At 45.0% G+C, this 72,089-nt stretch overlaps 3 protein-coding genes across 3 annotated transcripts in view; 1 reads left to right on the top strand and 2 right to left on the bottom strand.

Moving 5' to 3' along the window:
* The window catches only part of LOC109736690 (transcription factor AIG1), a 1,388-nt gene extending 494 nt beyond the window's left edge, over nt 1–894 (bottom strand). The window contains exons 1-2 of the mRNA XM_020295895.4: nt 443–894; nt 1–213 (exon numbers count right to left, since the gene is read on the bottom strand). The exon at nt 1–213 is cut by the window's left edge and continues 494 nt beyond it. Coding sequence (XP_020151484.1) covers nt 1–213; nt 443–613 — 384 coding nt within the window. The 5' untranslated portion in view covers nt 614–894. The remainder of the gene's footprint in view (nt 214–442) is intronic.
* Nucleotides 895–14,677: 13,783 nt separating this feature from the next.
* Nucleotides 14,678–16,353, bottom strand: LOC109736686 (uncharacterized). Its single transcript, XM_040397553.2, has 2 exons — nt 15,253–16,353; nt 14,678–14,857 (listed from the first exon to the last, which is right to left on the bottom strand). The coding sequence occupies exons 1-2, from the start codon at nt 16,351–16,353 to the stop codon at nt 14,678–14,680; spliced, it is 1,281 nt and encodes a 426-aa protein (XP_040253487.2).
* Nucleotides 16,354–28,530: 12,177 nt separating this feature from the next.
* Nucleotides 28,531–30,103, top strand: LOC109736687 (uncharacterized). Its single transcript, XM_073505158.1, has 2 exons — nt 28,531–28,877; nt 29,677–30,103. The coding sequence occupies exons 1-2, from the start codon at nt 28,531–28,533 to the stop codon at nt 30,101–30,103; spliced, it is 774 nt and encodes a 257-aa protein (XP_073361259.1).
* The last annotated feature ends 41,986 nt before the right edge of the window (nt 30,104–72,089 follow it).

The following is a 72,089-nucleotide window of genomic DNA, read 5'->3' as shown; positions in this document are numbered from 1 at the left end:
ACCAACGAAGAGTCCCGGCCGGTCGTCACAGCTGACGGTGGCACGAATATACGTGGTCTGGTTGTCGCCGGCGGCGGTGTAGCAATGGACGGTGATCTCGTTGGCCTCCGAAGGGATGGGCGCTGTTGCTTGCAATCGTGTGGTTTCAGTTGCTTTCCTCTTGAGTTCCTTCACTTGGTTCACCACACATGCTAACAAGGTGGCCTTGTCCATCTGCTCATACAAGAAGATAAATATCAGTATTATTTAGCAATGCTGTTACTGAATTTTCTAGTTTTTCAGGAAAATGGTGTTTCTTTTAAGAATGAAGTTGTTTCAGCAGCAAATTCAGTTACCCTGTCAACTTGGTTTCAGGGATTGGTTTCGTCCTCTGCCTAACTGTTTTTTCGAAACGGATCTCTGGCTAACTTTTCAGTATGAACAAAACAAGAAGTGGCCTGACCTGGTTAGCATCAGGGATCATTCTCCTCAGCGTGGCCAGGTGGGTATTGATCCTCTCCCGGCGCCGCCTCTCCGACTCGCTATGGACCTTCAGCGACCTCACCTCCGTCGCGCTCCTCCCCGACGACGACGACAGCTCCGGCGCGCTAGTGGGAGCCTGGCATGTTGCCATTGGTCTAGACCACCATTTTCTCCTCACCAATGCGAGAAGCAACAAGTCTCTACTCACTCAGTCGCAGTGGAACATACAAATGATGGATGGAACGAACAACGGACTGCTGCCTGAAACTGAGAAGAGCAACGAGTGTGGTGAACAAAGCGAGGGGATGGCTAAAGCCTAAAGGTAGTATACTAACTAGTGCAGCTGTGCAAGAAGAAGGAAAGGAGCTCGTCCCATTTCTAGCTAGGATGGATGGATATGGCTGCGATAGTGAGGGGATCACCTCATGATATAATGTGCGTGTGTTTCTTATATTATTGAACAAGGACAATCACCACCCCCACCCAAGGACTATGTTTTTCAACACTGGTTCCCCACCAGGGGTTGCTTCTTTGGACCAGCATGCATGTTATGTCAGTCATCTTGTATCTTGGGACCTGTCATGAGTGCAGCGATCGGCTTGTCATCACTGAATTTTTACTGTCCGATTCACACGTGCAACTTCTTCCTACAAACTGGTTTCGACATTTTTTTTTCTTCCTTTTTTGCGAGAAAACTTCCGATAACAACCATCTATCTGATTTGATGAATACAACCAATATTTTATCCAAACGATGCCTAAGAGCATGGTTAATAGTGCAGGCAACAACAGATTATATCATGTCAGGTATAGCCAATGTAATAGCAGGTATAGCCAATATAATAGCTCACTCATATAATAGTTAGATTATATGTTAATATTGCCATTAATATGTGGCTTACCATTTTCTCCCACAAAGTTTGTTTAACCTTGTGATACAGCCAACCTTGTGGTAATAGCTCACTCATACAATAGTTAGATTATATGTTAATATTGCCATTAATATATGGCTTACCATTTTCTCCCACAAAGTTTGTTTAACCTTGTGATACAGCCAACTGTAAATCCACAATCAGCATTTTTTTCTCTTACCCCTGTTCCCTGTTTCAACTAGGCAAATATTTGATGTGACACCTTTTTTTTAGAATCAGGGGGGGGGGGGGGGGGAGCTCCCCCACCTGAATATATTACTCAAAGGACTGCCGTGGCAGTGAGTACAGAATTACATAGGCACGGTGCAACGTGCAGAGAGGTAGGAACGCCACGAGAAGACGTCCTCCTTGTCTTGTGAACTCACAAGACGGTGTGACCAGAGGTCCCAAGCAGAAATAAGGTTCCTCAAGGTTATTACAGAGCTTTGGTCTATCGAGAGGGGAGGAGATGACGGAGGGGTTGCCGCAAGTGTGTTGAATGGCTCGGCAGATGAGAGGGGTGGGGTTGGGGTCAGGGTTCTGGAGGTGTACGAAGGCAAAGTGGCGAGGGCAGTGGACTAGGCAAGGTGGGGCAGCGACTAAGGGCATGTCCCCGAAGGGCGGCGGCATACCAGCCTCATGGAATGGCCGTGGCGGCTCGTCCTCGGTGTCGGTGTCAGAAACGTGAGAAGGGGACCTAGTGTATTGGGAGGCGAGGAAGACGTCGGAGAGACGCGCTCGCAATTCATGGGTGTTGAACGGAGACGTGTGCGAGTGTAGGTTGCCTGGTGAGGGTGAGGTGGGTGTGGGTGGAGGTGCAGAGGTGCGAGGCGCCGAGGGAGGAAGGGGAGCCCCGTTGGCATTGATCGGAGTGCCGTTGAGGATGAAGGGCGAGGGGACGCGAGCGCGGTGAAAGGCTCCGAGAGGATGACGGGGTTGTCGCCGATCATGAGCGTGCGCGAGGCGCGGGCTGCCGACGAGGAAGAGCCAGCGGAGTCCATGCTGCGTGTGCAAAACGCAGGGTTAGGATGAGATGAGAATGAGTCGGGAAGAGGCGGTGAAAGGGCATGTAGCCCCTAAGTGTGGTTTTGGTAATTGAATGACAATCTCTATGGACTAATGTTTTCAGTGAGATATATTTGAAGGTTTTGTCCATAGATGGTGCCTCAAGGATATTGGATGGAATCAAGGATGAAGTCCATATATATGAAGATAATGCCTCAAGGATATTGGATGGAATCAAGGATGAAGTCCATATAGATGAAGTTATATTTGCGCTAAGCTTTGGTATTAAATGACAATTCCTATGGAGCATCAAGTGCATTGGATCTTATATGAAGATATGTTCCATAGTGATGCTTGAAGTTCTTTGGGTTGTTATGTAAAGATTGCCATCAAAGCATCCGAAGAAGTCCTCATGGTATCCCTCTCTGGATACCCCATGCACACGGGCTTATACCGTGCGCACGGGGTCGAGTGTCAACTCTCTGGATACCCCGTGCTCACGGGGCCTAGGTGTTGGCTCTCGAGATTCCATATCCAGCGAGGTTTCAAGTTGGTCTTCTGAGGATCAAGGCTTGAGAGAATAATCAAAGAGAAGAATTCGAGTTATGGTTTCAAGACAAGATCATGGTGAGCTCATGTGTTGGGTTTCGGTTGATCAAGCCTTGAAGCAAGCAACTAGAGTGAAGAATTCATTATGCCTCTCAAGAGTTTGGGATGGAGTTTTTAGAAGGGCAAGTGGTGACCAAGATGATATTCATAGTGGAACTTGATATGGTCATGAAAGAGTCTTTGGTGATATTGTCTTGAAGCAATGAAGTGAAATGAAGAGTTCATTGTGGCTTTCAAGAAACCAAGATGGAGCTTGAAGTAAATATGTTGGTTGACCAAGATGAAGCTCGAAGAGTATATCTAAGTGGTCAACTCACAAAGCACAAACAATGTACCACGTGAGATCAAGTGATCTAGTGGTATGGTAAGTAATTGTGAATTGTGCTTTGTTACCTAACCCATGCTATATGTTTGTTATGTCTATGTGGGTTAGGTGTTTCTCATAGGCTTGCATCAAAAGAAAAGATCTCGTGTAGCCTATGTGTGGATGACATCAAGTGGTGATGGTCATCGGATTCGAGGAGTCCAAGTGCAAGATGAGATGACATCAAGTGGTGATGGTCATCGAGTTCGGGGAGTCCAGGTGCAAGATGAGAAGCCGGAGGTTATATGCTTTGAAGCTTGCGGTCCACATCATGATCATGTGCATGTGAAGATGGGCTTGAGATAAGGCTTCCCTCATTGCATCATGAGGAAGCAATTCGAGTATCTTCACCAAGTGGTCGTGGACAAGAAAGGGATTCCAACTTGAGGCAAGCATTAAAGTCATCATCAAGCTCAAGTTGAATGTGCAAGGCAAAGGTATTCCTTAGCTAGGTTTTCCTAGTTTTGCCGGTCTCATAGTGCTTGGTGGGAGACCGGATTATAGGTTTGATAGCCGTACTATCAAGAGGGACTCTCGGGCAAGTAGCTTGATCACGTCACATGTAGAGATCTCAAACCTTTGCATTACTTGCATCATTCTTTCTTTTTGATCTTGGGTGGTTCTCTATGTGAGGACCTTGGGCTTTTCCATAGCTTCAAAACGAGCCCAAGATCATCGAATTCGGAGTCCGTATGCCAAAGTTATCAACGTTTTAGTGGGCTGCTGCTGGCTGTCCTGGGGACTCCGTGTGCACGGGGTATTTGACCCCCGCGGGCACGGGGCCCCATGTGCACGGGGCTTGTACCGTGCGCACGGGACCCCGTGGGCACGGGGTCTAAACCCCCGTGCACACGGGGTGCCCAGGAAATGCCCGTTGGAGCCCCAACGGCTAGTTTCTGAGTTTGGCTATTTAAGGGCCCTTTCCTCCCACCGGTTGGGGGTTGGTTCTTACACTTTCAAAACACCATTTTGAGCCTCTCTACACCTCTCCCAAAGCCCTTTCTCCCCTCTATGTGAAGGGGGATTTGTGGATGGATTTGTGAGCCATTTGTTGATCATATCCATTGCATCCCCTCTCCTCAATCTCCTACTTTCAAAAGTGCATCTTGTGAGATTGAGAGAGTGTGTTGAGCATTTGTTGCTTGGCATTGCATTGCATTTGTTGCATTGGTTTGAGCTCCCCACATCGATTAGTTCGAGTGAGAGTCCGTGAGTTTATTACTCTTGGAGGTTTCGGCCTCCTAGACGGTTTGGTGATATTCATTGTGAAGATTGTGAAGAGGCCTATGTGGCCAAGGTTCCCCCGGAAGCTTCCTCTTGTGGTGTGCTCCGGGGAAGGGTGTTGAAGTGGCCTAGGTGGTCAAGTTCCTCCTGAAGCTTCCTTGCTTGTGGTGTGCTCCGGAGAAGTTTGTAAAGGTGTGGTGGTCGCCTTCAAGACCAACCCCGAGTGAATCGAGGCTCATCCGTTGGGGGTGACTCGAAAAGGAGAATACGGTGAGTCACTTGGTGACGCCCCAGAGCTTTGGCTTCGGCACTGCTCTAACCGAGATTAGCACTCTCACGAGTGTGAACTTTGGGATAAATCCGCGTCTCTGACTCACTTGTGGTTATCTCTTACCCACACCCTTTACTTACCGCAATTCATACTTGCTCATATTGATATATCTTGTGCTAGTTGAATTGTTTAGTTGTTCCTACATTTCCATGTCTTGTGATATAGTTTGTGCTTGCTAGTTTCCTTAAGTGCCTATCTTGTTTAGCATAGGTTGTTGGTGCACTTAGTTGAGCCTAGCATATTTAGGATTTGTGCTTGAAAGGTATCCGTTTAGTTTAATTCCGCATTAGGATAAAGCCAAATCCGTAACAGTTTTAAAACGCCTATTCACCCCCCCTCTAGTCGTCATCTAGATCCTTTCAATTGGTATCAGAGCTTTGGTCTCTCCTTGCTAGGCTTCACCGCCTAGAGAGTAAAGATGTCGACTAGTGGTATAGTGCACGATGACACTTTCTGTTTTAGTGGCACAAACTATCACTTGTGGAAAATTCGCATGCTTTGTCATTTCTGGGCCATGGGTCCAAATTTTGTGCGCATTGTTCTTGTAGGGGCTTCTCCATGGAAGGATGAACTTTTTCCATCTATTAAGGTAAATGATGATATGCTTTGTGGGTATGGTGCAAAGAATGCCTTAATCCGGTCTATATCCCTCGAAGTGTTTGAGTCAATTATGATGTGCGCGTCGGCTCATGAGATGTGGACAAAACTTGAAGAAATATATGGTAGGTCCAATCTTGATGAGGTCAACCATATTTCGGAGGTGTCTCTTGAGGAGTTCTCCACATCTTCATATCATGAAGAACTCCATATTGCTTCTTCCTCCGTGTGCTTGGACATTTCAACTTCTTCCACCTCACCATCATATGACATGTCCCAAGGTAATGACATGGTGAGTGGGAATATAATTTGTGATGATGATGTTGTGCTCAACATTGATGATCTTTCATGCATAAATGCTAATTTTGTAGCTTCTTTGGACTTGAACACATCTAGCAAAAATGACATACATTCTTGTGTTGATAGTCCTTACATATCATATAGAGATTCCTTGAATACTTGTTGTGATGATATGCTTGATTCTCCTTGTTGCCATGATATCTATGCTTCTATTTCCTCTAGTTGTTGTTTGACTAACCATGTAGAGGAAATAAGAGAAAATGGTGCACACATCACTAATGGAGAATTTGCTAGAAGAGCCAAGAAGGAAATCACTATGTTGGAGAGGAAATGCTATGAGTGTCAAGAGGATGGACATGGATATCCTACTCTTGATGATGAAGAATCTCCCTCTCCAAAAGAATCATCATCAACCTCCGATGTTCACATGTGCCTCATGGCAAGAGGTACTACCGAGGTATCATCTACTCTTAGTAATGATAATGATGAGAGTGATGATGAATGTGATAGGGATATGAGTCAAGAAATATATGAAATTGGTAATTCTCTTCATGGAGTAAATAAGAACACTTATGAGATATTTAAAGATCTTATTACTCATTTTGGAAAGTGTAATGATTTACTTCACGAAGAGCAAGAACAAAATGATAAACTTGATTGTAACCTTCTTGATGCTCTAGAAACTCTTAGAGACTTAGAATCTTCCAAAGAAGAGATTGAAGTTGCTCATGATAAACTTAAAGAGGATTTTGAGCACCTTGACCTTGGCTACAAGAATGTCAAAGGAGAGCTCGCCAAACTCTCTAAGTCTTATGAGGAACGTCAAGCTACTCATGTGAAGTCTCTAGTTTCTTCTAGCTCCTCTCATATTGTCAATGATGCTTGTGCTACTAACTCTACTTCTTGTGAAGCATCTATCTTGAAGGAGAATGTTGAGCTACGGGCTCAACTTGTTTTGCTAACTAGCAATTATGGGAAATTAGAAGAAAGTCATGAAAAGCTCTCGGGCTCTCATGATGACCTTCTAATCTCCCATGAAAGGCTAAAGTTAGCTCATGAGGCTATTGTGACTAAGGTAATATCTTGTGAGCCTCATGTGGACATTAGCACTATTTCTACTCAAAATGCTTTATTGGCATGTGCTAGTCCTAGTGATTCATCTAGACATATTATTCCCAATTCTTGTGATGAATTGCTCTCCTTGCCTTGTTGCTATAACAATTAAGTTTCTACTTCCTCTAGTACTTTTGTTGATACTAACCTTGTAGAGGAAAACAAAGAGCTCAAGGCCCAAGTCACTAATTTGAAGAAAGACTTGGAAATGTGTCATGAAGGAAATTCCACTCTCAACACTATCTTGAGTGTTCAAAAATCCCCTCATGACAAGGGTGGACTTGGTTTCAACTCCAACAACAAGAAGTCCAAGAAAAAGAAGAAGGGACAAGACCAAGTCAAGAATGATGCCAACATTACATGCTTCAAGTGCAAGAATGTTGGACACCATGTGAGATATTGTCCATTGAAGAAGAATGCTTCAAATGTGAAGCAACAAGGGAAGCGGCCTCAAGTTCAATCTCAAGGTCAACCTCAACTTGAAGAAAGGCCACTACCAATGATGAACCAAGATAATGCTCCCCAAGTTGAGAAAATAAAGAAGAAGAGAAGGGGGAGCACATGTTGCTATAATTGTCGTGAGAAGGGACACATATCCTCATCTTGTCCCAACGGTAACATCCCTAAGCCTCCTCTAGTCAATGATCATTATTCGCTTAGGAAGGATGTTGTTGGCAATTTGTTTGCCAAGTTTGTTGGCGCCCAAAGTGGCTTGGAAATGGAAAAGGCCATTTGGGTTGCCAAGCCTATTGTGACTAACTTCTTAGGACCCAACTTGGTTGGGTACCATCAAGCTCAAACTTGATCAATAGGTGTGTGGAGGACATTGGAGATTTGGCTAGTTCATAAAGAAAAGGATATCCACCATTTATTTGTTCGAGCCAAGTCATGTGGATTATCTTCATATTATCTATCCAATGTTCCTCTTTGCAGTAACTTGTATTTATATTGCTTACATTGAAAGTTGCTCGCCCCTTGCATGCTTAGGTTTTGTATCTAGCATGTGCATCTATATGTTGTGTTATCTAGCATGTGTAGGTTGCATTGCACATTATATAGTGGTGTTTGCTGTTTTGAGCCTGTATTGTATCATGATTGGCTCTTGCAAGATATTAGTGGATCATCACATTATGGGGGAGTGTTTTGTTGTGTGCACATCACAAACCCAAAATGTGAATATGAGAAATGCCACATAGTATTGATATTCAATCTTATCTAGTCACTATGTGGTATGTCAAGCTCATTTGAAATTCAAATTCTCAGAGTATCCACTAATTATCTCTTGTTGGTTGTTATTTACCTTTGTTGCGTGCTTCGTCGCGGTGTCCTGTGAGGTTCTTTAGTAAGTTTCTGGACACCCCGTGTGCACGGGGTCTCTGACCCCCGTGCGCACGGGGTACCACGAAACTTCTTGGACACCCCGTGCGCACGGGGTCCTGGACCCCCGTGCGCACGGGGTGGGTGAAAATCACTGGACACCCCGTGCACACGGGGTCCTAGACCCCCGTGCGCACGGGGTGGTGTTTTTTCTCTGGACACACCGTGCACACGGGGCTGACCTAGCCCGTGCGCACGGGGTCCTATGGGCAGAAATGTCCACCCGGCCAAGTACGCTTTATTTATCTTTCTTTGCTTTGGAGTTGTTGATGATCCTGTGCATCTTCATAATCTACCCCCGAGTGTTAATTCCAAATACCATTTGTATTCTCTTACAATTGGTATTTCCTCATGTGGTAGAACCTTATGATCATCTTCTTCTCGGCTTGTGCTTCAACTTGCCTTATCTCACTGCTTGTGCTATCTATTATCTACTTGAGTAAGATAAGCCTTTGAGCATGTGTGTATTGTATATCCTATATGCTCTTTGGTTTTTTGCTTAGTTCATATGTTGTACTTTGTGTGCGGTCCTGTGTGGATTCGTCACTTTGATATAATTTGGACAACTTGAATACTTTGTGATATTATCGGAGTATTCTTCGGTTAAGTGTTCTTTTGTCCAAATTGTATCTCTCTGGATCTTGGTAGGCATGAGCATGCATATTTATTTATATTCTTCTTCATGCCTTGCTTGCTACTTGATCCTCTATGTAGGGTAAACTCCATAAAATCATTAATGGTTAAAAGTGTGCATGAACTTCAAGTTCATATCCTTTTGCACATATTTAATGTGGAGTTTGCCCTATATATTGTGGTTGTCCTAACTACTTCGGACCCAATATGTTTGGGGACCAAATTGTACCTTAATGTGTTTTAGGTACTGTGGAGAAGCATTGGATGCTTGGCTTATTCAGAAGGAAGGTGGAGACACCATGGAAAATTATTAGAGCCAAGCTTGGTTGATTCCTTGATTTGAGGGAGAAGATAAGTGAAAACCCGATTTGGTTGTAAGTGTTTCATTCTCATCAATTCAACCCGATTAACATAATTTGGGTCTTTTTGTTGGATACGCATCAAACTCCCACACTTACTGTATTCTCAATAAATCCACGGGATGTATTGAGGAAATGGTGAATGTGGAGTGTGATGAGAATAACAGCTTCCATGCGGAGCAATTTGTTTCAAGTGTTGCAGGTGATGAGGCTCCTTCCCAAGCTACAATTACAATGGGGATTGGTCATATTCTTCCACAAGAAACACCCCTTGTCCATGTAGAAGAAGAAGGAGTAAGAGCCCCTCTTGTGTATCCACCACAAGGGAAGTCATCACCCCCAACACAAGAGCAAGATGCTATGGGAGATCATTTACCTATCCAAGAACAAGATCAAGTCCCTCATGTTCATGGGCTAGATCAAGGGCCCCTTGAACCAATGCTCTCTCGGTAACAAGTACTTACTTCATGCGTTTGTTTAAATTAGAGTCAACATTGTGTATGTTGCATCATGGCATGTTTAGTACTTGTTGAGTTTGTGTTTCTTGCAACAGCTTAGACCTCCTTATTGCATCTATGAGACTTTTGAGAAGAAGCATATCATGGGGATCTATAAAACCATGCTCATGGTTCACTTATCCCAAATATGCCAATTAAGCAATTTATTGCATACCAATTCCTCAAAGTGCTCTTATGTGCAATATTGATAAAATTGCAAGAAACAATCTTTTTGGTTGTGGTATTTGCTCTCATGCTTAGTAATTCATTTTTATGCAAATGAGATCAGTTTGCGCCATGTTCCTTGTGCCATGTGCCATGTGACAAAGCCCTACGCTAAGATCAAGTTTGTATAAATAATGGATTCATTCTTGGATATCATGTTCTTATCTTTTGTATCTTTTTGTGTGTGCAAGTTTCTTTGTGGATGCTCATCTTGATGATTATTGGCCACGTAAGAAACTTATACACATGAGAAAGTGCATATCCCTCTTTGATATCCTTTCGTTTCCTTGCCGGTCCTTGGAATTGTCTCTTTTTATTCTTTGGTGGATCCGGTAAGAGGTTGAGTAGTGAGTGCTTGTATGTATTGCATATATCATTGCACTATGAGTTGTTGGATATATTTTGGACCCTTGCTTAGTCAAGTGATGATCCTATTTTGTGCACGTTGTATCCAAGTACAAAACTAAATAATGCACAAATCATGGGGAGCTTCTCTATGTTCTTTAGAACACTCCTATGCTCATATCATAATATCTTTTTGGTGCATTTTATGGATCCTCAATATAGTGTGAATTTCTTCATTTGTTCGTAACTGGATATGTGCATTTGATTCCACTCACAATATGAGAAATGCACAAATTAAGGAGGAACTCATACTATATTGGTCTTCTAGATTTTTTCTCCATTTTGGCACTTGTTGCCAATGGGGGAGAAGTTTAGAGGGTTTAGGTGAAGTAGGTTGGTTCATGCATATCTACATTTGTTGTGGTTGTTGCATGGATTTGTATATAGAGGAAACTCCAGCAAGTTCTTCCATGCATATATTGTGGGGGAGTTTGCTCTATATAGTGTGGTTCTACTAGGATCAAATTCTTGTGTAGTATTTCGATGCTAGTACAACCGGTTTTGATAACATCAACTATCTTTGTGATATTTGAGGCTATCAAAACCACCTCAAGTATTCAATTTATTCTCGGATAGATTGCATACTTGTTTTAAATTCATTATATAAACCCTCTTGTTGAGATTGTCATCAATTACCAAAATGGGGGAGATTGAAAGGGCATGTAGCCCCTAAGTGTGGTTTTGGTAATTGAATGACAATCTCTATGGACTAATGTTTTCAGTGAGATATATTTGAAGGTTTTGTCCATAGATGGTGCCTCAAGGATATTGGATGGAATCAAGGATGAAGTCCATATATATGAAGATAATGCCTCAAGGATATTGGATGGAATCAAGGATGAAGTCCATATAGATGAAGTTATATTTGCGCTAAGCTTTGGTATTAAATGACAATTCCTATGGAGCATCAAGTGCATTGGATCTTATATGAAGATATGTTCCATAGTGATGCTTGAAGTTCTTTGGGTTGTTATGTGAAGATTGCCATCAAAGCATCCGAAGAAGTCCTCATGGTATCCCTCTCTGGATACCCCATGCACACGGGCTTATACCGTGCGCACGGGGTCGAGTGTCAACTCTCTGGATACCCCGTGCTCACGGGGCCTAGGTGTTGGCTCTCGAGATTCCATATCCAGCGAGGTTTCAAGTTGGTCTTCTGAGGATCAAGGCTTGAGAGAATAATCAAAGAGAAGAATTCGAGTTATGGTTTCAAGACAAGATCATGGTGAGCTCATGTGTTGGGTTTCGGTTGATCAAGCCTTGAAGCAAGCAACTAGAGTGAAGAATTCATTATGCCTCTCAAGAGTTTGGGATGGAGTTTTTAGAAGGGCAAGTGGTGACCAAGATGATATTCATAGTGGAACTTGATATGGTCATGAAAGAGTCTTTGGTGATATTGTCTTGAAGCAATGAAGTGAAATGAAGAGTTCATTGTGGCTTTCAAGAAACCAAGATGGAGCTTGAAGTAAATATGTTGGTTGACCAAGATGAAGCTCGAAGAGTATATCTAAGTGGTCAACTCACAAAGCACAAACAATGTACCACGTGAGATCAAGTGATCTAGTGGTATGGTAAGTAATTGTGAATTGTGCTTTGTTACCTAACCCATGCTATATGTTTGTTATGTCTATGTGGGTTAGGTGTTTCTCATAGGCTTGCATCAAAAGAAAAGATCTCGTGTAGCCTATGTGTGGATGACATCAAGTGGTGATGGTCATCGGATTCGAGGAGTCCAAGTGCAATATGAGATGACATCAAGTGGTGATGGTCATCGAGTTCGGAGAGTCCAGGTGCAAGATGAGAAGCCGGAGGTTATATGCTTTGAAGCTTGCGGTCCACATCATGATCATGTGCATGTGAAGATGGGCTTGAGATAAGGCTTCCCTCATTGCATCATGAGGAAGCAATTCGAGTATCTTCACCAAGTGGTCGTGGACAAGAAAGGGATTCCAACTTGAGGCAAGCATTAAAGTCATCATCAAGCTCAAGTTGAATGTGCAAGGCAAAGGTATTCCTTAGCTAGGTTTTCCTAGTTTTGCCGGTCTCATAGTCCTTGGTGGGAGACCGGATTATAGGTTTGATAGCCGTACTATCAAGAGGGACTCTCGGGCAAGTAGCTTGATCACGTCGCATGTAGAGATCTCAAACCTTTGCATTACTTGCATCATTCTTTCTTTTTGATCTTGGGTGGTTCTCTATGTGAGGACCTTGGGCTTTTCCATAGCTTCAAAACGAGCCCAAGATCATCGAATTCGGAGTCCGTATGCCAAAGTTATCAACGTTTTAGTGGGCTGCTGCTGGCTGTCCTGGGGACTCCGTGTGCACGGGGTATTTGACCCCCGCGGGCACGGGGCCCCATGTGCACGGGGCTTGTACCGTGCGCACGGGACCCCGTGGGCACGGGGTCTAAACCCCCGTGCACACGGGGTGCCCAGGAAATGCCCGTTGGAGCCCCAACGGCTAGTTTCTGAGTTTGGCTATTTAAGGGCCCTTTCCTCCCACCGGTTGGGGGTTGGTTCTTACACTTTCAAAACACCATTTTGAGCCTCTCTACACCTCTCCCAAAGCCCTTTCTCCCCTCTATGTGAAGGGGGATTTGTGGATGGATTTGTGAGCCATTTGTTGATCATATCCATTGCATCCCCTCTCCTCAATCTCCTACTTTCAAAAGTGCATCTTGTGAGATTGAGAGAGTGTGTTGAGCATTTGTTGCTTGGCATTGCATTGCATTTGTTGCATTGGTTTGAGCTCCCCACATCGATTAGTTCGAGTGAGAGTCCGTGAGTTTATTACTCTTGGAGGTTTCGGCCTCCTAGACGGTTTGGTGATATTCATTGTGAAGATTGTGAAGAGGCCTATGTGGCCAAGGTTCCCCCGGAAGCTTCCTCTTGTGGTGTGCTCCGGGGAAGGGTGTTGAAGTGGCCTAGGTGGTCAAGTTCCTCCGGAAGCTTCCTTGCTTGTGGTGTGCTCCGGAGAAGTTTGTAAAGGTGTGGTGGTCGCCTTCAAGACCAACCCCGAGTGAATCGAGGCTCATCCGTTGGGGGTGACTCGAAAAGGAGCATACGGTGAGTCACTTGGTGACGCCCCAGAGCTTTGGCTTCGGCACCGCTCTAACGGAGATTAACACTCTCACGAGTGTGAACTTCGGGATAAATCCGCGTCTCCGACTCACTTGTGGTTATCTCTTACCCACACCCTTTACTTACCGCAATTCATACTTGCTCATATTGATATATCTTGTGCTAGTTGAATTGTTTAGTTGTTCCTACATTTCCATGTCTTGTGATATAGTTTGTGCTTGCTAGTTTCCTTAAGTGCCTATCTTGTTTAGCATAGGTTGTTGGTGCACTTAGTTGAGCCTAGCATATTTAGGATTTGTGCTTGAAAGGTATCCGTTTAGTTTAATTCCGCATTAGGATAAAGCCAAATCCGTAACAGTTTTAAAACGCCTATTCACCCCCTCTCTAGTCGTCATCTAGATCCTTTCAGGCGGGAAGAAGGGCCAGATCCGTCTATACCTGCAGTCACGGCTGCGGTGGCCACACCGCCAGCAGCGAGCACAGCGGACGGGGTCCCGGCAAGTCTCTACGCAATGGTCAAGGGCGAGGCACCGGAAGCAGCGACGCTTTTTGTGTTTGGGAGAAGGAGTGCGAGAGTGTGGATGAGTGGGGAGGAGGCGCCGAGGGTTATATAGGTGGGGCGAGGATGAGGATGGCTGCGGTCGAGAGGGGAGGAGAGGGAGAGCATCTTTGTAGGAGGGCGTCGTGTTGCTGTTGGAGCGCGTGGGTGACAAGGCCGCCGTCAGGGCGGCTGGGCCCATTGCGTGTGTCAGAGGGCGAGGGGGCGACGAGCTGGGGCGTGGTGACCGAGCGGTCGGCGTAGGCTGTAGAGAGGGATTAGGTGTGATGATGAGGCCTAGATGCTGATCAGAGGCGTCGTGGATGAGCTGCAGCGAGGGGGCGACGAGCTGGGGCGTGGTGACCGAGCGGTCGGCGTAGGCTGTAGAGAGGGATTAGGTGTGATGATGAGGCCTAGATGCTGATCAGAGGCGTCGTGGATGAGCTGCAGCGATGGACCGGCGCGTGATCTCTCCACCTCGTCGGTTCCCAAGGCAAGATTCTCCGTTGATGTGGTTGATGGGGCCGCGCGTGGGGGGACAGAGGGCGGCGTAGAGGGGTCCGGATTAGACGCGGGGCGGGCGAGCGGGCCGTCCAAAAATGGCACAGACAGAGAGACAGAGTGGGGTTCCTGGGGACGCACGACAACTCAGGTCGCGTGCGGCGACTCCGGCACAGTGTACGGATCTTTTCCAAGATTTGGTGTGTCAGAGAGCGCCGCACGGTCATCACTATGCATGGGGTGGGTCCCAGGCGCATGCGGAGCAGGGCGGACGTGCGGCGAGCGTGCGACCGCAGGGAGCTGTTGTGGCGCGTGGGCTTGTGCAAGCTGGTGAGCGAATGGGCCAAGAATGGATTCCTATCGAGGGGGCAGAGTAGGGTATGCGAACTTGGTGTAATCATGAAGGAAACGACTGCAGTGGGCAACGGCCGGTTCGAGCTGGTCAAATAGAAAGAGACGAAACCCTTCAAAATCAAGGGACCCATGCTTGAGAATTTGAATTTTGGTTGAGTGAGAGAAGATGCCAGATTTATAAATATGCTCATGAACTTTGACTGCTAGGAAATCTTGTTTGACCGAAAAACGGTGGTTTAGGGCTGACTCAACTAACAGTTCATTAGGTCTAACAGTAATCGGCAAGAAAGTAACCCAGAACAGGTGTGTGTGTTGGGTGTAGTGCACGTGTGGTGTAAGCTGGAAGAAGCGATTAACATTAAGCATACAATAAAAAAGCTAATACCAGGCCGTTGTCGACGCTCCTTGGGTAGATCAAGAGTTGTGGACGCAGGTGGCAGCAGTGCAGAATCGGCCAGCGGTGGCGAGGATGATGCGGTTCCAGCAGACGATGGCAATGCCACCCGAGGAGACAAGCAGCAGGTGGCACCCCAAGGCAGAGGCCATGGGAAGCGGATCATCATGCCCAGCTTCCTGAAGTCGCCCATGGAAGTGATGAGCGAGGCAACGTCAGGCGACACAACAGTGAAGGAGAAACATGAGTCTCCATCATCCGTGACGTTGAAGAGGTGGTGGATGCCGCCAAAGAGGCAGGCAAGGATGAGGCTCATCAGGGAGGCGTCTAGGTCAAAAGGAAACTGGATGACACGCGCATACATGCGGCATCCATGCAGCTGTGTGGTTGTGAGAATGGAGACCGGAGATCTGCATTGTGCCCATGCGACCCTTTCGAAGTGATCACCCAGATCGTCGGGGATTTGGAGAAGCTGAGCAAGAGTCATGCATGTTGCCGTAGAGCGAGGAGGAGGCGGGAGCGGTGGCAAGGTTCTAGCGAAGGAGAAGGAGTAGTTGCGGAAGCGGAGTGGGGCTTGGGCAAGGATGATCTCTGCTACGCGCGCAGAAGCAACGTGGAAACGGAAGATCAGGGGGGAGCATTGCACGACGAAGAAATGGGCAGCAGAGCCACCCAGAATGGCCTGGAGCAGAGCAGCCACGACTGTGACGTTGAGGTGGCGGTTGGAGTAGTTGAAGGTGATGTAGAGCGGCGAGGCGAGGTGGAGGGCCGGGGTGGTGATGTCGAGGCGGAGGTAGTAACAGCAGTCGTCTTCAAACTCCACTCCCATGGCATTGCCACAACCCAGGAAGCATCGGAGCGCGACCTGCCCGGCCTTGACATAGGGCAGATCAAAAAACGGCGAAGGTGGAGGAGCGACAGTCGGGAGCAGCTCGTCGAGGGGGTTGGTGGAGAGGGCTAGGCCCGGCGCATGGGTGGCCGGAGGGTGTTTGGTGGCGGGAGCGGGCTGGGTGGCGGCATCCGGCGGGGAGGCCGGCGAGGAGGGTGGAGCAGGAGCGGGAGTGGGAGAAGCCATCAAAAGGATGACTCCTTTCAACCCTTCGTGGATCTGATGGGGCTTCCGATGTGACACCTTTTACATCATCCTATTATATTTGTTCTAAGAGATCGAAGCCAGTTCCTTACGGATGCCACATTGTGATCGGTATGAGAAATCCCACATAAAACTGGCTGCCTAGGTTCTTCGTACGGCCAGCTACTGGTGAAATGATCTGACTGTATCTTTTTATGCCTAGGATCCAAATCTTTTATAAAGATATACTAAAAGTATAAATCACCCTGAACATAATAAAAATTACAAATCAAGGTCCTTGAACTACCGAACGACCACTGTCAAAACTAGAATAAGCCACCTACGCATCGATGTCGTCGCTCTCACGCCAGAGCCAACCTGGCCTTGTCGATAGAAACCGGAAAGTTTTTTGTGCACGCGCCTTAAGGACTAGCACGTTGGAGCCATAGTCATCGTTGAACCCTTAAATTGGTCTGAAGAACGAGACACCAATCTTGCTGTCGCATACGCATGACAAGGAGCCTAACCTCACGGCCCTTAGGAGCTGACTGGAATCTACAGGCGGGCAGGCTTGCCTTCCAGCCCTATAAACGAGGGAGTTTATAGATGTAGGCGCAATGTCTGAATTTGTAAAACTATACTATAACGGTATTCTCTCTGTATCAAAATATAAGATGCTTTTTGACACTACAATAATGTCAAAAATATCTTATATTTTGATATAGCGGGAGTAGCTAATTGTGTGCTGTTCGTTCAACTCGAGGACGGTGCCCTCGCAAAAAAGAAAACTTGAGGATGGTGGAAAGAGAGGAGTGTATGGCTACCCGACACATGGATTGAAGAACAGTAGGCTCTATCCAACAGTGGCTCACAGGGGGAGGATTGGCGTGTAGCGAGCTGCAGCCGCCGTCTGCTTTCACACCCGCACGCACTTTGCGGCCTTCACACAGGCCCCCCTCCCGTTGAATGTGCGCACGAGGCTCTTCACGCCTGCCTGTTTCTTTTCTCTACTGCCGATGCGGGCGAACAGTCGTGTTCGTGTAGGTTTCGCCCCCACCTCAGATGAGATTCAGAGAAAATCACCTTCCGATCGCGGTCCTGATCCTGCTGTGCACGTGCACCGACGCACAATCCAAAAACTAGAAATTCTTCTTCTCGTCTTCCATTCGAAAAAGAAAATGCTCGATCGCCTGTGCTTTTTGACTCGTGATGAGGACAGGAGAGGCGCATATTTTACGCTACGATGTGAAGCTTCGAGTGATAAAGAAGTGATTACCGACTCATGCTGTCAGGCATCCAATATCCATGCTTGCTTTTGGATCGCGTGATTTTGTTTCGGATCTGCATCGATAGTATAATGTCGATCGAAAGCGCCGGCCGAAGCAAGGACGCAGATTATGTTCACCCAGGACAGCGTAGAACTTACAAAACCAAGCATCGATGGAGATCTGCAGCAAAATCTCCCGATCCGAAGCAAGCGTGGATGACTGACAGCATGAGTCGTTAATCACTTCTTCGTCACTGAAAGCTTCGCAGCGGAATGTAAATATGCGCCTCTCCTGTCCTCACGAGTCACGAGTCAAAAAGCACACTGGATCGAGCATTTTCTTTCTAGTAGAAGGAAAAGACGGGAAGAAGAATTGCTAGTTTTGGATTGCGCGTCGCTGCACGTGCACAGCAGGATCAGGATCGCGATCGGTGGGTGATCTTCTCTTCTGAATCTTAATGGCAAGTTTGACAATTTTGACCTCGAAACGAAATAAATTCACAGAATGAACTGGGTGCGAAACTATTTCACACCCCTAACCCTTTTGTGTAGCGCCTGCCACGCCGGCGCCACACCCTACGGTGCAGCGCCTAGCTCCGCGGCGTTGCACCTCTGTCCACCGTGGCAGCCCACGGGCCCGCACCTAGCAGTGCAACGCCTCCGAGCTAGGCGCTGCATCTGTAATGTGCAGCGCCTAGGAGCTAGGCGTTGCACGTGTAATGTGCAGCGCCTAGCCGCTAGGCGCTGCACTATGACTTATCCAGCCACTTGGCTGGGCCCCCCTCCCCCACCCCCCCCCCCCCCCCACCACACACTCTCTCACTCTCTCCCCGAGCTTTGCCCCTCTCCCACTCTCCCCCCCTCTCAAATCTTCTTCCAAATCTTGCAAATTTGTAGAATTTGTCCGTGAACTACTATGTCTCCTCTTCGATTTGGTTGTGAACTACTATGTGCCGTGAACTACTAGGTCTCCTCCTCGATTTGGTTGTAAGAACTACTATGTGCGGTGAACTACTATGTGTCCTCCTTGATTTGGTTGTACGAACAACCATGTGTCGTGAAGTAGTATGTGTTATGAACTACTATGTGTCGTGAAGTACTTGGACGCTGCAATCTACCATGTGGCGCTTAGCTGCTGTTGCTCTCTGGATAGCTAAAAAATTCACTAAGTCCAAGTCCAAGTGCCTCAAACTGTAAAGTACCTTCTGTTCTGGCTGCATAGCTACAGACGATAGATACGTGCATGTGCATGCGCTAATGGCCGGAGATTACTGCCTAATTTTGTTATTTAAGACCATAGTCACGTAGTTTTGCACGCATCTAAGCCTAGGATGCAACAAAAATAGCCCATCTACCTGATGCCCACATATATATAGACGATAGATCGTGGACTCCTCGTCGTTCGTTAGGTCTGTTCTTGCCTCACGAAGATCCATCTATCTCGCCGCCAGGACGCTAGGACGTCTGCCGCCGGCCCCAAGTCGCTGACCATGGACTTGATTGCTGGCTTGTCGAGGCAGCCGAGTACCCCGCGAATACGGCGGCTGCCGCTGATCGCCCTTGGTCGCTTGCGTACGCCCACACACAACCAGATAGTTAGGCAAGGTACATACACAGTATTATCCTATATATACAGAAGTTTTGCTAGGATGATGTAACCCCTTTTGCTTTTGTTTGGCTGTATACTTTGTTAGTTGGAAAACAAAGAAAAATTTTCACGCTAGTTGCCTCAATCTCAAATTTATGCTAGTGTCGAAAAAATTGGATCTAGACATTGCTAATAGTGACAGTAGAGCTATATTTTTGTTTAAAAAAAGCCAAACAAAGTATGGCAAGTTTTAAATATTTTTTTCATAAACTAGTACTATGAGTCTAAGTATTTGAGATGATTTGATATTACCTATAAAATTAGGCGCCACACTGTACAGTGCAGCGCCTGCGGGCTAGGCGCTGCACAAACACTTAGCGAAATTTTTGCCTGAAACTGGAGGCATACCTTCTGTTGGTTGCTGGATACCTACAGACATGTGCAGCGCCTAGCACGGAGGCGCCACACTATACAGTGCGGCGCCTCCAAGCTAGGCGCTGCACATGTCTGTACCTATCCAGAAAAGCAACAGAAGTTTGGCTAGTTACAGACATATGCAGCGCCTAGCTCGGAGGCGCCACACTCTATAGTGCAGCGCCTGCGTGCTAGGCGTTGCACTGTAGAGTGCGGCGCCTCCAAGCTAGGCGCTGCATATGTCTGTACCTATCCAGAAAAGCAACAGAAGTTTGGCTAGTTACAGACATATGCAGCGCCTAGCTCGGAGGCGCCACACTCTATAGTGCAGCGCCTGCGTGCTAGGCGTTGCACTGTAGAGTGCGGCGCCTCCAAGCTAGGCGCTGCATATGTCTGTACCTATCCAGAAAAGCAACAGAAGTTTGGCTAGTTACAGACATATGCAGCGCCTAGCTCGGAGGCGCCACACTCTATAGTGCAGCGCCTGCGTGCTAGGCATTGCACTGTAGAGTGCGGCGCCTCCGTGCTAGGCGCTGCACAAACACTTAGCGATTTTTTTGCCTGAAACTAGAGGCCTACCTACTGTGCGTCGTCCCCCCCTCTACTGGGTCTTTTTCAGCCACAGTTGAACAACTAGTATAACAAACATTCAGGTACGACATCATTTCTCCAAGTATAACAATTAGTATAAGAACAAAGGGTTCACAAAAGACCTCATTTCATAGAAATGACCATCACAATAAGTTCCAGTTTACCATAGAGCTACCACCACTCCAAGTTCAACGACATAAAAGGTACGACCACTCCAAGTTCAACGACATAACAAATCGCACTCGAAGTTCAACATTATAAAAAAACTAAGATGACTAGTGCTTTCCACGCTTGCTGGGTCCTCCCCCCCTCTTGACGCTTATCTTCTTCACCTTCCTAGGAAGAGGAACCCGCTCCGGCTCCGGCTCCGCCTCCGGTTCGACATCGTCATCCAAATAGTCATCCAAAGCCGCCATCCGCGAGGTGCCGACCGTCCTTTTGCCTCTTTGGGTGAAGTCTTCAGGTGTGTACTTGTTGATTCCCCTCCTAGGCTTCAACTCGTATGCAGACCGAGCCCGGTACATCCCCAAGGTCATATCATCAGCAACCTATGCATCAACAAAAGATATGGAAAGACCGTGTGTGAGGATATAGTTAGCAATGCATCAACAAATGGATATATATCGTCATGCCATACCTCTTGGGTGACCCCACCCACATCCTCATCCTCGAAAGGTTCACCATGGCTCTGCCCCGAAGCGGGATCTGATGGTGTCGCCGACCTAGACCGTTCTGGTGATACATACTCGGGGTCACGACAACCGAAAAGGTTTGATAGCCGCCTTAACTTTTGGCCCTGGCGCTGCAACATGTACAAGTGAATAAGACATGGAACGTACCAACAAATGTTAAGTGCTAATTTGAAGGAGATGTGAACCTTAATGAATTCTCGAAGTGCACCTTCCCCATCGCTTTTGCCAGCCGGGGTTGTTTCCAGAATAGTCTCGGTCTCGTCAGCTGCTTTCTTGATCTGGGCACACTATGAACAGAAATGGTATCAAAGTGTTAGGCAAGCGAAGATGTGAAAAGTGCGAATGGAAAAGCAATAAGGGCTAACCACAAAGTTCATCATTGGAGCTGAAGGGATCACCGAGTTGCCTTTCCTGACTAATGCGTTGTATTGGTGCTGGGCTACCTCATCAAAAACGGTGGGTTCTTCCAGAATCTCCTCAGCATACGCCGGCTGGCATACCTCCACGCGGGTATTTGCAAGAAACCATGCGAGATAGTTGTTGAACACGATCGGGCAGTGCTCACGAAGCTGGGCTCGTTTTCCAGCCCTTGCTTGCTCCACACTAAGAGCAAACTGCACGACATACTTCTTGTGATGGCTGGCCCAATCCTTGATCTTCCGTTGCTTTTTCCTATCCAACCTGCAAGTTAGAAACAGAATATTAGCATCATCGAAACCGTCGAGAAGCTGCTAAGTGCTCAAGGTTAATTATATCTTACGCGTGTAGCAACTTGTCCGTGTCCTCCCACTCCGGCGGGTGTGGCTGGAACAAACCAAACTGGCGCAAAACCCGATGTGGCAGGTGAAGCTCAACCGCCCAGTTGCATATCAGTGGGCACCGCATATGCCAGAGATCCCTATCCCTAATGCACATCGGATTAAGCCTGAACTCTATAGGGTTACCAAAACTCTCTCCTTTTCCATACGGCTCCCATTCCACCTGCAAAATTGGATTGAATGCAAAATTGATATCGAGTGAAGATACAAGCATGATAATCACTTATGCAAGGTCGGTTCACCTGCTCAGGCGTGATCGCGTCCAGCTCTCTCTTGTACAACTTGTACATTACCGAGGGATCATCCGTCGTCTCATTTAACACATCCCACTTGTAAGCCCAAGTGGGGAGCCGTAGTGGGTCGTCTTTATCGTCCCAATCCTCGTACTTCACGGTCTTAGGTCGTCCAACCGGCAGACGCTCCCAGCTCCATATGGAAAGTGCGAGCAGACAACCACCAATACCTCCAGTGTGCCTACAACTGGCATCGTCCAACTGCACATAAAAAAGAACATGGTCAAATTTGCCGCAAGAGCGCATTGATAATGTATCAATGAAGTGAAAAGGAAACAACTTCATACCTGTCGATACAAGTAAGCTAGTGTCGCCGAACCCCAACTCCATTTGCTATCGAAGACGGTCAACGCCTTCATCCACATCCATGGAGCATTCTTGCCTGTGCCATCAGCAAACAGTGTCCTCGATATCGCGTACCACATGTAGACACGAGCATAAGTCTTCACCAGGTCCTCATTAGCATTATCGGGGCAATGAGCGAAGTTCGATGATATCCACGTGAAAGTAGCGCCCGCTGCGACTCTTTCCTTCTTATCTTCCCTTTCTGGCTCCCGAGGCTCCGGAGGAACCATACCGATAAGGGCATGCATCTGCGCGCGCCACCCTTCAGAATCGGTGTTCATACATAAAGGATTGCCATCGATAGGAAGACCGGTGATCATAGCGATATCCTGCAGCGTCACGGTCATCTCCCCGGTCCGAAGATGGAAAGTGTGTGTCTCCGGCCTCCAATGATCAATAAGCGCGGTGAGTGCTGCAGCATTGTTGGGTGGCGTCGACCGGCGGACCAACTCAATGAAAGGGAGAAGTCCTGCCTCCCTAACATAAGGTGTGTACCGCTCATCATAGCGCATCCCTCCAAGGCTGATCCCGTGAGACCGAAGCTTCAGAGGTGCAAGCTCCTACAAACAAACAAATCATAACATTACATATGTGTTTGAAAAAACATACGAAATTCATAACACCGGCCACTTTCAGTATTACCCGCTGCTGCACCGACATAGCGTACGACCGGTGTTGATGGTCCCAGTGATCATCGAGAAGCCAAACCATCCTAACAATTTCAACAAAGCATTCTTGTCAACACGATTATGTTTTTAATTCAAAAAAACTAAAGTACGCCTACTACATGCAAGATCCAAAGCATATGGTGCTTCCCCCTACTTGGGCCTACTTCATACAAATAACATGTCAATCTATGTATCCAAACTATAACATGTCAATCTACTTCTCCATACAAATAACATGTCAATCTACTTCTCCATAGAAATAACATATCAATCTATGTATCCAAACTATATAAATAACATGTCAACCTATCTATCCAAACCACATTCTAATCTAACAAGGGTTCCCCAAATCTAATATATGCAAGATTCAAACAAAAGTTGCCCAAATCTAATACATGCAAGATTCAAACAAGGGTTCCCCAATTCTTCAAAATATAATATTTTCTATGGATAGAACGAAGGAGATCGGAGGAGAGTACCTTCCACGATGGATTGGTGAACAAATGCACGGACCAAATCGTCGGATCGGAAGGATTTGGGAGAGGGGATTGAGAGGGGGAGTGCAGATGGCCGCCGCCCTGTTTTTCTGTAACTGCCAATGGGGAGGGTGGGGGAGGAGAGGGCTGGCGCGTTTGCATATAAGTCACAGTGCAGCGCCTAGCCGCTAGGCGCTGCACATTACACGTGCAACGCCTAGCGGCTAGGCGCTGCACATTACAGGTGCAGCGCCTAGCTCGGAGGCGTTGCACTGCTGGGTGCGGGCCCGTGGGCTGCCACGGTGGACAGAGGTGCAACGCCCCGGAGCTAGGCGCTGCACCGTAGGGTGTGGCGCCGGCGTGGCGGGCGCTACACAAAAGGGTTAGGGGTGTGAAATAGTTTCGCACCCAGTTCATTCTGTGAATTTATTTTGTTTCGAGGTCAAAATTGTCAAATTTGCCTATCTTAATACCCTGAAAGACATGCGTACGTACTTTTAAAAGTACTCGGGTCTATTATAAAAGTTCACCCAAAATACAAAGCACCACAAAAAAAGTAAAAATTGCATTGAGGTTGGACCACCAAACCATCACGGCTGTCGTCGCTAGAGTGAGTCGTTGACGTGTCGCTGCTTCATTGCGACCACGTGGCACCTATGAAAGCAAAGGAACGCAAGAGTGTTCAATAAGGACGACCAAGTTCAGTCCAGTCCAGTCTCAACTGGACTTTTGATAACAAACAAGATGGCAGGAAGAAAGTGAGGGCTCGACTGGACAGAGGAGTAGCCTCACCACAATGGTCTGAGCTGTTTCCACAGGCACAAGTTCAACATATTGTAACTTCGAGATCAGATCACTTTCCTTTGCTACTGTCGCTGATGAACGAACAACAACCCAGCAGGATCAAGCACTTCAGGTATGAAATGATGTGGGAGAGAGCCCAGAATTTGGAGGCCACTGTGAGAGAAGCATGGGGTAATGAACGGGAGAGCTGTTCTCTAGCTGATGTCGCACATAAACTAAAGGACGTACAAAACTCACTGTCACAATGGTCGAAGAAGGACTTTGGTTCAGTTACATGGAACATAAAAAAGAAAAGAAGACGTCTCAAGGAACTGCTGGAAAGGCCGAACCAGGGAGCAGATGCAGAGATGATAAAGAAAGTGTCGGGTGAGTTAGATGAACTTCTGATCCGGGAAGAGGTAATGTGGCGGCAACGGTCACGCGCAACTTGGATCAGAGAAGGCGACCAGAATACCAAATTTTTTCATAGGAAAGCTACTTGGCGACAGAAGAAAAACAGGATATCCAAGTTAAAAGATGAAAATGGAGTATGGATAGAAAATAAGACGGCTCTGAACAGCTTAGCCACAGAATTTTTCAAAGAACTATGTACGAAAGAGAAGGGTGTTGCACCTTTTGAGCTGTTGGAACTTCTGCCACGGAGGGTACAGGATGAGATGAACAACAAGTTGACCCAAGAGTTTACTGAAAAGGAAATAAGTGATGCCCACTATCAGATCGGGCCCGTCAAGGCGCCGGGTCCGGACGGCTTCCCGGCTCGTTTCTTCCAACGAAACTGGGAAGTGATGAAGAACGATGTGATTACGGCCATGCGGTTTTTTTTTAAAACGGGATCATGCCCGAAGGGATCAATGACACATCCATTGTACTTATTCCTAAGGGGAAGAATCCGCAATGTCTAAAAGATTTCCGCCCAATAAGCCTCTGCAACGTAATTTACAAGGTCATTTCCAAATGCTTAGTTAATCGCTTGCGACCACTATTAGATGGATTGATTTCGGAGACCCAAAGCGCTTTCATTCCGGGGAGGCTGATCACTGACAACGCCATCATAGCTTTCGAATGTTTTCACAAGATCCAGCATAGCAAAAATCCCCGTGACACGCATTGTGCCTACAAATTAGACCTCGCCAAAGCATATGACAGGGTGGATTGGGACTTTTTGGAGGGTGCTATGGAGAAGTTGGGTTTCAGTGCGCTTTGGATAAATTGGGTAATGAAATGTGTAAAATCATTCCGTTTTTCAGTGAAAATGAACGGAGAAGTACTCGAACCTTTCATCCCCTCGAGAGGACTCCGGCAAGGTGACCCACTAAGCCCTTATTTATTTTTGTTCGTTGCTGATGGGTTTGCTACCATTTTTAATATACAAGTTTTAGAGTGGTTGGGCTTTTTTAGAACCGTTCGTTGATGTCGATCTAACGGCAGACAAATACGAAGTACTGGGTAGTACTCCGATGAAAGTACGCGAAAGTACTAAAACGAGTGGGGCCGGTACTCGTGACAAGGTGGGGACGCGTTTTAATATAGGGGCAGTTTAGTCCTAGGAAAATTTGCACGTGCCGCCCCTCTCGTCGAATGCAAAACCGCCGCCATGGTGCTACACCTTCCACAATTACTCATCGACGGCCATCTCCGCCCTCTCCTCCAAGTCCACCGCAGTCATCTCCTCCTTCTCGCCGCTGCAACTTCTCTCCACTCAGGCAAACCCCCCCCCCCCCCCCCCACCCACCCCCACCCCCTCTTCCATCGAAGCAAGAATCGACAGATCGAGCTGATGGCCGGCGGCGAGAACACCGACTTCGTGCAGATCGCCGGCGGCGACCAGGTAAAGTTGGCCAGGTTGAGGGATATCCGTTCTTGGTTTGACAACACAAGGCAGATGAGCTGGACGGCAATGGCCACTCTCAAGAATTTGACGAAGAAGGAGAGGGCAAAGCTTTGCCCCCCGCCCGCACAACCGATTCACAAGATCGAGATCCTCCTCTGGGCGATGGAGCAGGCCAATTCGTTCAGCAAGTGGACCAGGCGGAGGTGGTGGGCGTTCAGATCCAGGGTAGAGCATCCACTGGATCAGGAACCCACCGTGCACGAGGTGCCGTTGCAGATTGTGCAGCCTCCAACCGAGTCATCGGAGACTCCGAAGCACAAGATGAGGAGGACAGTGGTCGCCACCTTGCTTCCCCGCCGTTCTCCACGCTTCCCTCGCCGCTCTCCTGGTCTGAATGGCGGCGGTAGCTATGTTTAGAGTAAGCTTCCCCACTCCTCATCTTCCTATTGCTCGTGCTTACATCGTGGTGATACTGATCGTAATAGCTCAGAGAGGGAATGCTATATGGCATTTTAATCTCAATGAATTGCATGAATATTTCAGTACATGGATTTGGAGGATGATTATGATGTATGTGAACCCTAGGCATCATATGAACCCTAGGAAAACTTAGTAATGTTCTAGTGGTAGACACTGAAATATTTCGGTACACACCGGTAGGCACTGAAATATTTCGGTACTGCCCTAGGCAAAATTTGTAATGTTGTAGTGATGGACACTGAAATATTTTGGTACACACCGGTAGGCACTGAAATATTTCGGTACTGCCCTAGGCAAAATTTGTAATGTTGTAGTGGTGGACACTGAAATATTTTGGCACACACCGGTAGGCACTAAAATATTTCGGTACTGCCCTAGGCAAATTTGTAATGTTGTAGTGGTAGACACTGAAATATTTCGGTACACACCGGTAGGCAATGAAATATTTCGTTACTACAATTTCAGTACACTCCGATGCACACTGAATTATTTCAGTACTGCAGTTTCAGTACACACCGGAACACACTGAAATATTTTAGTACTGCAGATTCTATACAAAGTTGGCATTTTGTCATTTATTTGTGAATTAATCCATGCATCATATGTCCTAACTTTGTACATGAGTTTGGGTCAATTTCATGTCTATTTATTGTTAAAATTATTGTCATGCCATGAAACACAAGACAAGTCACTGACCCAAGCTTGCAAAGATGCCATATCAATGTTGCTGATATGAATATGCATGTTTTCACCAAGTGTTGTGTCTGAATTAGAACTGAGCATTTTTTCTTGATGGTATCCATGGATCTAGAATTCCTATGAATTTGCTCATGTTGGATGTTTTGTTCTCCATCATTTGTACTAGCATTCCATGCGATTAGATGCCATGACAAGACCCCTGGCAAATTTATTTTCTTGCCTCCAACATCCCATGTGTGTTTTGCAGGAAAAAACCTGGAGTTCACCAGGCTGGCTGAAGTTGTGAGGCTGGGAGGCTGATGGTGCTGCTACTGGCTGATCCTTCTTCTTTCAGCTTTTGTTCATCCTTTGTCAAGCCGTTGGACCAGGGCTACTTCCCTATGTGTTGTTAATGTATTAAGTAGTTCCTTCGAATTTGTAGTATTAGTTAGTTTGAATGTGGAAGTACCTTAATTTTTAGGAACGGAATGTTGCTTTGTATGACCAAGGGTTTGATACCTTAATCTTTGGATAATTAATTATGTGAAATGTTGGATGTGGCGCACAACGAAACGCCTCTAGCATTGATACTAGTTCAACATGTCGGTCCAATTAGAGACCAACCACTACCATATAGAACAGTTAGCATTTCATACTATAACCTGGCACGTACAAAACATCACACAGTGGAATAATCCCAATGAGTAGACTACTAAATACCGAAAACATCACAACATGTCAGAAGTGTTTTAAGCATTTTATCGTTGCAAAAACCTTAGAAAATCCATACAAATGCCGACAACCTTAGCAAACTAGTCATGATTGCTTTTCATGTTGATACAAAGATGTAGAAAAATATTGGGTCCGTTTACAACCTTAGCAAACTTGCTTCTCATGTTTACATCACGGCCGCCGGGTGAAGGAGGAGAAAATCCCACCTACCTAACATGAGTTTTCTCACACACCACGGCCTGCATACGACTACAAACCCAGTGATATGGGCCACGATGCAGGCCCGTGGGTGGTTACAGAATGGAACACCAATAGCACGAGCCCCACGACCCCCACGATCACGATAACGACGAGCGCCTCCCTCACGCGACGAACCGCCTCCCCCATAACTCAAAAAGGCACCTTCTCCTCCATTCCTCCCTCATTATGCGAACCACGTCCATCTACTCCACAAACTGCAACCACCGTCTCTGTCTCAAAACCGCCGTCGCTGGAGAAGGGCAATGGCGGAGGAGCCGTCTACCAAGCGTCACTGTGGCGAGACGTCCGACCAGAGCATCAAGGAAGACGACGTTCAGGCCCCCGGTGAGAAGCGCGACTACACCACCAAACTTGACAAGGTGGAACTCCACGGCAAAGAGACGCTGGAGGTCGTCTGCACCAGCAATCCAGACACTGCCGATGAAATGCTCATGAGGCTCTTCATGAAAGCCGTCGGCATGTATCCTAGATTCGTCGGCGTTGATGTGGAGTATACCAGGGATGACGAACCTCCGCAGTACGCAGCAGTTCTGCAGTTATGCGTGGATGAACTCTGCCTGGTCTACCACATCGCTGCGACCAAAAAATGGTGAGCCATCCTACTCATATACCCTAGTTTCTCAACTACATGTACTAGTGTAGATTGTGAAGTGGACGCACTAGTGTGGTTTCTCAAGTACATGCACTGGCATAGATTTTTACCCTGATGCACTGGATTAGTATCTTAAAATCTTGCACCAGATTAATCACCAAACTTGATATACTAGTGTAGTTTCTGATCTTGATGCATTAGTGTTGTGTCTACCGCTGTGGATGCATTAGTGTTATTTTCTGAAGTTGATGCACTGTACTAGATGTATTAGTGTTGTGTCTACTAGTGTAGTTTCTGATATACTAGTGTAGTTTCTGATATTGATGCATTAGTGTTGTGTCTACCGGTGTGGATGCACTGGACTAGATGTATTAAAAGTTGTTTCTGAAGTTGATGTAGTGAAGTAGTTTGCTGTAGTGTTATTTTCAACTGTATGATCCAAAAAGAGAAATAACATCATGTACTTCATGCATTCATCACTCGTATTGTTTGGTTCTAGCACTAGCATTGTCACACTTTGCCACAATTTTTTGCCAAGTTTGCCTAAGGTTAGTTCATCAAAATGAGGGCCACAAGTTGGCAAGCCTAAGGGAATCTTGCCACACTTTTTGTGTGTATGCCATGTGGGACCCAAGTGTGGCTTGCCTAAGGTGTGGCTTGAACCAAACACACACCTAAGTTGGTCAAACTTGCCTAACCTTAGGTGTGGCAATCTTTGGCAAACTTAGTCACAAACCAAACAACTCCTAAATCTTCAAAATTACTACTAATCTTCAATATGTCTCTCCCCTTGAAGGCCCAAGCGCCTCAAGAGCTTCCTCCAGGAGAAGAAGTTGTTCACCTTTTCCGGTTTCAGCATCCATAATGACAAACAGATGCTGAAGATGTCTGGTTTGGAGATCAACCCCGAAAAGTACATCGACATTCAGAAAAACTATAGAGTTCCATATGCCGGCACAAAGAAGCAGTACGACTCCTTGGCTGATGTTGCAGCCAGCGTCATCCACCCATTTTACCAAAACATGAAGAAGAAGATCAACAGGACCGAAGACCATAAACTGTGGGGGATCAGCCCGCTGCCAGACTACCTCATCGAGTACGCAGCGAAGGATGCGTACGCCACCTACAAGGCTTGGAAGATAATAGACAACATCAAATCAGGTGTGGAAATTTCAGAAGCACAGGAGGCTGACCCCTACTACCACTGCCACTACGCGGCATGAAGAGAGATCAAAGTCTGCCTTCAAGTTGCTAGTGCAGTGTCCTTTTATGATATCTATGTTTCTTTGTTGTTCGGTGTGTCTGAACTTATGTCCTATGGTGTGTCTGAACTTATGCTGTGCGGTGGTTGATCTGCCGTTTATCTTAAGAGTTTGCTGCTGCTCTGGTTTAGTGTTCCAAGTTGTTAATACTATTTTGGTGATGCATGATAAGCCTTGTACAATGCTTGATGCGTACGGTGGTGCTTAGAAAAATAAACGGGGTTTTTCTGAAGCACCGGTGCCTATTTCTACAGGAGAGACGCCTAGTTAAGCGTCTACCCTGTACAAATAAGCACCTGTGCTTAAGAAAAGCTTCATATTTTGTTTATGCATTATTTCAAATTCATAGTAGCTTGTGAATGGAACTTTGTGGCAGCCAGCCTCTACCATTGATACTAGTTCAACATGTCGGTCCAATTAGGCCTTGTACAATGCAGGGTGCTTAGGAGAGGTGCTTAGAGAAATAAACCAGGTTTTCCTTAAGCACCGGTGCTTATTTGTACAAGGTAGACGCTTAACTAGGCGTCTCTCCTGTAGAAATAGGCACTGGCGCTTCAGAGAAAACCGCTTTATTTTTCTAAGCACATCCCTAAGCACCTTGCATTGTACAAGGTCTTAGAGACCAGCCTCTACCATATATAACAGTTACCATGTCACACTACAGTCTATAAAACATCACACAGTGGAATAATCATAGCTAGTAGAGCATTAGTTACCAGTTAATAATAGTTGCAATCCATCACAAGCAATAGTACCTAGATATGAGTAGATATAGGTACGGTAATACACGACAAGTACTTGCAAACAACAGCTAACATAACAAGTTCTAAATGAGGTGGATGGTGATCATCATCCTCAAGTCATGGCGACTGGTGTTCGCAACAGTGAGTAGGATGGCCTGTCCTACCCAAAGATTCTTGCCACGAAGGAACTTCTTCCACCCTGCCCTTCTCAAGACAGTGCGACCGTCCGTGTCCACTGCATAGGCATAGCTGGTGATGGAGCCCGTTCTGGTAAGGCGTAGTCCAGCAGCCATGCCTTCTTCGTCCGGGTCGATGCCACAGCTATCAAGTAACCTCTTAGGTAATTTCTGAAAATAGTTGACATGATATATGATCATGTCACGTGCAATTATCAACAAAGCATACACTTCAAGACACATATATCATTGGATTCAACACTGAGCATATATATCATCACATCACTACACTATACGCCAAGCATCAAATTACTACAGTAATTAGGCATATCATTAGATTACTGCGTACACTAAGCATATCATCGCATATTACTACACTACATGCATGTCATAAAATTCTTCACTAAATGAATTCTAAACTAGGCCTCTCATCACAGTACTACAACATGCATATCATATGAACTACTACACTAACTAAGCATGCATATCATGTAATTACCACACTAAGTAACATACCATGATATGCCGTTTAACATTCGTCCTTGTGAGGCGGGTCATGAATGGCTTCCCTAGGTAGTCTTCACGTAGCGGAAGCATGTCCCAGAGGTTGCCGATTTCCTCGTCGCCCAGTCTGAGTCCTTGGGAATACAGGTATTCAACAAGTGGGTTCTCATCATCATCTGAATCAGCACCATCTTCCTCCTCATGAACTTCATCCTCACTATCCGGAATCAAATTTAGATAGATAACAGAAATCCTGGGCCTATCTCTTCTGAAGGAGAAGCTGATCAATTCACCCCCACTAAGACGCATGCGGGCGATGAAACGATCCCAATCATCTCCTCCTATCTGGGTTATCTTTCGCCCCTTCTCGACCTGCATAGTGTATGGGCCCCCAAGAGCGTCGAAGGTCACGGTGTCTCCGATGAGCTCATCGAATGGCAATCTCACATTGCATGGTACGATCTGTGTAAGATAAAAACAAATAACAGACACAATACATTACTGGAAATAGCAAAAAAAAAGAATGTACTGTTAGAAGGTTCATATAAATTGTTACCGCTGCAACAACAAAAGAAGGCTGGAAGTAGATGCCGAACAGCGTGGCAGTAGAAAGGCTGGTCCGGCACCGTGAGTTGCAGCGTCCACATGGTGCTTCCTCCATTCTACACAGAACATGTTGAACTCTAAGTTGAATTGTACATAGTACAATACAAAGATCATACATATAATAAATCATAGTGATAACCTATACTGGCAATGGCCAATCAATCTATTTACTATCATCGACGTAATAAAGCAATGCCAATGACAATGGCAATGCCCGTCTCATCTAAACCTGGGAATAGTTTGGCATCCAAACTAAAACCAGTCCAATCCACGGCACACATCAAAACCAAACCAATCCAGATATTTTCATTTAGGATCTAGACCAAACCGAACTATACATGCTCGTCATCCAACCCAGTCCAAACCGTTTTCAACTTTTGGATTGAATCCAAAGGTTCAAACCATGGACAAAGCCATATGCGAGGGCACGTCATGAATCAAGATCAGACATGATATCGAGAGATCCGACGAGCTCCGGCCGGCAACAGCCAATCGGCTCAGATCCGCCTCCGTAGGGAGACGCGGTTGGGTAAGGGAAGAAGAGGGGAGATCTCACGTACTTGCCGGAGTTGGCGGCGGCCGCGCACCGGCAGCGAAGAGAGGGGTCGTCGGGAGATGGCGGCGGCGGCGTTGGTCGAGAAGGGGAGAAAGAAAGATGTGGAGTGGTCGAGACGGGGAGAAAGAAAAATGTGGTACATGTGGTGGCGTGGTTGTGTGGATGACAAGGGGACCCACTTGTGAGACCGATAGCAATTGATGGCAAACCGCAGGAGGTGCACGACCACGTGCACGACCGCCACGTCCCCACGTGGAATGGGGACGGACGGGTGGGTATGTCAAGTCAAATCAGCACCCGCGGCTTCTCGGTAACTCCAACAGGCAGGAGCAGTGCATTTCTTCCCCAAATCGGGTAGAAAACCCTCGTCCTCTCCCGAACCTAACCACCCTCTCTTCCTTCCTCACCACCTCACCACCCTCTCCTCCTTCCTCACCACCCTCCTCCCTTCCTACGCCTCCCTCCTCCTATCTTCGACCGATGATGAAACACGGGCGTGAAGATGCGGCGGACGAGCTGGAGGCAACCATCGGAGCAGAGCAGTCTGCTGCCATGGCTGCAGCCGTGGGTGGAGCGGCTGAGTCTGCCGTAGCGGTGAAAGCTGGCGGTGCAGCAACCGTTGTGCCTGCTCCCGCTGCCATCGCAGCCGTGGAGGCACCCGTCGGCGAGCAGAAGGTCGGGGAAGATCCGGAGGAGGAGGAGATGAGAAGGCTTAAGCGCAAGGTGCATGACAAAATCGAAGAGCTCTACGAGGAGAACGCCATAAAGGAGTTCGACGTAGATTGCAGGAAGGGCAGCGACTTCGACGAGGATGCCATCGACGAGCTATCTGAGGTAGTACTCTGTTTTTTTCATGACATTGGGGTTTTTCTTGTTAACTAGATGAGCATCAATTTCACTTGGGCGTGCTAGTTGTACATATGTAGGATTGTAGGGATTTAGCATAGATCTTCATGTTGGATCTGGATTTTTAAATCTGATTCCAGCAGATACTCTGGTTTTTTTTCATGGCATTGGGGTTTTTCTTGTTAACTAGATGAGCATCAAATTCATTAGGGCGTGCTAGTTGTACGTATGTAGGATTGTAGGGATGTAGCATAGATCTTCATGTTGGATGTGGAATTTTAAAACTGATTCACATTCTGATTCCAGCAGATACTCTGTTTTTTTTCATGGCATCGGGGTTTGTCTTGTTAACTAGATGAGCATAAGTTTCACAAGGGATACATTAATGAAAGAAGTGGGGTAATGAACCCAAATACAAGAAAATGTTCATGGTAGGGATACATTAATGAAAAAAGTGGGTTAAACAATGGATATATGGCAGGATTCTCCATTGGCTTCCCCAGGACAGTGACAAAATGCTGCAGTTCCTGATTCATTTTAGTTTATGTAGATGAATTAATTTGCACACATGTTCATAGATGATCAGTTTGCACACATGTTCATAGATGATCCATTTGCAAATTCTGTACAGATTTCCATTTTGCAAAGGAAGTGATTGCTCCCTTAATAATTATGGGCTGACACAAAATCAAAACATTTCATGTAGCCAATTTTCCCCAGTATATTATCTAGATGATCACAGCCACATCTCTCATCAATATGAGCAGTGAGACACCCCATAGCTCCTTTACCAATTTCCTTCTGAAACTTATCAGGGTCTAACAATGTTGGAGAAGCAGTATTGCCGCTGTCAGAAAGAATAATGGTTTCTTCATTCCAGTAGATAGAACAAACCCCCCTTGTGTGAAACATGGAGGAGTATAATGAAGCCATTTTTCTGATTCCAATCAGAATTACACCTGTAACAAGTATCAAATATCATTAAACCAAGCCAGTTTATGAAGTCTTTCATGTGTTAATTATGTACTACTTGTGCACTAATCTATAAATGCAACTATTCCACCGTCCATATTTATGCATGTCAATTTCTTTGGCTCAATTATGTATGTGCACATACGCCTTATTTCTAGCAAATAGATAGTTGCCATGTTACACATGTGTACTTTCAAAACATTGTAATTAAGGCAATGTACCATAATAGATTAGCTGAGTTCTTCTATGTGTACTAATTCACTAATTCATAGGAGGATGACGACGACGTGGACTACGGCATGGACAGTAGGCACAACAAGAGCCGCTACACCCTGAGGCATCTGATTGCTGGCAAGACCAAGTACCGTTTCTTTGGCAAGATTGGGTGCCCTTTCTGTTGCAAGGTGATCGGTGGCAGCATAGATGGCATGATCCAGCATGCCTTCAGCACTGGCAATGGACATGGTAAGAACCATAAGGCCAGTACTCTGGCTAAACATGCGGCCTACGCACGCTTCCTCGAGATTGTCAAAGTCAATGAGCCCTACAACCTCCATTGAATAAGGGAGAGAAGTGATGTGCTGCTAGAGTGCTGCTGCTGCCCCAGGACCGCCGTGTCCTCTTATGTTACCTATGTTTCTTTGTTGTTCGACTCTAAAACTGATGTCTTATGGTGTGTCTGAACCTATGCCGTTTATCTTAAGAGTTTGCTGCTACTCTGGTTTAGTGTTCCAAGTTGTTAATACTATTTTGGTGATGCATGTTAAGCCTTGTACAATGCTAGATGCTTAGGGTGGTGCTTAGAAAAATAAATAGGGTTTTTCTGAAGCACCGGTGCCTATTTCTACAGGAGAGACGCCTAGTTATGCGTCTACCCTGTACAAATAAGCACCTGTGCTTAAGAAAAGCCTGGTTTATGACTATGGTAGTTATAGCTTGGCATGATTATGTTTAGTGTATAACTCAGCATGATTATAGCTTCACAAAATTAAAGCATGCAAATGATTTTCGATTCCACCTATTGCCAAATCAAGCTTTGTACTGATGATGCATTAGATATTGCTATAAGTAGAGGATGCTCATGATTGCCAAAAGCACCTATTTCCACTTTCTGATAAGAACTAAACGTGTATGAAATGATGCTAAAAGTAGAGCATGAGCATGAGCATTTATCAATTGATGATCAATTGATGCTACCTATTTGTGTTTGAATGGGCTCAATAAAGCTGGTGCTGGTTTATGCTCTCTGCGTGACCGTGATGGTAACGAAGACACTTGGTTGGCTATGGTCTTGCTGTCAAATTTAAGTTTCAGTTCTTTAAGACTCTTTGTTTTTGCTGCTTCCTCGGGATCGACTAGCTTTCTCGGGCGTCCACGTGCTCTCTTCCTTTTTGGGGAGTTGGGTGCACCACTTTTGGGGGAGTTGGGTGCACCAGTATCCTTCTGGGAGTTGGATGTGTCGGGTTCGTTGGAACCATCAGGATTGTTGACTAATTGTACGTCGTCTTCTGAACCATCAGGTAGAACTGCTTGCTGGGCATCGTACACCTCCTTCTGTATAAGAGAGAGTGCTGCGTTAGTTCTAATCATGAGACTTATGAAATAAATGATATATTCTTGATGTAGCACTAACCGTTATGGGGAACTTATATGATTCGAGACGAAGCGCGTTGCAATTTGAATGCAGTAAGGCTGTACATATTTTCCACCTGAAAATATCTATCCTTGCCTATATTTGATAACCGACACTTACGTCAGCATAGCTTTCAAGCTAAACAAAGTTCAAATGTAAATTAGGCATTCAATTACCTGGTTCAAAATATCGGTCATTTCATCCGCATTCCATGACAACATGTACTGTAGTGTCCAAACCGCACAGGAAGTCCTGCGATGTTTAGTTAAAGATCAGTAATCTTATTCGTGTAGGCAAATAATAATTTATGAGGCCATGCGTACCCATCGGTCTGTTGTGGTATGTTCTCATAGCGTTTTTTGGTCCATTCGGCAAAATTGATGTTCTTAGCTGGTGATATCAACCCATTCTTGACAGCTTCGTCGATGCAGAACTGAATCGAGTCCACCTAGGGTACGACGAGTTATACATAGGGTTACGGTACTTTGGGAGCTCATGTGCCATGCGGATCCAAAGAGGCAGCAAGAGAACACTTACAAGAGAATCTTCCTTGGTCTTCTCGCAATGATAATTCATGGAGTTCAGAGTCTGAATTTCTTTTTTGTCAAAATTAAACATCATTAGCATCCAATGGTTTTGGTGTACATTTGTAGCATCCCAAATTTTCAATTTGGTATGTTATACATAGATCATCATTGCATATCATATTTTATTTGCATTTTGATAAAATCCTCGATAAATCCTAAGCAACTCAAGGACCCTCGGAGAGAGTTGGGGATTTTCTCGAATTTTCATATTTGATTTTCATCAAATAATAAGACGAGGATTTTGGTTTTAATTATTTTCTCTCCGGAAAATATTTCATTAAACAAAATAAATGAGAGGAGAAAATATGACTTCTCCAAAACAATTGAAATACTGGAGGTAAAATGTGAAAATCATTTATTGGAATTTATTTGGATTTTATTTGCAATTTTTATTGCATTAAAAATATTGCATGTTTTCAAAATATTTATTTTGTGTTAAAAAAATGTTCACCCTATTCTAGATTTTCTAACTAGACGGGGAAATTTTATTTTATATTTTTCTGATTTTTATTTATTTTTCTGTGAATTATTTTCCGCGGAACTTATTTTTTTTAAAAAAAGGGACGCGCGCGCCCGCAGGGCCGAGCCCAGGCCGCCGTCCCACCCCCGCGCCCCTCTCCTCTCCCTGCACGACGCTGCCGTCGCTGTGTCCATGGCGGACACGGGAAGCCCCGCTGCCGCACCTTGCCCCCTCCCCCAAGCTGCTGCCCCCCCTTCCTATTTATACCCCCCCTCTCTCTCCTCTCATCAAGTCGCCGCCGCCGCCCGCACTCGCCTCGCCGCCGCCGCCGGAAGCCCGAGCCGCCGCCGCCGCGTTCGTCGCCGGAGCCGCCGCCCCTCGCGCCCCCCCCGAGCGCCGCACCTCGCCGCCCTCGCGCCCCCGCCGGAGCCTCGCCGGAGCCGCCCGACGAGGTACTGCCTCGCTGCCCCGTTCGTCGTTGCCGGTTTTTGTTAAAAAAAACCCCTTCGTTTAAAAAAAACCCTAGATCGGTTTTTTTCGGTTTTATTATTTTGCGAGCGTTCGTCGGTTTTTCTCTGTTAACGAACGTCCGTTCTTTAACCGTTCATCCGTTTTTCTTTTTCGTCGGATTTTCCGCTATTTTTTTCTCAGATTCGATTTCTGATCGAATCTTCGTTTCTGTTTAACTTCTCGCTCGTTTATCGGAATCAGGCGATTCAAGCGCCTAGAGTTTCGTCTCGATATTCTCTTTCCGTTTAACCTACGCAAACAAGTTTTTGCTATAGTAAAATTTGACCTAGATCCAGATTAGTAAACGAAGCTATTTTCTTTCGCCGTTTGACTTTCGTTGCTTCTTTCGAGTTGATTCTTTTTGCAAACCGGAGTTCTTAAGTTGAACTTTCTGGTTGGATCTTTAATTCGAGTTTTACCTGTGCATTAGATGAGTACTGATTGTATGCTTGTTTGTTGGCGATAGAGTACCCGGAGTGTGCCGCTTGTTACTTCGAATCGCTAGGTTTTGCGGATCATCAGCAAGGCAAGTAACACTTTGATCATATTCCTTCCATACCCAGTTTTGATTGCATTAGATCTGTTTTCCTCAAACACTTGCATGATTAGGATCTAATTAAATTGTGGGTTTGGGAAGTAGATGTGGTAGTACCTATTGCCCTGTTTATTATCAAACCCTTGGGAGTTACTTCTACGTTTGCTATTATTATTGCCATGCTATGCTCGTAGACGTGGATTGGGTTTGAGAGATTTTCATGACAGAGATGAGATTGTTAATTAATGGTTTACTTAAGGTGGCAACTAAAACTCACATCTGGGAGGATTGAGGTACCTGGGTATTCCAGGATTGCCGGTTTTTCTTTTGGACCGCCACCCAGGTTCAAAGGGATCATAAGATTATTCATGCTAGAAACTTCCGTGTGCAGCCGCAAGCTATTATGGGCTCTAGCATAGTTGACTAAGTTGTGTGAACTCTTACAGTGGTAGACTAGCAGATGTAGGGGAAAGTAGGTGTAACTGTCTACCCATACGTAAGGTGCAAACACTTCTGAAAGACTGTGTCTCGGTCATCCGTTTCTCAAACATCATGTAGTGCGAGAATCAAGCGGAGGCGATCGAGTCTTGTGGGGAAAAGTGCACAAACCTCTGCAGAGTGTATAAACTAATCATGGTTAGCCGTGTCCCCGGTTATGGACAACTTGAGTATCTAGTACTTGGATTATCATGTGAATCTCATCACTATGTTACTTCTAATTAATTTTGTTGGGTTATTGATGACATTTAATTGGGATTGAGATGCTGTCAACCATCTCAATGTTTCACAACCACCATGATAGTTAAATAAAATTTATTCCTTTGAAGTAGGATAAAATTGGCTTTCCGCAAAACTGTAACCATAGAGCTTTCCACCAGCCATATATGCATGTAGTATAGCATTGTTATTGTTCATTATTCTCTATGTGTTACATTGCCAGCATATCCTATGTGCTGACCCGTTTTCGGGCTGCAATGTTTCATGTTGCAGACTTTTCAGACGACGAGTAAGGTGCCTTAGGTCGTGGTCTTATACTAAGTGATGCCGCTGGAGTTGATGGACTCACTTATCTTCCAAGTCTTCCGCTGTTATCGTTATTAGATGGCCTTAAGCCATGTTTATCATACTTATTCTCTTTGGAGATATTCGATGTAATAAGTGTGTGATTGCTACTCTGTTATAAATCCTCTATTTGTACTGTGCGTGTCAGCATTACTGATCCAGGGATGACACTGGTGCACAGCAGCACAGACCATTTGAGGTCTGGTCGCTACGAAGTTGGTATCAGAGCACACGCTGCCTGTAGGACACGACCACTAAGCTTAAGCCCTAGAAAGTTTCTCTCTTCTCATTTCTGACCCCTCTCCACTTTCTACTCTTTTAGGAATGGCGAATGCAAGGAGCAAGTTCATGCAACCAGATGAAGACACGCCGTTTGGTCGACACTTGAAGGAAGTCACCAAGTACTTGAACATAGGAATACCAAGCATCACCGGAACCTACAACGCCACATTACCCGAAGAGGAGAGCTGGAAGATTCAAGTTATCATTCCAGGAAGGACATTTGTGCCAGTTACTGAACCCATAAGATTGGTTTTCGAAGCACCAACTTGGAGTTTGGGGAAGAGCATGGCCGCACACATCGCCATGGGACGCATTGGAGAAGTCTATCACTAGGAGCTTAAGGATACAATTTACCAAATTTGTGGACGCCAAGACGCGCAATGGGAGATGATCAGAACCAAGAAGGATGGATCAATTGCAGCTTTCATCCAGGAGCAGAACCAACATATTCGTCGCCAGGAGAACCAGATGTGCACGGACAAGGAAGAACTGAAGAAGGCATTAACGAAGATCAAAGAGCTCCAAGAAGAACTCAAGGCTACACGCGAAGATTATTTGGAGGAAATCAACGCACTAGTGGGGAAGAATGACGACCTGGAGAAGAAGATTGGAGTATTCATGGGAAATCCAGTGCCAAAAGCAGAAGTCGACGAATGCACTTGTCCGGATAACTACATCATCATCGACGACACTGACTCGGAACCAAGTGAAGATGACTGGGTTGACGAAGCTGGAGCAGCCATCATGGAGTCTTCAACGGATCAGAATTTCTAGTAGACCACCATATCAGTAGTAGTTTTCCCCCATTTAATAGAATAGTTCAAGCACTTTGTAAACGCTAGTTAGATCGATTGTTTGCCTTGTTTGAATTGATTGAGTGATATTGATTGAATTTGTCTCATGAGCATATGGGTAGTGTTTTCTCTCTAGACCTCATTCTATTCTTAACTCTCATCTTTTCTAAACCTATCAGATGCCTCCGAGACGCGACACCGGATTTGTTTTCCCGCCAGAGATCACCCAGTTGATTCAGCAACAGAATGCCCTGATGCAAGTGTTAGTGCAGAACCAAGGCAACAACAACAACAACAACAACAACCCACCGCCACCACCACCTGTTGATCACTTAGCCCGTTTCTTAAGGCTAAACCCGCCGGTGTTTTCCAGTAGCACCGAGCCGATTGTTGCAGATGATTGGCTCCGCAAAGTTGGAAGGGAGTTGACCACTGCAGGATGCACAGATGCGGAAAGAGTGCGTTTTGCCGCACATCAGCTTGATGGACCCGCAGCATCATGGTGGGAGAATTATACAGCCTCACACCCTATTGACACTGTCACATGGGACCAGTTTCAGCAAGCTTTCCGTACAGCACATGTTTCAGCAGGAGCTATGGCTATGAAGAAGCGTGAGTTTCGCAACCTACGCCAAGGAGGACGCACCATAGGCCAGTATGTGGAGGAATTCAGTAAGTTAGCACGTTATGCACCAGATGACGTTGCTACAGATGCAGCCAAGCAGGAGAAGTTTTTGGAAGGACTGAATGATGAGCTAAGTATGCAGTTGATGGTAGCAACCTTCAACAACTACCAGGAGTTGGTAGATAGAGCTCTCATGATTGAAGGGAAGCAACAGCAGATTGAAAACCGTAAGAGGAAGTATGGACAAGGGAAGTATAACTCAGGAGCTCAGCAGAAGCCTCGATTTACCCCGAAGCCGGGAGGACAGTTTCAGCATACCCATGGAGGAGGTAGTTCGCACAACCATAATGGCTCTAAAAATGGTAATGGGAATGGAGGAAGCAACGGACAGAACCGCACCAACCCATCTACCCCAGCCAAGAGGGACCTGAGCCAAGTCACTTGTTTTAAGTGTCAGAAGAATGGACATTATGCCAATGAATGTCCTGAAGCCCAAAATGGAAATGGCAATGGAAGCTCTGGGAAGAAGCCGAACCCGTTCAACAAAGGACATGTGAACCACGTGAGCGTGGAGGAGGTTGAAGCTCAGCCTGATGCAGTAATAGGTAAGTTTTTGGTTAAGTCATTTACTGCAACCGTTCTTTTCGATACTGGTGCATCGCATTCATACATATCAAGGGGATTCGTGAATAAGTTTAAGATGTCCACCAAAGTTCTCAGAACCCCTATGTTAGTAACCTCGCCAGGAGCAGAGTATATGGCCACCCAAGGATGTTTTCAGATACCATTGGCCATTGGTAGGCATGTTTTCCCCTCAGACCTCATTGTTTTGGAATCGCAAGGTTTGGATGTGATTTTGGGAATGGATTGGCTATCGTTGTATGGAGGAAACATCGATTGTGCCAGCAAGACGATTTTGCTTACCACCCCGGAAGGGAAAAGGATCAAGTATGTATCCCGACATATGCCGAAGAGGACTCAAGTAAATTCCTTATCAGGAGTTGTACAGGAGGAAGTACCAGTGGTGAAGGATTATCCGGATGTATTTCCAGAAGAGTTGCCAGGCATGCCACCAGATAGAGACATTGAGTTTTTGATTGAACTTTTGCCAGGCACAGGGCAAATATCTAAGAGACCATACAGGATGCCCGCAAAGGATTTGGAGGAAATTAAGAAGCAGATCAAGGAGTTACTGGATAAAGGCTATATTCGCCCAAGTTCGTCACCTTGGGGATCACCAGTACTTCTAGTGGAAAAGAAAGATGGATCGCTGAGGATGGTTGTTGATTACCGAGGATTGAATGAAGTGACCATCAAAAACAAGTACCCACTGCCGATGATCAATGATTTGTTTGACCGTTTACAAGGAGCTAAAGTATTTTCCAAGATCGATCTACGATCAGGATACCATCAGTTAAAGATTCGAGAGCAGGATATACCCAAGACGGCATTTACCACCAGATATGGATTGTATGAGTATACCGTTATGTCATTTGGTCTGACTAACGCACCTGCCTATTTCATGAACCTGATGAACAAAGTGTTTATGGAGTTTTTGGATAAGTTCGTCGTGGTATTCATTGATGATATTTTAATCTTTTCCAAGGATGAGGAAGAGCATGAGGAGCATTTACGATTGGTACTTGAGAAGCTCAGAGAACATCAATTATACGCTAAGTTCAGCAAATGTGAGTTTTGGCTGAAGGAAGTTGGATTCCTTGGACATGTTATTTCTGGAGAAGGAATAGCAGTAGACCCTGCCAAGGTTGACACAGTGACAAGTTGGGAATCACCCACGACAGTTGGAGAAATCCGGAGTTTTCTTGGACTTGCAGGATACTACCGGAGATTCATCGAGAATTTCTCGAAGATTGCTAAGCCCATGACTGAGCTATTGAAGAAAGACACCAACTTCAATTGGACTGAGGAATGTGAAGCTAGTTTCCAAGAGTTGAAGAAACGATTGGTTACATCACCAGTGTTGATTCTGCCAGATCAACGCAAGGATTATGAAGTTTATTGCGACGCTTCTCGTCGAGGACTTGGAGCAGTGCTCATGTAGGAAGGAAGAGTTGTGTCATATGCTTCACGACAACTTAAACTCCATGAGAAGAATTATGCTACGCATGATTTGGAGTTAGCAGCCGTGGTGCATGCATTGAAGACATGGAGACATTTTCTCATCGGAAACCATTGTGAGGTGTACACGGATCACAAGAGTTTGAAGTACATTTTCACACAGAAGGAGTTAAATCTCAGACAGCGGAGATGGTTGGAGCTCATTAAGGATTATGATATGAGATTGCATTATCACCCTGGAAAGGCTAACGTAGTAGCAGACGCGTTGAGCCGCAAGAGTCATATCAACACCCTCATGACAGGAGAGTTACCTCAGGAGTTAGCCGAGGACCTTGGCGAGCTATGTTTGGAGATAGTCCCAAGAGGCTATTTAGCGACATTGGAGATTCAGTCTACCTTGATGGAAAGGATCAGAGAAGCTCAGAAGACAGACAAGGAGATTGAAGAGATAAAGGAGAAGATGAGCACAGGAAAAGCCAAGGGATTTCGTGAGGATGAGCACGATACCTTATGGTTTGAGGACCGCGTTTATGTGCCAAATGATCCGGAGACAGGAAGTTGATTTTGCAAGAAGCCCATGATTCACCGTACTCGATTCACCCAGGCAATACCAAGATGTATTTGGATTTGAAGAATACTTTCTGGTGGACCGGAATGAAGAAGGATATTGCAGAGTATGTAGCAGTTTGTGATGTATGTCAGAGAGTGAAGGCAGAGCATCAGAAGCCAGCAGGATTGCTACAACCATTGCCGATACCCGAATGGAAGTGGGATAAAATAGGCATGGATTTTATCACAGGATTACCCAGGACTCGTTCAGGCTATGACTCAATATGGGTTGTAGTTGACCGATTGACGAAAGAGGCTCATTTCATTCCAGTAAAGACCACTTACACCAGTGCTAAGTTGGCAAAGATATACATGATCAGGATCGTATGTTTGCATGGAGTTCCGAGGACCATTGTATCAGACAGAGGAACCCAATTTACCTCGAAGTTTTGGAAGCAGTTACATGAAACATTGGGAACCAGGCTGGAATTTAGTACAGCATTTCACCCACAGACAGATGGACAGACCGAGAGAGTCAACCAGATTTTGGAGGACATGTTGAGAGCATGTGCACTAGATTATGGATCTAGTTGGGACGACAATTTGCCATATGCGGAATTTTCTTATAACAACAGTTATCAAACCAGTTTGAAGATGGCCCCTTTCGAAGCTTTGTACGGAAGGAGGTGTAGAACGCCGTTGTTATGGGACGAAGTTGGAGACCGTCAGTTGTTTGGACCAGATTTGATTAAGGAGTCTGAACAGAAAGTGAGGTTTATTCGCGATAGGCTCAAGGTAGCCCAGTCCAGGCAGAAGAGTTATGCTGATTCTAAACGAAAGGAGACAGTTCACGAAGCCGGAGACAGAATGTATCTTCGAGTATCACCACTTCGAGGAGTGAAGCGCTTTGGAGTTAATTGAAAGCTAGCGCCCCGTTTTATCGGACCATACAGAGTTTTGGAACGTATGGGAGAAGTTGCCTACAAGCTGGAATTGCCCGAAGGATTGTTAGGAGTTCATGATGTATTTCACGTTTCCCAGTTGAAGAAGTGCCACGCAGAGATGGCTGAGATACCACTGAGAGATACAGTGCCACTGGAAGCGATTCAGCTGGAAGGTGATTTGACCTATGAGGAGAAACCGGTTAAGATTCTTGAGTATGCCAGCCGAGTCACCCGCAGTAAGGTTATCAAGTTTTGCAAAGTCCAGTGGAGTCACCACACGGAGGAGGAAGCCACCTGGGAGCGAGAGGAAGATCTACGGAAAGACCACTCCCACCTGTTTTCTAGCCAACCCGAATCTCGAGGGCGAGATTCATCTTAAGGGGGGTAGGTTTGTAACATCCCAAATTTTCAATTTGGTATGTTATACATAGATCATCATTGCATATCATATTTTATTTGCATTTTGATAAAATCCTCGATAAATCCTAAGCAATTCAAGGACCCTCGGAGAGAGTTGGGGATTTTCTCGAATTTTCATATTTGATTTTCATCAAATAATAAGACGAGGATTTTGGTTTTAATTATTTTCTCTCCTGGAAAATATTTCATTAAACAAAATAAATGAGAGGAGAAAATATGACTTCTCCAAAACAATTGAAATACTGGAGGTAAAATGTTAAAATCATTTATTGGAATTTATTTGGATTTTATTTGCAATTTTTATTGCATTAAAAATATTGCATGTTCTCAAAATATCTATTTTGTGTTAAAAAAATGTTCACCCTATTCTAGATTTTCTAACTAGACGGGGAAAATTTATGTTATATTTTTCTGATTTTTATGTATTTTTCTGTGAATTATTTTCCACGGAACTTATTTAAAAAAAAGGACGCGCGCGCCCGCTGGGCCGAGCCCAGGCCGCCGGCCCACCCCCGCGCCCCTCTCCTCTCCCCGCACGACGCCGCCGTCGCCGTGTCCATGGCGGACACGGGAAGCCCCGCCGCCGCACCTTGCCCTCTTCCCCAAGCTGCTGCCCCCCTTCCTATTTATACCCCCTTCTCTCTCCTCTCATCAAGTCGCCGCCGCCGCCCGCACTCGCCTCGCCGCCGCCGCCGGAAGCCCGAGCCGCCGCCGCCGCGTTCGTCGCCGGAGCCGCCGCCCCTCGCCGCCCCTCGCGCCCCCCCGAGCCCCGCACCTCGCCGCCCTCGCGCCCCCGCCGGAGCCTCGCCGGAGCCGCCCGACGAGGTACTGCCTCGCTGCCCCGTTCGTCGTTGCCGGTTTTTGTTAAAAAAAACCGTTCATTTAAAAAAAAACCCTAGATCGGATTTTTTTCGGTTTTATTATTTTGCGAGCGTTCGTCGGGTTTTCTCTGTTAACGAACGTCCGTTCTTTAACCGTTCATCCGTTTTTCTTTTTCGTCGGATTTTCCGCTATTTTTTTTCTCAGATTCGATTTCTGATCGAATCTTCGTTTCTGTTTAACTTCTCGCTCGTTTATCGGAATCAGGCGATTCAAGCGCCTAGAGTTTCGTCTCGAAATTCTCTTTCCGTTTAACCTATGCAAACAAGTTTTTGCTACAGTAAAATTTGATCTAGATCCAGATTAGTAAACGAAGCTATTTTCTTTCGCCGTTTGACTTTCGTTGCTTCTTTCGAGTTGATTCTTTTTGCAAACCGGAGTTCTTAAGTTGAACTTTCTGGTTGGATCTTTCATTCGAGTTTTACCTGTGCATTAGATGAGTACTAATTGTATGCTTGTTTGTTGGCGATAGAGTACCCCGAGTGTGCCGCTTGTTACTTCGAATCGCTAGGTTTTGCGGATCATCAGCAAGGCAAGTAACACTTTGATCATATTCCTTCCATACCCAGTTTTGATTGCATTAGATCTGTTTTCCTCAAACACTTGCATGATTAGGATCTAATTAAATTGTGGGTTTGGGAAGTAGATGTGGTAGTACCTATTGCCCTGTTTATTATCAAACCCTTGGGAGTTACTTCTACGTTTGCTATTATTATTGCCATGCTATGCTCGTAGACGTGGATTGGGTTTGAGAGATTTTCATGACAGATGTGAGATTGTTAATTAATGGTTTACTTAAGGTAGCAACTAAAACTCACATCTGGGTGGATTGAGGTACCTGGGTATTCCAGGATTGCCTGTTTTTCTTTTGGACCGCCACCCAGGTTCAAAGGTATCATAAGATTATTCATGCTAGAAACTTCCGTGTGCAGCCGCAAGCTATTATGGGCTCTAGCATAGTTGACTAAGTTGTGTAAACTCTTACAGTGGTAGACTAGCAGATGTAGGGGAAAGTAGGTGTAACTGTCTACCCATACGTAAGGTGCAAACACTTCTGAAAGACTGTGTCTCGGTCATCCGTTTCTCAAACATCATGTAGTGCGAGAATCAAGCGGAGGCGATCGAGTCTTGTGGGGAAAAGTGCACAAACCTCTGCAGAGTGTATAAACTAATCATGGTTAGCCGTGTCCCCGGTTATGGACAACTTGAGTATCTAGTACTTGGATTATCATGTGAATCTCATCACTATGTTACTTCTAATTAGTTTTGTTGGGTTATTGATGACATTTAATTGGGATTGAGATGCTGTCAACCATCTCAATGTTTCACAACCACCATGATAGTTAAATAAAATTTATTCCTTTGAAGTACGATAAAATTGGCTTTTCGCAAAACTGTAACCATAGAGCTTTCCACCAGCCATATATGCATGTAGTATAGCATTGTTATTGTTCATTATTCTCTATGTGTTACATTGCCAGCATATCCTATGTGCTGACCCGTTTTCGGGCTGCAACGTTTCATGTTGCAGACTTTTCAGACGACGAGTAAGGTGCCTTAGGTCGTGGTCTTATACTCAGTGATGCCGCTGGAGTTGATGGACTCACTTATCTTCCAAGTCTTCCGCTGTTATCATTATTAGATGGCCTTAAGCCATGTTTATCATACTTATTCTCTTTGGAGATATTCGATGTAATAAGTGTGTGATTGCTACTCTGTTATAAATCCTCCATTTGTACTGTGCGTGTCAGCATTACTGATCCAGGGATGACACTGGTGCACAGCAGCACAGACCATTTGAGGTCTGGTCGCTACAACATTCAGTGGGACATGCACCTGCAGTAAAATTTGGGTTGGGTTGAGAACCGAAATTTGTCGTGTACAGTGTGTACATAAACTATGAAAGTGAGGAAAACATGTACCTTTCGGCGCCCTACAAATTTTTCTGCTACACGAGCTAACCATGAGGCTGCACGTCCAACAGGAACCACCCCCTTCATTTGTAACAGATTTTCGGTTTCTTGAGGGGATATGATTGAGGTAGTATCATTCTCAATTTGGCTAATGCGAGCATATGCCATAATAACCTGCCAAATTTTCAATCATACAATAATAAGAAAGTTGTTGCAGTAATGATGTAGACTAGAGTATAATGGGCTTACATCACCATAAATGTATTTGTCGTCCAAATTTCGCTTCAGTTTTTCTGCTGTGAGGGTAATGTCTCCGATTCTAGCTATTTCAACAGGGTCGTATATTCCGCGGATGTAAATGGCTGTCTCTATGTCCTCATCCGTGAACTTGTAATCATTACCAAAGACAGGCTTCATCGGAGTTAATTGTGGTTTCTCATTGTTTTCCGTCACATGTCTTGCACTTGGTGTAGTCAAAGTCCCTGCCGTGAATTGGCTAGCCCTAGGAGTTCCTGTCAGGGATGAATTGCACACATTGACTTGATCATACAAAGAACAAAGGTAGTTCATCATTAGTTTGTTACTTTTAGATATTAACGTGTTGGGCCATAAAGATCACCTGCACGCCTCCTTTCTGTGACACTGATTGTCGGTTGCTTGTAAATTCGTATTTTAATTCCTGTAACAATGCAAACAATAATGAACATGAAGGAACATATTCATACAAAATACAAAATGCACAGTATGACATACATGTAGTTCCCTCCTTAAGTCTTTAATTTCGTCCTCGGCCTTCGACAACCTAGGATTAGTGCCAGTTTTAGTCTTCATGTCGATCAAGTCTTCACCTAGCGTCTGGTATTTGACATCAAATATGTGCTCAATTTCCATTAACTTCTTGCCTACCTTCTTTTCATGATCAGCTAAGCGTGCATTCATGGCTTCAACTACCATGTCAATCTGTGTAAACAAAATAAAACCCCATTGATAACAATAGCTAAATGAATGAGGTTCCATGACACCTATTTGTGATATTGCAAAAACAAATAGTCTTTGGAGTACATACTTGCTGGCTACTAAATTGCTGTCCTTGTGATGGTGCTCGATACGAATCATGTTGATGCACATGTTCATCATTTTTTCTTGGAAAATTATTAGAATTCTCAAACGGTCGTTGAGGAGCACAAATTTCCATGACAGCCTTTTTTTATAAAATATAATGAACCATTAGTACCAAATAAAAAATCGGATATAGAAAGTTCAATTGTAGATAGGTACCAGCCCGTTATGAAGACCTCCTTTGTCGTAAGCATCGCTTCTTAAAGTAGCCGTCATTTCGTCCCATCGTGTGATCAATGGAGGGGGTCTAGAAGCATACATCAATCGGCCACTACGCACGTGCTCCCAGTACCAATACTACACAATAAATTAGTTCATCACCATACAGATATGCAACAGAACAATAATTAAAGGACATTAAGTAGTGATCTAGCACTAACCTGGAGCAGAATTAGATTTCCTTGTAGATTTACGTGATCTCGATTTCTAAACTTGTGAACGGACTTGAAGAAGTGATTAAGTGTGAAACATCCCCAGTTAAATTTTCGAAGGTTTTGAAGATCTGTAACAAGGTTGAGAAATTTCGAGTCCACATAATGTTGTGCTGTTGGTGCTAGAACAGTACCAATTGCGTACAGAATGAACCGTCTCAGGAAATCGCCGTCTGGGGCTTTGGAAGCTCGGATCGCCGTTTCAAGGTCAGAAATCAAAATTTGCCCATTGTTTGCATAGGCAGTAAACAATTCTGTGTCGGTTTGCATTTCCAGATGTGGCTCTATATCCTCCCCTTCTAGCGGAATGCCAAATATACACTGCACGTCCTCTTTTGTCATAGGAATTGGCGTTTTTCCGATGGTAATGGATTGGGTGTCCATATCTATGCTCTTGGCTAGTCTAACCAACATTATGCGCTGTAGAGTCACTTCATGCATCTGAGTTAGACCGCTAAGACTGGTTTCTGATATGATGTACTTTTTGTAGTCTGGTGACAACAGTTTCATGGTTTTTCCGAACCTTGTCTGGGAGCATACTAACTTCATATGACCATGCTTTTCGCCGAGTTCCTGTTACATGCCATTAAATTATACTGAGTACACATGAATTATGTGTACGAAACGATTGTACACAAACAGTCAATTACTTACCGCATCGGTAATTTCGGAGATGCGCTTTTCTCCATTATGAAGGTTCATATCTGAAACTGACATTGCTGGCTCATATGCAATGATAAAATCCGGCTCAATTAATCTGAACAAAATTGGAAAATGTATAACAAAATTAGCAGCGAATTAATTTTAACAAAATTAACTGGGTCATTTAACATATGATCCACTTATGGGTTTAAGCACAGAACCTATTTGGGTGCAAAACCTATGAGGGTTCAACTACTAAAGGAGCGGCCGACAACGATTATAAAGAGTTACGATCAGGTAATACCTTCTCTCGGAGACGGTGCCGCCGAGTAGATGGCGGCGGTTAGTGCATCGCAAACTATAAGTGCCAGTATAGCGCGGTCGACGGCGCAAAGGAAAAACGGCGCATTCACGCGAGGAGGAGGCGGCGAGAAGGACACTGACGTCCGACCCCTCAGATCACGTTGGCGGTGGGCGGCGAGTGGTGGCTGCCGACTCCTGTATTCCGTGGGCGACCGGCGTCTCCGATCTGATCTTGCAGCGGTCGTGGGAGGTGCGGACGGCCCGGGTGGTTAGAATGCGGAGCTGTAATCGCGGGATTTAGGGAGGGGTGGGCCGCGTGAGTTATGTGAGATTTGGATAAATGATATAAAAAAAAAGAAAATCTTGTCAACTCGTTTAGGGGTTTAGGGGTTTAGGGGTTCAGGGTTTAGGGTTTAGTGGGGGGTAGGGTTATCAGGGTGTAGGGTTTAGTGTTGACATGCAAGCCCGGAAATGCGCGTGTCAGAGATCGTACTTGCGTGTACATGTACTAATGATCCCAAACTTTCTTAATGGCATCCCATGACCACATAGAAAATGCATGCATAATGGTTTCCATGTGGGGCAAAATTTTGAGTGTTTTTACGGTTTAGTGCGGGGGGGGGGGGGGGGGTAGGGTTATCAGGGTTTAGGGTTTAAGGGTTTTAGGGTTGACGGAACTATGTTTGTCTTACAGTGGAGGTAGCACACACACCGGACATTGGTGGAGCGTTGGTCTACAATGGATTCCCTCCGGTAGCATCGATCCGGTCCGTTGACTGGCTCGGCCGACAAACTTCGTCCCACATAGAGCATGCATCCATCCATTGGACCGGATCGATGTTGGGTTGGTTTCATACAGGTGAGGAACCCAGCTAGTGCTTTCGGGGTGTTGACATGCTAGGCCGGAAATGCGCGTGTCAGAGATCGTACTTGCGTGTATAATCCCAAACTTTCTTCATGGCATCCCATGACCCCATAGAGAATGCATGCATAATGGTTTCCATGTGGGGCAAAATTTTGAATGTTTTTACGGTTTAGTGGGGGGGGTTAGGGTTATCAATGTTTACGATTTTAGGGTTGACGGAACTATGTTTGTCTTATAGTGGACCTATCACACACACCGGACATAGGTCGAGCGTTGGTCTACAATGGAATCCCTCCGGTAGCATCGATCTGGTCCGTCGACTGGCTCGACCGACATACTTCGTGCCACATAGAGCATGCATCCATCCACTGAACCGGATCGATGTTGGGTTGGTTAACCTGTAAATGTACAGGGACCGGAAGTGCGCGTGTCAGAGATCGTACTTGCGTGTACATGTACTAATGATCCCAAACTTTCTTCATGGCATCCCATGACCCCATACAGAATTCATGCATAATGGTTTCCATGTGGGGCAAAATTTTGAATGTTTTTACGGTTTTGTGTGTGTGTGGGGGGGGGGGAGGGTTAGGGTTATCAGGGTTTAGGATTCAGGGTTTTTTGGTTTTTGGGTTTAGGGTTTAGGGTTGGTTTACAATGGATTCCATCCGGTACCATCGATCCGGTCCATCTCCTAGCTCGGCCGACAACCTTCGTGCCACATTGTTCACATTGTCCAATTAACACTTTGTATAGATTTTTTGGGTAAAAAATGAACGAAATAATGCAACTAATCTGAACGTAACATTTGGCATGTATCAAACCAAGTAGCCACTATTCCTCAAAAAAAAACCAGTTAGCCACTAATTGCGCCAAACATATCACGTAATTACCAACGAAAATGGGTTGACAATTATTTCTGGAAATTCTTGGAAGGAATTTATTGCTCTTCCTTTTTTAGAGAACAATAAGTTACAAATTTTATTTTGGAAACAAGAAATCAGTTTTCAATTTTATTTGTCCTTTCCAATATATTTCAAATGAGCTTTTCCTTTGTCTGGTCATACAAGGCATTAAGCACACATGACATTGCTTATACAGAAGCTGACTGAAATAATTTGTTAACAACTACTAACGACTGATGATCAACAAGTAAACAAATCCCACAACAATTATTGAAAAATAAAATCCCGCATCCATCAGATTTGCATGCTTCTTCAGATCGATCAACTGCCTTAAGTTCTTGTTGATCTTCTTCAATTCCACCTTGAGTTCCGCATCCGCCACCATCGGAGGAACATTGGCATAGCCCTTATTATCCACCGCCGATGGCAGATCTACCTCTAGGGTTGCCCCGTGCCTCAAATCAATTAAGCCATCCGTTTGAAGCCTCTCAACGTATTCATCCAGCCACTCAAAATGCTTGCATGTTTTCAGCTTCTGAAAAAGGGAAGGGAAACCCTAAATACCAATTCCGAGGAAATATAAATAAATTTGGGGTCAGAATTCATAGCAAAAGGACACAACAGAACATAGATTTAACCTTCCCCGCTTCTGGTTTGCTCTCGCATTTCACAAATTCCCGCCCATGGTTTCCATTCTTCTCCGATATGGTTGTCAAATGCTTCAGTGGCGCGATGCGTGGGCAGTCGGGGCATTTGGTCATCGGTAGTGAACCATACCGCGGCCATGATGACGGAGAGGCCGAACTGGACATGGACATCTCTCGTCTCTCACCGTCCGCAGGCTTCGTCGCCGGAGAAGAATAACAATTTGGTGGGGCAAGGGAAAGGGAGGCAATGGTGGGCCGCGGGTTGGCACGGGCACGGCGATGGCTCGGGCTTCTGTGATATGTGGTTGGACCCGCGGTCAGTGCACATGTTTTGGAAGCCCCCAAAAGATCGTGCTCGTTAAAAAAAACTTGCATCGAAGCGCATTACTTCAAAATAACTAATTAACCCTACAATCACGGATATATACCTTCCCATTCTACCGCATATCAACCCTATTCTAACCACCCCCATCTACCTTGTTTCTCCTCACATAGCCATCGCCGGGATCGCGCCATCGCTTCTCAAGCGACCACGCCGACGCCAGATTAAAAAGGTCTCCTCCACGGCTCCTCCCATCTTCGATTGCAGTGCTGGTTATTTTTTCCATTGATTCGACCAAGAAGTCATTTCCGAAGAGATTAGAAAATACAGCCTTTGCCATAGTTGAGTAGTTCTGGTGTAATTGGAGTATAGGATGTCATGCAAGAGCTTTTTGATTGATAGTTTGTAGTAGTTGTTCGTACGAACTGGTTATGAATATATTTTCTTGGTGGTATTGTTAGGAATTACTTGGATGAGGTTGTGGATACAGTTTATAGGTATATGTGTTGTTGTAGGGACCATGGTCTCAGAGGCGCATAACAACCGTGCGGAGTACGACAAGTCTTTGCATGAAGCGCGCCGGGAGATCGACTTGAAGGTGCAAAAGGATCGCGCTGAGGTAGATAAGAAACTCAAAAAAGAACGTTCATACGTGGACAGGATGATAAAGGAGGAGCGTGAGGAGTTTTCCCGTAAGATGGCGAAGATGCGTCTTGAGATTGAAGAAAAGTATAAGCGGGACTGTGAGGACATGGAAAAAAAGTTTTTCCTTGGCTACAAGGAAATGCATCAAACGTTGCAGAAGGACCAGAAGCTTGTGGACAGTATTATACAGACAGAGCGAGTCAGGATGGATGCCTATGTGTTGCAGGCACGTTCGGATATGGACAGCAAGCTGCTACAGGAGCGGTCGGACATGGATTATAAGGCCATGCTGGAGAACGTCCGTTTAGAAGGACATATGTTAGAAGCCCGTGCGATCTCAGGGCCACCCCGACAACATGTCTTCAATTTTTCTCCCCCTGTAAGTATCTCGCACCGATTGTATATATTAAGGACCTACGTATTCTATGATACAAACATCTTCAATTTGTGGCAACCTTATGTCGGCAATTGTATGTAGGCTAAGCATCATGAGACGGCACAGTCGCCATCCACTCGAGACATTGCGATAGAGTCACCCGTTCAATGCCACATCACTCAACCCCAACAACATATCTTCAATTCTCCCCTTGTAAGTACCTCGCAACGATGCCATACCCAAGATATGGTATGACCTTTTAAAATTTGTGTGTAAACTCACTGTCGACGTTTCATACGCATGATAAGAAACGTGTGATGGCAGAGTCCCCAGTCACACCACATGAAGGATACATTCCACATAACAAGGTGAGAAGGTTTGAGATGGCACAATCCCCAGTCACTCCACATGAAGGATACATTCCACAAAAGCAGGTAACAACACCGCAATGTTGCTATGCACATAAAAAATTATGTTTGCCCCTTTACTCATTGAATGTATTAACTCTGATGTGAGATACTAGGTGCTGGTCATGGAATTTTTTGTTAGTACGGATGATGAGATGCACATGTCCCGAGAGCATACTTTGATGAACACCCGGCAGAAGTCAGAATTTTTGAACCCGCCAAAGTGACCTACGATCTCATTATGAGTGAAATGAGAGATACTTTTGGTTGCAAACTGGGAGCAGAACTGTACTACTTCTTACCCGGGTCTGCGTGGAAGCTGCCAGAAGGAATGTTCTTGATTGCAGGACCAGATGATGTAGAAAAAATGCTTTCTGATCTGAATGGCAGCAAGACATGTCACCTGTACATTGTGTACAATAGAACTACGGGTTGTTTTCCCCGAGGATGACATTGATCCAGAGGTTCAAAATTTACATGTTACATGCATCTAGTTTATGGCTACGTCATTTTTAAGTTCTTCCTAATACAATTCCTATGGTTTTCTACAGGAAGTGAGAATCCAAGAAATGGAGGGTCTTGCTAGAGAGTTGGCGGAGAAAGAACAAGAACAACTTCAGTTGTATGGTTACATTGATGTTAAAGAGAAAAAGATTGAAGCACATGGGTCGTCGCCAAGCCCGACGCAATCTCCAACGTCGCAACACAAGAGGTCACTGGATTTTGGCAGTGCAGAAGACCATATGGAGTAGGCTCAATTGTTTTTCAACCAGTTTAAGCTTCAAACCAGGATTATTTTGTTGCAAACAAACATTTTTTTTCTGTTTCACACTATGTTCGCAATTATGGTACAATTTATTCATGAGACAGTTCTTTGAACAACAATGCATGTGTTTTATGATCAATCATACAGTTGTTTCTAAGTTGTTTGTGAGATGGCATTGCATCTAAAGAAGTTTCCATCTATAAAACTTGTAAAAAATCATTTATGTTGTCTTTGTTGAAACTGTTTTTTCGTGCCTTTCATCTACACGTGTAATCATTATAGCCTACAAAACCATACAACGTCGCAAAACAATTTCCAGTTGGCATGGATGCTTGTCATGTTGGTACAAGGGTTTCAAAAAATTTTTGGGTCCATTTCAAGCATGCCGAAAAAATCCGTCTTCCCAGACGGAACATCCCCTGCTACCCAAACGGCTAAGTTGAATGACACCAATTTTTTCCATCAAGCGCGCAAGCACACCCCCGTGGGCCGCGTGAAATCTGAGCTAACCCCAAAACTTGCTGGTTTTGACGTCAAATAAGATAGAAATATCAAGGGAAGAAGATAGAAATAGCAAGCAAAACACAGATAACCAACAACATATCAAATAGACGGGTAGAAATCATAACATAGTTCGGATAGAAAAGTTCACGGTAGAACCAACAACATGATTTAATAGAAATATTTAAAAGATAAAAAACTTGCCCTAACACGCTAGGGCAAGACAAGCTGACGAGACCGGGCCTTCACCACCATCTTCACTGCGCCTCCTCTCCAGTGCTCCTCTCCATCCCGTCCTCGCCGATGTAGTAGGGGAGGGTGTGCATACCGTCGCGGGTGGGGAAGACGCAGTCGAAGTTTGTGAAGATGTTGTGGGTTGTGAATGCGATGAATTCGCATCCACACCAAAACACCTTGCCGAGGAGGTAGTACGCATCAAATCTGTTGGTGAAGGTGACGGTGAGCCCTATCGGCGGAGACCAGGAGTTTGGACGCACTTCATCCAGTCGGAACATCACCGGCGAGCCCGCCGGGAGGTGGGTGAAGCCCGCACGGAGGAACCACTGGGCAAAGCCCCTTGCACCCCTCCAGCGTGAGAACGCCCACACGCGAAGCATGCTCTCCACGACGACGCCGGCCGGATACTGTCTCTCCTGCACGGTCGGTGGGAGCCGGTAGGTGGGGCCGTTGTACTGCATCCTCGCGGCTCGCTCAGAGAGTGCTCTGGGTTTGGGGAAGAAGAGAAGGGCGGCGCAAATGGATGTGTGCAGAAGGTGAGGGCTGGTGGTTTAAATAGGGAAAGGGGAAGGGAAGGGAACCGACCGCGCTTACGTTCAAACTAGCCGCGTCGAACGATCCATATGCCACTTTAATTGCCACGTTGAATAGATGCGGGTGGATCAAAAAAGTGTGAAACCAAGGCTTTAATTGCCACGTTGAATACATGCGGGTGGATCAAAAAAGTGTGAAACCAAGGTTTTAATTGCCACGTTGAATCGAAAAGTGTGAAAACAAGGTTTTAATCGCCTCGCTCGCATGCATGCACGTCTGCCACCCGCGCATGCAAACCCACGTCGCCGCCCTTCCCATGCATGCAGGCCTTAGGCGCAGACAACAAGATGGCCCAACGGTCCATCTAGCGACCCAGCGGGTGAGGCTGGCGTGGGACGGCCCACCCGAATTAGGCCCAAGCGAGCTTCGCGCCGGGCACATCCCAGGGGTGCAGGGAGTTTAGTCCCACCTCGCCGAGCGAGGGGAGCTAGCACCGATTTATATAGCGGGCTGAGCTTTCCCTCTCAAGTTCCTTTCTAAAGCGGGCAGCACATTGCCTAACCGTCTCCGTCCCTGCCCTGTGGGGCCTACTTGCTACCTGTTTTCACAATCTGGCGGGCCTCTGCATCCTGGCCCAATAAATGATTGGGTTACTAGTCGTATGCAGGTCGTTGAATTGTGAAAGCGGGCAAGTAGGCGGGCTTTTTTTGTCTATTTCATTTTTTCATTTGTCACCATTATTTCCATTGCAGCCTGTCCATCATGCTACATTTTGGCAAGAACAAGCTAGAGTTGTACACACCCTGATTTAATGCTCAAAACGTCGGTCTATACCTCAAGGGGACATTGTAAAATAATTGTTTTAAAAAATTTCTTTCATAGACATGTTGCACACATGATCTCTTCCACAAACAAAACTAGGTTTCCAAGTTTTTGTATTTTGTTTGAATTTTTTTGAATTTATAATGCCCTCTAGACTGACTGCTGAAAACATCGGTCTATGCCTCAAGGGGGCATTGTAAAATAATTTTTTTCAAAAATTTCTTTCATAGACATGTTTGGCACATGTGTGTCACCATGTACAAGAAAATTTGGGTGATTTGGAGGCGGTGGAAAAATTCACCTTTTTTCAAAAACTGGCTTAACTTAGACCAAATGGTCCCTCCGGAATGCGGGCATTTTTTGACCACCTCCAAATCACCTCAATTTTGGCACACATGATCTCTTCCACAAACAATGCTAGGTTTCTAAGGTTTTGTATTTTTTTGAATTTTTTTGAATTTATAATGCCCTCTAGACTGACTGCTGAAAACATCGGTCTATGCCTCAAGGGGGCATTGTAAAATAATTTTTTTCAAAAATTTCTTTCATAGACATGTTTGGCACATGTGTGTCACCATGTACAAGAAAATTTGGGTGATTTGGAGGCGGTGGAAAAATTCACCTTTTTTCAAAAACTGGCTTAAGTTAGACCAAATGGTCCCTCCGGAATGCGGGCATTTTTTCGACCACCTCCAAATCACCTCAATTTTGGCACACATGATCTCTTGCGCAAACAATGCTAGGTTTCCAAGGTTTTGTATTTTTTTGAATTTATAATGCCCTCTAGACTGACTGCTGAAAACATCGGTCTATGCCTCAAGGGGGCATTGTAAAATAATTTTTTTCAAAAATTTCTTTCATAGACATGTTTGGCACATGTGTGTCACCATGTACAAGAAAATTTGGGTGATTTGGAGGTGGTGGAAAAATTCACCTTTTTCAAAAACTGGCTTAAGTTAGACCAAATGGTCCCTCCGGAATGCGGGCATTTTTTCGACCACCTCCAAATCACCTCAATTTTGGCACACATGATATCTAGCACAAACAATGCTAGGTTTCCAAGGTTTTGTATTTTTTTGAATTTTTTATGCCCTGGGCAATGTCAGTTCGAAACACTCTAGAGATACTTCCTCAACCAATGATGCGACCCAAGGACCTTCATGCAAAAACCAGGCACCTGCATGCAAGAGTCGGGGACCTGCATGTGAATAGTGATTCATCAAGGCCTTGACAGCTGCTGGCACAGCGGCTGCCGCCCGATTTGCATGCAGCGAAGATGAACGTGCATGGAGGTTTCTCAAATATTTCCAAGCACACCCCACTAGGCCCCGCTTATTTAAAAAATACGTCATTCATTAATGATCTCTAAATGAAGAATATGCATGATGATTATGAATATGCATGACAACCATAGTAAGGGTGAAGAATCATGTTCATCCTAGAGGACCAACGCTTGCTAAAATCACCTCGATGAAGGTATTTAAGCAGGTAAAGGAGCTGGTCGAGGGGTGAGGTGGGACTATTTTTAGTTACACGAGAACAACGCGTGAGATCGTACGTGACGTGGGCCGTCCGGAGCTGCAACCTCGGATGGGCCGGTGTTTGGGTCGACGTAGGAAAACGGCCTGCCATGCATGAGCCATGCAGACCGTGGGATCGCGCGGGAGATCTGTCTGGCGGTCGTGCGTGCGTGCAGAAATACATCACAAAAATTATTCTACTCAACAATAACAAGTGCTCCATGCTAGCCCTTATTCCTGTTCAAAATACATCATCATTCTTAAAGTTGGACATCAAATGATACACACAGAAAATGGAAACGAAAGATGTCGAACTAATACAGTAACATGGCAGTACAACCGCACTTCACTAAATTACTGTCACGATGAAATAGAATGTAAAGACCACGTCACACAAAGCTGAATGGCACACGACTTTCTCTGGCTCATCGTCGGTTCATGCTGTATGTAGACATCACAGTTCAGCCTCGAGATCCTACACAAAAGAATAGAATAAATCACATGGACATCAATTATGAGTAAAACACATGCAAAAAATAAGTATGAACATATTTCGTACCTCTAGCAATTTAGCGCATTTACGTCGATTGTGACCAGGATTCTTGCAATAGCCACAGATATTCTGTGATCTTGACTTCTTTGTCTTTGCCTGCAGCCTTTTCTTCGGTGCACCTCGGCCTGGCACATGCACGGGATCCAGAACCTTATCAACTTTCTCCGAGTGCGGCATCAACGGGCCAAACCTAATGTTGTTATGTTGAGCATTAGTTGACTCCTTGCTGTTAGCTTGTTCAAAACTTGATTGCTTGCCATGATGTTGTGCCTGCAAAAGCATAATTAGACGGTGATAGTCCTCATCAGAGTGGCATGCCTTGAAACTTGCGGCGTGACTACAATTCCGCAACTCGCGGTACGTCTGCGGGCTTACCGAATAGTCATACATCTGGTTTTTTTCTGGTAGGTGCGTATGCACATTTTGCATTCATAGTCCACCTAGTGGGAACGCAACAACTGGGCAGAATTGTTTGTTTTAAAATCCTCAATATGTAAAAAATGTGGGAACATGGTGTGCCTGCGCATTCCAGCTTACGGCAAGAACAACTCACCCTGTGCAAAAGACCTCCTTGCTCTTCAATGCGCACTCCAAACTTTTTATGCATTCTTTCCTGCTTGGACACAACATAAGTGGAATCTTCCGATCCATCTAGTATCTCTCTGATCTGACATTTGCTGACAGCATCTATGCTCCATAAGACCATCTTAAAGACACTAGGTGTGAAAACTGTTGCGGCGTGTTTCTCAAGCGGCGAAGCATTTTCCTCTGTAAATGGAACGGACTGCAAGGCTTCGACGTCATGGAGAGCTTCGTTAATCCGTCGCGACGCAAGGCAACGCTCATAGTGCTCTAGCATTTCAAACAACGACATCTTACCCTCAAGATGCGTATGTAGCATAGAGTTCAAGCTCTCACTCCTCTGATTGCTGCTCAATCCTTGGAAACAACGCCCCTCAAGATATGGAGCACACCACAACTTTCTCATTTGATACATCTGATGCAGCCATGACTCCTCACTGGTTACTTTATTCTGTTGTAAGAAGTATATCCATTCTATCTCATGCTCTTTAATGGAAGAAGTATCATAAATGAAAGATCTGAATTCCTCCTTTACGTCGTCATCATGTAGATGGCGTACAATGTTCTGCTGAATGTGCCATATACATAGTCTATGGCTTGAGTCTGGCCAGACCACCCTGATTGCTCTCTGCATTGCAAGGTCCCCATCTGTGATCACAGATATCGGATGCTTCTGTGCCATGCAATCAGAAAAGGTCCGCAACATCCACTCGTATGCCTGGCTTGTTTAATGAGAAATTATACCACAGCCAAAAATGACAGTGCTCCGGTGGTGATTCAACCCGACAAACGGCACGAATGGCAGATTGTATTTGTTGGTTGTGTATGTGCTATCGAAAACAATGACGTCTCCGAAAGCCTCGTAGTCAAGTCGCGATTGACTATCAGCCCAGAACAGTCCCTTCAGATGGCCATGCTCGTCTACCAAGTACTTGAAGAAAAAATCCACATCTCGCTCTCGCCTCGCCATCATGTGCATGATCACCGTATTAGCATCACCGGCACTGATTGTCTCCTGCTTATTAGCATGGCAGAAATTATAAATGTCCCTCTTTATGCATCCAACCTTATCAAATCCACCGTATTGAAAGCACAAAATATCCATAATACGGTATTTGCGGATCCCACATTTTTCCATGTCCGCAATGTCCGCTTTCTGCTCATCGCTAATTCGTCTGTGCGAACGCAGCAGACAAGAAAGATCCCGTGGGGCTAGAGGATGGCTGTGCTCATCGATGAAATCCTTGACAAACCACCGACCGGTTTCCTCCTGTCTCGTAATGACCAATTTAGCATTACACCCAACATGAGTTAAACTTCGTGGCCTCCTCTTTCTATCTTCCATCTTTCTTTTCATGTGCTTCTCTTCGCGAAACCCTTGACGACTACACACAATTTTCCTTAAAATTATGTATTTGTTGGATCCATCCCACTCAACGTAGCTTTTCCTCACACTAAAACCTTTTTCAAGAGCATATTTGTTGTAGAATTCATAGCCTTCAGCCTCACTATCAAACATCTTGCTAACAACATTTAGATACTCGAACATACTCTCATCACTTGCATACGCCATGTCTTCCTGCATATGACATGTGAGGGAAACCAATCATCAACATCTTTCTGTTTATCAATGTTGCAGGTGTAAAATAGCTCATAGGCAAAGACAAGTGCATGGAAAAGACTTTGCTCGTTTGACATGTGAGGGAAACCAATCATCAACGCCCAACAAGTAGTATCTCATCTTCCTTTAAACTATATTTCATGCACTATGCAAACCTAAAGTGATGATGACTTTAATAAACTAAATTAAGTCAACTATGGAACCAGTATCTCATCTTCCTTTAGTATATCTCATCTCAATCGTCAAGTATGTCACTTTTTTTCTGCGGTACCAAAGGAAGTAAGCAATGCCCTCAACATCTTAGTTAAACTAACATGATGCGATTAGCTCAAGAGAAACTATGCCACGATGAAGCTTTCCATTCCTTGTTCTAGTCCGTACAAATCTCGCATACTGCTAAATTACCCGGATCTTGTGGGGTTGAGGTTGTACTGCATGCACGGTGGAGGGGCGCAACGGCCAAGAGAACGAGCAGAACGCCAAGCCGAATTCATACCTTAAGGATGGTACGCGCGAAGAGATGGGATCGCCCGCCGCCGTCGCCGCCGATTCAGCCGGCGCAGATCCAACCTTCTTCTTCTTCGGTGACGGCGTGGGGGCTGGGGTTGGTTGGGTGGAGGACGAGGACGATGAATTTATTCCTCTCACCAGGCAGGTCGAGGACGGAGAAGGTCAGGAGCGGCGAGCGGCGACGAATACACCGGAGGAGGATTCTGAACTGGATCGAGTAGACATGGATCTGGTCCTCAGGTGATCGGTTCAAGAAAAGATATTTCCCCCTGGACCATTATGCCCTTATCGCAATTAACATATTAAATTTAATCAATTAAAATTCCCCGCAAGATCGGACGGCTAATAAAAATCAGACGTGATCAGACATGTAAGTACTGCTAAGTACTCCAAGTACTAACCCAATCACCGTAAAACAGCTCTTTTTAATAATGAGGTTCGAGGAGGGAACTTGTCTCCGGTGAAGGTGGCTCACAATAGCCCGGGGATATCAAACTTACTGTTTGCGGATGATAGTTTGGTGTTCTTTAAAGCTTCCTGTGACCAAGCCAGAACAGTGAAAAGCGCCCTCAATATGTTCCAGAGATGTACAGGCCAACTCTTAAGCAGCAGCAAGTGTTCCATTTTATTCAGTGAGAGTTGCCCTAGTGCTTTGCAAGATGAAATCAAGGCGATCCTAGCTTGTGACTCCTCTACGTTCGAAAGCAAGTACCTGGGGCTCCCAACCCCGGAGGATAGAATGAAAGATGAGAAGTTCCAGCCTATCATGGACAGATTCTTGAAAAGGTGTAGCGATTGGGCTGGAAGACATATGTCTTTTGCTGCGAAAGAGGTGCACGTCAAAGCAATTGTTCAAGCACTGCCAACCTTTGCTATGGGTGTTTTCAAGTTCTCAGTGGGCTTTTGCAAGAAGTACGAGCGTCTCATTAGGGAATTCTGGTGGGGAGAGGAGGAGGGACAAAGGAAAGTTCACTGGATGGCGTGGGAACGTATGATTAAGCCGAAGAGAGCAGGAGGGATTGGCTTTCGTGACATGCAAATTTTCAACCAAACTCTCTTAGCGAGACAAGGTTGGCGCCTCATTCAGAATCCAAACAGCTTGTGCGCGAGGGTTTTGAAATCCAAATACTACCCAAAAGGTGATCTACTGGATACCGTCTTCTCCTCTGACGCCTCCCAAGCATGGAGAGGTATAGATCATGGTCTAGAACTGCTGAAGAAGGGCCTGATTTGGAGAGTGGGAAATGGGAAGAAAATCCAAATCCAAAGAGATCAATGGGTTCCTAGGAAGAGTGGTCTGAAGATTACCACTTTCAAGAGGCGATCAAGATTACGGTGGGTGAATCAGCTGATGAAGAGAGGAGGAAATGAATGGGATGAGGACTTGATCCACCAATTATTCCATAGATATGATGCAGAAGAAATTTGCAAAATTAAAACTCCAAGGAATGAGGTGGATGATTGTATCGCTTGGCATGAGGAAAGAACGGGGATTTTCTCTGTCCGGAGTGCTTACAAGCTGGGAGCTAACATAAAACAGCAAGGCAATATGAGGGCATCCAGCTCTGGAACTGAAGCGGACAACAGAGGCATTTGGGACATGATCTGGAAAGCAAAAGTCCCAGAAAAAGTTAAGATCTTTGCGTGGCGGGTGGCCACTGAAACCCTCCCCACAAAGAAGAATAAATGGAAACGAACTATTGAGACTGACAGTGTCTGTACGATCTGCGGGAGGGAAGATGAAGATGAGTTCCATGCTGTCATCAAGTGCACCAAAGCACGAGCGATCAGAGAGGAAATGCGGAAGCATTGGAACTTGCCGGCGGAGGATCAATTTCGTTTCACTGGAAACGATTGGCTTCAGAATCTTCTGGGCAAACATAATGCCGATGTACGTAGCAAAACCATGCTCCTGTTATGGAGGGCCTGGTGGCTCCGTGATGATTGCATCCATGGGGAGGGCAAAGCAACGATAGGACAGTCCGTCCAGTTCCTAGCTAAATATGCTACAGAGATTAGAATTAGTGGATCAGTGAACCACCCTTACTCCGACACATACCACCTGATGGGAGACCAAGGTGCACATGTTATAGACATGAGGCGCGAGGAAATCAGAAGAGGGAAGCTACCTTGGGGGCAGAATACGAAGTGTGACAGTGTGGACAGTGCTGACGTAGCTGGGCATGCAATCCATCCGGGTGCGCCAAGGGAGGAACCAAGACGGACAACGGGGAGCCTGTGGGAACCACCTGATGCGGGCATCTGGAAACTGAATTCGGACGCATCTTTCCTTCCTGATACCGGGGATACTTCGGCGGGAATTATTGTCAGAGATCACCGGGGTGTGGTTGCTTTGGCTTGTGGACAACGAATCCAGGCCTGTAAAGATGCAGAAGAAGCTGAGATGGCTGCTGTGTTGTTTGGCCTCGGCGTTCTGAAGAAATATTACAATGGTCCTGTATGTGTGGAATCTGATTGTGCTACAGTCCCATCTCTACTGCACAGCACATCTTGCAATCAGTCTGCGCTTTTCCCCCTGGTTACGGACATCAGGCACCTGACAAAAGTGTTGAAGGAAGTAAGCTTCAGAGCAGTTAAAAGGTCCAGCAACATGATGACACATGAGCTAGCCGCTCTCGCTAGGAGACAAGGACAGTTTTTTACTTTCGGAAATGTTCCTCCAAACCTCAGAGATATCCTCATGGAGGATTGTAATCCTAGTCCGTTAGTAATATAATTTGTGGCTGGCTTTTTCTCAAAAAAAAAAAAACAATTAGGGACGACCAAGTTAGATCGGACGCTAGCCTAGTGCAAAAAATCTTTGAGGAGATCAAACTTGACGGGAGTTCGTGTTGAGGGATTAGCTAGATTTATGAGAGTAGGCTTTTTATTTTTCTTGGAGTCGGAGGTCCCTTGTAGACGTTTGTCGTTACTCACGGTCTCTTGTAATCAATGTTTCTCCCTTCTATAAAAATACGGTACGCCTTTGGCATACTCTCGAAAAAAACGTGTCACTGCTCTCATACGAGAATGTGTTGAGTATAATAGCAATCTTTTGATTAATTTAATCCAGAAAATAATCATGAACATGATGTTACCAAGGTTAAACACATGTTGATATTTGATCAGCAAGCACATATTACGCTAATAGCAGATACATTTACATATAACGCTAGTATGTCTAAGACAAAAATAAACAAGAACGGGATAAACGAGTTATACCTTCCAGTAGGCCATGACGAAGCAGCAGCACTGGAGACGGCCTCCTTCTCGGCTTCAGTAGACATGGTGATGACGAAAGCGACATGGACATAGACGATGTAGAGGAAGCAGACGAACGACGGCGAGCAGTCGCGTAGGAGACACTCCACAAAAACCTAATCGCCCCTCTCCCGTACATGATCTGGAGAGGCGGGGTTTCGAAGGCCTGCTCTCCCGTCAACCGTATGCGCGGCGGACGGGATGGGATCACCGGCGGCAACAGCAACAAAAGGAATTACAGTGGGCGCAGAGCAGATGAGATCTGATCTTCGTGGCGGCTAGGGTTGGCCGACGCCTCATATATATAAGAGCAACCGGGTGGAGAGACGTGGGCTGGATCCACGTCCGAATCGGTAACAGCCCACGGTCCGACGTCTAAGATCGTGGCTTGTCTGTTAATGACTCCCCGTTCCTCTCTGCCAAAAATAAGCGCATAGGTGATTGGCTCGGCTCATTCCCGCAACCTGCGACACATCGTGACGAGGCGAGACATGGCACGCGGGAGCGGAGGAGGAGCGTGCGGAAACCACTTCTCTTCTCAAGCTCCAATAGCATGTGGAAGAGAATCCCTTATAAGGAGGTACAACTCCTTTTCCACTAGCGGTATGGGACTAAACTTTTCACCACATCCATTGTCATATAACCCACATGGGCCTTTAGCGATTTCAAAATTGTTATATGGGCCTAGCCCATACTATATATCAAGAATCCCCCGCCAGATCTCGAAGGCTCATTGTGTTGGCCTCTATTTCAATCGCTGTTTTGATATACCAGTATTTTCAGTGGAGATCTATTAAGGTTAAACATCCACCTAGAGCAAGTAGCTACACTCTTCACAACTGAACAATGAACCATGCCTTGAATTGTCAGTTTGGCATAAAGAAGTTTCACCAAATGTCTTACCAGTACTAGGCTGCCAAAGGCTAACCCCTCTGGTGGAGCATATAAGTCACACTCCTGGCCTATTCATGAGCTTGCTAAAGATCACCTCAATCTCATAGAGTGTGACCAGCAGTCAGGCTCATATATGTGTGTTCCTCCAGAGATCACTCTATAGGATAGCATCTTGCTTATATAAGCTTTGAAACACATTAGGACAGTAGTAAACCTACCATACAGTATCCGAGAGTATTGCATCTCCAATGGAGAGGGTGAGTAAAGTACTCTCCTCAGTTAACCACTAGCTTGTTTTCCTAGGTCCTACTTCATGGGATCACCGATCACATAGGTTGGGTTACCACTATGGTAATTCATGTGGGTCTCATACCCATCTCCCTCGATGCATTTTCTATCACAATACGCGTTAGCCCTTTAGTAAAGGGATCTACCAGATTCTTAGCCGGTTGGATATAATCCAATGCTATCACTCCGGAATTTCTTAGACGTCTGACAACTTTTAATCTCATTCTTATGTGTTTATTGGACTCATGTTGTTCTTTGAACTCTTTAACTTGACAATAAATATCTAATTGTCACAGTTCATAAGGATAGTTGGTACTGGTTGTTCAACCACTTGCAAGTCCATTCAAAGATCTTGAAGCCATTCTGGTTTGACACCAGACGAGTCTAATGCTATTAGTTCTGCTTCCATTGTTGGTCTTGTTAGGATCATTTGCTTGCAAGACTTCCAGGAAATAACGCCACCTCCAAGAGTAAACACATACTGAGTTGTGGCCTTCATCTCATCGACAACGAAGATCCAATTTGCATCACCATACCCTTCAAGTATCAACGGGTTTCCGGTATAGTGAAGTCCATAGTTCACAGTACCTTTAAGATAGCGTATAATTCTTTTAACAACATGCCAATGTACATCACCCGGATTAGGAAGAAGCCGACTCAGTTTGCACACAGCAAATATGATGTCAGGCTTCGTAGCGCTCGTTAGGTACATGAGTGAACCAATGATTTGAGAGTATCTCAGTTGATCCTTAGTTGTGCTTGTGCCTTCGAACTTTCAAATCCCTACACTGGGTCATAAGGTGTTGGAGAAATTTTGCAGTCCGAATATCCAAAACAACTCAAAATCGTCTCAACGTAATGGGATTACAGACGTGTAATCCCACCCTCATTATCTCTCAATAGCTTAATGTTTAAATAACATCAGCCACACCAAGATTCTTCATCTCAAAGTTCTGAGATAGAAACTACTTAACCTTCTCAATGACTTTGAGGTTCGTTCCAAATATTAGTATGCCATCAACATACAAGCATAGTATAAGTCCTTTGCCCCCACCATGGCGATAGTATACACATTTATCAGTTTCATTAACAACAAAGCCAATAGATATCAAAGTTTTATTAATTAAACTTATCATGTCATTGCTTAGGTGCTTGTCTCAGGCCATATAAAGATTCTAGTAACTTACACACCTTTCCTTCCTGGCCATCTATCACAAAGCCATCTGGCTGTTGCATGTAGATTTCCTCATCTAGCTCTCCGTTCAGGAAAGTTGTCTTAACATCCATCTGGTGGACGAGAATACCATGTGAGGCCGCCAACGGGAGTAATACTCGAATGGTGGTCAGTCTGGCCATGAGTGAATAAGCAGAGAAGAAATCTTCTTCTTCTTTCTGGGAATAACCCTTGGTCACAAGCCTAGCCTTGTACTTTTCAACGGTACCATTGATGTCGCTTGAAGCTACGACGGTATTTCACCAAAGAGGAATGGATGATGCAACACATCGGCGGTAGGTATTTCCCTTAGATATGAAACCAAGGTTATCGAACCAGTAAGAGAACCAAGCAACACAACGTAAACAACCCCTGCACACAGATAACAAATCCTTGCAACCCGACGTGTTAAAGGGGTTGTCAATCCCTTCCGGGTACGGCGCCTCAAGATAGGCAAACAGACGTGAGATAAAATTGTAGTAGATTGATACATCGAACGCCAAATAAAATAAATAAGAATAAATTGCAACAAGGTATTTTTGTATTTTTGGTTTAATAGATCTGAAAATAAATGCAAAGGAAAAGTAGATCGCAAAGGCAAATATATGAGAAAGAGACCCGGGGGCTGTAGGTTTCACTAGTGGCTTCTCTCGAGAAAAATAGCAAACTGTGGGTGAACAAATTACTGTTGGGAAATTGATAGAACTTAAAATAATCATGACGATATCCATGCAATGATCGTTATATAGGCATCACGTCCAAGATTAGTAGACCGACTCCTGCCTGCATCTACTACTATTACTCCACACATCGAAAACTATCCAACATGCATCTAGTGTATTAAGTTCATGGAGAAACGGAGTAATGCAATAAGAACGATGAAATGATGTAGACAAGATCTATCTATGTAGAGATAGACCCCATCGTTTTATCCTTAGTAGCAACGATACATACGTGTCAGTTCCCCTTCTGTCACTGGGATCAAGCACTGTAAGATCGAACCTACTACAAAGCACCTCTTCCCATTGCAAGATAAATAGATCAAGTTGGCCAAAGAAAACCCAAATATCGGAGAAGAAATACGAGGCTAAAAGCAATCATGCATATAAGAGATCAAAGAAACTCAAATAACTTTCATGGATATAAAAAGATAGATCTGATCATAAACTCCAAGAGACCATTGTATTGAGAATTCAGCGAGAGAGAGGAAGCCATCTAGCTACTAACTACGGATCGAAGGTCTACAAAGAACTACTCACGCATCATCGGAGAGGCACCAATGGAGGTGGTGAACCCTATCCGAGATGGTGTCTAGATTGGATCTGGTGGTTCTGGACTCTGCGGCGGCTGGATCAATATTTCGTCGACTCCCCTAGGGTTTTGGGAATATTGGGGTATTTATAGAGCAAAGAGGCGGTCTGGGGGGCACTCGAGGTCGGCACAACCCACCAGGGCGCGCCTGGGCCTCCCGGCGGGCCCTGGTGGGTTGTGCTCTCCTCAGAGCAACCCCCCCCCCAAGCGCAGCCAGGGCCCATTATGTTCCTTCTGGTCGAAAAAATCTCCGTGAAGTTTCGTTGCGTTTGGACTCCATCTGATATTGATTTCCTGCGATGTAAAAAACATGCAGAAAACAGCAACTGGCACTTGGCACTATGTCAATAGGTTAGTACCAAAAAATGATATAAAATGACTATAAAATGATTATAAAACATCCAAGATTGATAATATAACAGCATGGAACAATCAAAAATTATAGATATGTTGGAGACGTATCAGCATCCCCAAGCTTAACTCCTACTCGTCCTCGAGTAGGTAAGTGATAAAAACAGAATTTTTGATGTGGAATGCTGCCTAACATGTCATATCATATTCTTTTTTTGTAGCATGGACATTTGGACTTTTATGTGATTCAAAGCAATAGTCTAGTTTCTACATGATAATTTAAATACTCAAGCATATCAACAAGCAACCATGTCTTTCAAAATATCAACGCTAAAATAAGTTATCCCTAGCCCATCATGCTCAACCATTGATCCATTCATGAAACACACTCGTATATTAGCTACACCCAATACTTAAGTACGATCATATTGCCTCCTAGTTGGTGCTTTTGTAAGAGAAGATGGAGACTCAAATTCAAAATAAAAATTGCATAAAGTAAAAGAAAGGCCCTTCGCAGAGGGAAGTAGGGATTTGTAGAGGTGCCAGAGCTCAAAGCGAAAAACTTAGAGATAAAAACATTTTGGGAGGTGTATCCATCCCACCAACGAAAATGACTTAAGTGTTCCCAACACTTTCCATGCTAGATATATCATAGGCGGTTCCCAAACAGAAAATAAAGTTTATTCCTTTTTCCACCATACTTTCACTTTCCATGGCTAGCCGTATCCACGGGTGCCTTCCATACCAACACTTTCCAAGGAATTTATTATTTGACAACATAAACTAAATTCATTTTTCATTTCAGGATTGGGCATCCCTAATACCTTTGCCTTACTCTCGTGCAATGAAAAGTGAATAAACACTCATCGTGAGAATAACACATCTAGCATGTAAAATATTAGCCACCCCTCACCGTTCCGCAAGCGGAACGAACACACAAAAGAAAAGTTTATTTTGAAAATTAGGGATGGCACATACAAATTTTCTTAGAACGGCAAAAGAATACCGCATATAGGTAGATATAGTGGACTCATGTGGCAAAACTGGTTTAAAGGTTTTTGGATGCACAAGTATAGATCATACTTAGTGCAAAATGAAGCTAGCAAAAGATTGAGAAGTGACCAAACAAGAAACGGATAATCTCATAAGCAAGCATTAAGCATAATTAACACCGAATAATGCACCACAAGTAGGATATAATTTCATTGCATGACTATTGACTTTCGTACTTGCATAGGGAGTCACAAACCTTAACACCAATATTCTTACTAAAGCATAATTACTCATCAACATAACTCACATATCACATCATCATTTCTAAAAACTATTACTAATAATCAAGTTTATTTTGTCCAATGATCTTCATGAAAGTTTTTATTATATCCTTCTTGCATATCTATCACTTTGGGACTAATTTTCATGTGTTGCTTTTCATAAGCTCAAACAAATATAAGTGAAGATCATGAGCATAATTTTTTCTTTCTCTCAAAATAATTTAAGTGAAGCAAGAGATAATTTCTTGAAATTTTACTAACTCTCAAAAAATCTAAGTGAAGCGAGAGAGCATTTCTTCAAAAATACTAAGCACACCATGCTCAAAAAGATATAAGTGAAGCACTAGAGCAAGTCCATACCTCATAAAAATTTAAGTGAAGCATAGAGATAAAATTGTAGTAGATTGATAGATCGAATGCCAAATAAAATAAATAAGAATAAATAGCAGCAAGGTATTTTTGTATTTTTGGTTTAATAGATCTGAAAATAAATGAAAATGAAAAGTAGATCGCAAAGACCCGGGGGCCGTAGGTCTCACTAATGGCTTCTCTCGAGAAAAATAGCAAACGGTGGGTGAACAAATTACTGTTGGGCAATTGATAGAAATTCAAATAATCATGATGATATACAGGTAATGATCATTATATAGGCATCAGGTCCAAGATTAGTAGACCGACTCCTGCCTGCATCTACTACTATTACTCCACACATCGACCGCTATCCAGCATGCATCTAGTGTATTAAGTTCATGGAGAAACGGAGTAATGCAATAAGAACGATGACATGATGTAGACAAGATCTATCTATGTAGAGATAGACCCATCGTTTTATCCTTAGTAGCAATGATACATACATGTCGGTTCCCCTTCTGTCACTGGGATCAAGCACCGTAAGATCGAACCCACTACAAAGCACCTCTTCCCATTGCAAGATAAATAGATCAAGTTGGCCAAACAAAACCCAAATATCGGAGAAGAAATACGAGGCTATAAGCAACCATGCATATAAGAGATCATAGAAACTCAGATAACTTTCATGGCTATAAAAAGATAGATCTGATCATAAACTCAAAGTTCATCGATCCAACAAACACACCGCAAAAAAGAGTTACATCATATGGATCTCCAAGAGACCATTGTATTGAGAATTCAGCGAGAGAGAGGAAGCCATCTAGCTACTAACTACGGACCTAAAGGTCTACAAAGAACTACTCACGCATCATCAGAGAGGCACCAATGGAGGTGGCGAACCCCATCCGAGATGGTGTCTAGATTGGATCTGGTGGTTCTGGACTCTGCGGCGGCTGGATCAATATTTCGTCGACTCCCCTAGGGTTTTGGGAATATTGGGGTATTTATAGAGCAAAGAGGCGGT

This window comes from Aegilops tauschii, chromosome 1 (genome assembly GCF_002575655.3).
Source record: "Aegilops tauschii subsp. strangulata cultivar AL8/78 chromosome 1, Aet v6.0, whole genome shotgun sequence".
Lineage (NCBI taxonomy): Eukaryota > Viridiplantae > Streptophyta > Magnoliopsida > Poales > Poaceae > Aegilops > Aegilops tauschii.
Note: the sequence above shows the minus strand (reverse complement) of the source record. Positions and strands in the feature narration are given on the sequence as shown.

Coding starts and splice junctions, on each gene's coding strand:
- LOC109736686 (XM_040397553.2), bottom strand. CDS start 16,353: ATGGCTTCTCCCACTCCCGCTCCTGCTCCACCCTCCTCGCCGGCCTCC. Junction 14,858..15,252: donor CTGGTATTAGCTTTTTTATT/GTATGCTTAATG, acceptor TTCGCTCACCAG/CTTGCACAAGCCCACGCGCC.
- LOC109736687 (XM_073505158.1), top strand. CDS start 28,531: ATGGCGGAGGAGCCGTCTACCAAGCGTCACTGTGGCGAGACGTCCGAC. Junction 28,878..29,676: donor ATCGCTGCGACCAAAAAATG/GTGAGCCATCCT, acceptor CTCCCCTTGAAG/GCCCAAGCGCCTCAAGAGCT.